This window comes from Blastomyces gilchristii (assembly GCF_000003855.2).
Source record: "Blastomyces gilchristii SLH14081 genomic scaffold supercont1.6, whole genome shotgun sequence".
NCBI classification, from domain to species: Eukaryota; Fungi; Ascomycota; class Eurotiomycetes; order Onygenales; family Ajellomycetaceae; genus Blastomyces; species Blastomyces gilchristii.
This window is the reverse complement of record NW_003101677.1, coordinates 465,422-535,912: the sequence shown is the minus strand read 5'-3', so window position 1 is coordinate 535,912 and position 70,491 is coordinate 465,422. Positions and strand designations below refer to the sequence as shown.

Below are 70,491 nucleotides of genomic sequence, written 5' to 3'. Positions count from 1 at the left end.
TCTTTGTAAAGTGATCAATAATGATTAAAATTAAGTTATATTCTTTAACTCTTATCAACTTCAGTAAGTTAACTATGAAATTCATTGATAGATTCTGTTATAAGCTCTTTGAAATAGATAGTGATATTAACTTACTATATTACTTATACTGCAGAATCTTTATTTTTTAATAGATATTATAAGTTTCAACATACTCTTTGATATCTGTCTAAAGCTTGTCTTAAATATATTTATATTTTAGAAGCTTCTCAGTCTTCTCTAATCTAAAGTGCTCTGTATGAGAATTATTATAATGAATTCTCAATAACTTCTGATATATCACTCTGTTATAAGAGATGAAGACTGAATCATTCAGTAGTAGAAGTTTATATTCTTCTAGTTATCAGTAACTTAGTTTCTTAACAGCACTGTCTCACTCAGAGTCTGTCTCTTTCAAGTTTAAACTGAATTCTTTCTTCTTCAACTTCTGAATTCAAGCTGTAGTAGAGATATTCCTCTTCTATAACTTATCAATGAATTTTAAAAATAGTCAGATTAAAAGATTGTAGACTGTTTTATTCTTTACTCATTCAATAATTGTAAGATATGATATAAGAAGCTTATAATCTTCAGTGTCAGTTCTCTACAGAGATCTGAGTTTTCTTTCATCTTCTATACTGAGTCACACAGCTGTCTTTTCAGCATTATTTTCAAGCTTTAAAGAATCTCAACTCTCTGCAGCCAGCTTCTTCTACAGTGATAACAGAGATTCTTTTATAGAATTCTTGTCTGTATTAACAATATTATAATCAGACTGTTTAGACAGTATATCAGCAGGATTAAGCTGATCTGAACAGTATCAGATATAGAAATCATACTTTAAAAGCAGCTTCACTCACCTGGCTTGACATTCTGTCAAGCTCTTTGTTGTCAAGAAGTAATGCAGATTTATATAATCAGTGAGAACTTGCACTGAGTACTTACTACTCTGAAGATAATATTATCAGATCTTAAAGAATTTAATAATTATTAATATCTTCTGATCATGAGTATTATATCTTCTCTGTATGAGTGATAACTTCTTGAAGAAGAAGGTCACTGATCTTCATTTATAATATCTTATAGACTCTGTGAAAAAGCCTTCTCTTACAGACAATTCATTATCTATTTTCTCAGAGATGATTATTCTCTGATTCTTTTAACATTGAAAGATCTTCAGTATCAACTATGAAAAGATTTCATAGATCTCATTTCTGAATGCATCAGTCTTACACTGACTGAGTAAGTTGAGATTAAAGTGATTCAGCATTATAACATCTGTGAAAGCTTATTTCAATTCTACAAACACCTGCACAGTGTCTTAAGTGAGAGTAAATAGTCTTATTTTTCTATCTTTCACACTTCTCTTTAACAGATCTGTAAGAGAGATAGTAATTTATAAATATGTATAGATAAATCATCTATAGAAATTTACAAATTCTAGAAACATCTGCATCTTGTAATATATTCACAGTGCTGATCAGTTCTCAATGACAGAGACTCAGCTTCTGTTCATTGAAATGTCATTCACTTCAATAATATAATCTAAGAAATCAATCTCCTGCATGTAGAATGAGCATTTTTCAGTATTTACATAGAGTTAATACTGTCTTAAGCAACTCAACACTTCTTCAACATGAGTATCATATTCTTTCTCTGATTTTGAGAAGATTAGAATATCATTCAGATATACTATACAGAAGACATTAACAAGGCTCTGCAGTATCTCATTTATATAGATCTGAAAGATGGCTGAAGTATTACAAAGATCAAAAGATAAAACAAGATATTCAAAATTACTGTACTTGATACAAAAAGCTATTTTCTAAACATTGTCTTTGTTAACTCTGATTCTATAATAGATATTCTGTATATCAATCTTTGAGAATATCTTTGCTTTAAATAACTGATTGATCATCTTATTAATTAATGATAATAAATAGTAATTTTTAACTGTTATCTTATTGAGACCTCTGTAGTCTATACATAGATGTAGCCTATTATTCTTCTTAAGTATAAAGAGTATAGATGTCTCTGCTGAACTCTTTAATAAATATATTCAGTTCTTTGATTACACTTCTTCAAGATATTTGTGCAGAACATTCAATTCCTTTATAGACAGATTGTAAAGAGACTCATACAGTGTCATTACACTGTCTTCAAGATGAATCTTATATTATATCTTGATATTAGAAAACTTCACTACTTTTCTTTCTGAAAAGACATTCTTAAAATCTGTAAAGAGATATTATATACATTCATCTTCAATAATAAATACTGCTGCTAATGTTGCAGTGAGAGTGATAGCTTCTTCATCTATTCTCAAGTCTTAATCACCTGCTACACAGTATATTGACTCAATTTTTTTCTCAAGATTCTTTCAATGAAACTCTTCAGATTTCTCTATCACTATCTCTTTATTAGTAAGATAGTACTGTTACATCTAAGTAACTCAGTTAATGAGAGAATTGTTTTCTCTCAATTATAAAAGACCTAGAATGACATTCTCAATTATAATATTAACTGTATGAAGAAGCAGACTACTCTTCTTAAAGATTTCTTCTAAGTCTGTAATCACACACTTCACTTGAATTATGCTAAAACAGTGATATTTCATTTCATCAGTAAATTTTGCATAATCTGATAAATCTATCTTCTTTCAACTCTTCATCAAAGAAAAGAAATAGAATATGAAGTTAGTATTTACTTTAAAGTTGAGTAGATATCTCACTGATATCTCTTTATTCAGAATATGTATTGTAATTATAACATGAACTTAGAGATATAAGAATTATCAATTCTTCATTTCTTTCTCTTCATTATCTTTCATAAATATATTTACTAGAAGAGAAGTTAACTTTGAGAAGATATCTTCTTGATTTCTTTTCTTCTTCAGCTTCTTATAATTACTGATATAGTATTCATCAGCTCTGCAGTTGAAATAGAGATCTTTATCAAATCTTTTTTAATATTTCTTCACAGTGAGTGAAGAATCAGAATACTTGAAATTCTTCTTTACTTTCTTCACACTGAAGCTGTCACAGTGTTATTTAAATCTTATTATTAATTACTTAGAAGAGGTCTTATTGATCTTTTTCTCAGAGAATTGATTATTTAAATAGATTCAGAAAGTCAGATTGACAAGCTCAGTATAATTGATTAATAAACTCTGATATTATAATATTATTATTCACATCTTATAAGTCAGCTTCATAAGATAAAGCTGTATTTTTAATTAATTCAAATCATCAGTTAATTTCTTCTAATATTCTTCAAATCTTGTATTGAAATCAGAAGAATTCTCATTATCTCATTAATATAATAAGTTAAACTGCTGTACTGCTGTGAAGCTGCAGTTACAGTGATCTTCAATTTAATTTAATAGAAAGTTCTTGAATTCTTTCTAAGTCATGACAGTATTAATGTATTGATACACTCAAGCTCTCTTTTCTTAATAACTCAAGTAGTTACAGAGATGCCTTTAAGAAGGTTAGCAGTGTATATTACTTATATCTCATAAGTATTATACTGGCTCAGATTAAGGCAGAATTTCTGTTCAAGAGTACAGATAAAGCTGTGAAATTCAGACAAGATGTTTCTCTTATATCTTGATAAATCTCTGACCTTAATCTCTCTATCTTTATGATAAATGTAGGTGTGTAGAGGCCGCGGCGGTGACAGGGCAGTTGAAGAGCTCATGTCAAAATGTGCAGCAGATTCAGAAATCTCAGATTTCTGCTGAGATAGAGGTATACACACTCTAGAAAATGATGTAGTATTTCCCTCAGAGAGTGAGATTGAATCAGTCTCAGTATGAGTGCATGAGGCCATATCAGTCTGTTAGAGCTTGACTGATTCAAACATGTAATCAGATACAGTGATTTAAATTGTAACATAGCAGAATTAAAGCAGTGACTAGTCAGTGATATTATATAGAGATAGTTATTTAAGAAGCTGTATAAGTGAGCTTAACTATCTTGCTTAAATAACAAGCTCATAGACTACAGAGTTATTGTGGAGATATCACAGATATGATACTTAGTATACTAAGAATATTGTATGAGACATGCAGTAACTCTTATATATATTTCAGTAGAAGAAAAAATGAATTACTGGTCTCTTTTATAAAGAGCCAGCATCTAGCTATTCTATATAGATAATGAGTGAATACCTTCTCTCATTTCATGAGTGAGAATAGCTGGAGCAATACCTCAGCAGTGTCTTACTGCCAAGGAAAAGTAATCTGCTGACCTCATATAGAAGCAGGGTTCTCATATTCATCAATCAGATCTTCCTATAATATATCCGAATGATGTCATAGGGCAGTTGGAAACCGGTTCGAACAGCCTGCGGGATGAATGGAATCATCCGCATGGAAGCGATGGGCCGTGTGGAACCGCAACAGGGCCTTGGCGCGGCCGGGAGCGTGACAACAGCAATAACTGTAAAAATCAAGAAATACATGCAAAATTCATTGATTCACTGTATTATTATTATCATTCAATCATTTCTTTCTGATCTCTTTCAAATCAATTCTTTTGATAAAATCTTCAAATGCAGGCTTCATCAGTGACTTGATAAGACTGTCAGCTATGTTCACTGTAGAATTAACATGTTTTATCATGATTTCTTCTTTTTCAATCAAATTATAGAGAATATAATATCTAATCTCAATGTGATGTGATCTTTGTGTTACAGATTTTCTCTTTACTAGATCAATTGCTTCCTTATTATCAACTTATAGATGTGAGCATATTTTCACTTTTTCATCATTCATCAACCTGGTATTATATAATATATTATTCAATCAGATTATCTTACAAGCTGTCTCACTAGCTGTAATATATTTAACTTCTGTGATTAATTTAATGATAGATGTCTGTCTCTGTAATCATTATGAGATCAGTGACTCATTAATCAATATAATATAGTCAGTAGTTGATTTGTATTGAGGATTCACCTCTGCTCAGTCTGAATTGCAGTATATCACAGAACTCAGATCTCTATCACTGATCTTCTTTCTGTATAATATGCCATGATTTTTTATCTTCTTGACATAACATAGAACATGCTTCAATGCTGCCCAACATGCTTTATATGAATGCAAGTTAAAATATAAGAGATAGTTAACTGTGAATGCCAGATCTGACTGACTGCTTGAGATTAAATACTGCAATGATTTCAATTCTTGATAATATCTTATAGCTGTAAAGTCATCATTCAATTCATCATCCTCATCAGATGAAAACTTCAGTTATATGCCTGCTATCATTGAGATCTCTGCAGGATTCATCTTATTCATACTGAAATCTTCAAGAATCTTCTCAATATAATGACTCTATGTAACTGCTAGATCATCATTTCTCTGGCATTTAATCTTCATTTCAAGATATGACTTGATCTCTTCAATATTCTTTATCTTAAATCTCTTTGCAATCTTTCTTAATACTCAGTCTAATTACTGTTCTTGAGATCTCATCACCTGATAATCATTAACTTACAATGTCAGATAGATCTTGTGAACAGAGTAATATAGAAATTCATCATTATAAGATGATATCTTGAATCTCAATGTGATGAGGTGTTCTGTTGCTAAGAAATATCATATTCTCACAGCTTGCTTCATTTTATATAGACTCTGATGAAGTAGTCTCATCAAGCCTTCTCTGTCATGCTTAACACCTGTGAATAGTTGTATATAGATCATCTCATTCTGTGATAGTATGTCATTCAAAAACGCGGATACATAGTCAATCAATTTAATCTTTCATTCTTTGACAGTTGATATAATAAATAGGCTGTATGATGTAGACTCTGATATCACTGCAGCATATAATCTTATATAATGAATACCCTGCTGTTGCAAGAATTCTCTAATTATTCAGTGAGCTCTAAAGTGAATAATTTCTCTCTTATTATTGAATTTTCAATTATATACTTATTTATCTGTAAGAATATTCATTTTCAGAGTCTTCTCAACAATAATATATATCTTCTTCTATTCAAATATCTTAATCTTCTTTTTCATTGTCTCATGTCAATAGTTTCAGTCTGAACTTCTCTTGACTTCTATCAGTGTAGTTGATTGATCTGTCAGAATACTTAGAACAGAATCATTCTTATTAATAAGATCTTCAGACTCTTCATTCATGATAAGCTGTGTCTTATTATCTAGAAGATAGATTGAATCAATTGCATTCTCTAAGTTCTCATTGACAATTATCTTTAAAATATCTAGCTTTTTCTTCACTAGGTGTTATAGTAAGCAGTGCTGTCATTCTTCTCTGACATTCAGAATGTTCAATTTGTTAGATAATTCATTGAAGTCTCTCACTGTATTTACAGGTGTATTTGCACTCATGTCAAGAGCTTTATCAAATATGATATCTCATGCAATCTCAAGACAATGTGCAACAGGATCTCACAGACAATATTGATGTAATTCTTGATATTCAATCAGCTGTCATTCCTTGTCATCAGTTCTATTCATGAGCTTATTTGACACTTTCAAATCCTTCTTGTAGACCTTGCACTCTCATCTTCATATTCAATGAACAGAAGATTGCACCTCAGTTCAAGCTTCAAAAGATGTAAGTGATGTTTCATCCTTGCATTCAAATATCTTTATTGATGTTGAGGATGTGTTAATCATCATGATTGCGGCTTGCATTGTCTCATTCCAGAGCTCTTTCACCAGCTCACTATTAAATAGCAAGCTTCTTGTCTTCTCTGTAACTATTTAATTTGCATGTTTCACTGAGCCATTTGATTGTGATGTATCAGATATAGTCATTTCATACACTATTTCTTTACTCTGACAGTAGATCTTAAGTTCTTGACTTTTGAACTCTTCTTCATCATTTCAGTGTAGGGTTTCAATTCAATGTTGAGTAGTGATCTCAATTTCATCAATAAAGGTCATCAAACACACAGTGATCTCACTCTTTGATATCATAAGAATAATCCACCTGTAGTATGTAGCATCATTCATAATACTTATTCAATAATTAGCTTGTCTCTGAGTAGAGAGATTGACTTCATTATATAGTGTGCAGCTATCATCTGCAAGATTCATGAAGAATCTCATCACAGGTTTGATAGTTCTCATCATTGATGTGAATGTTGAATGTGTTATTTTTGCCTGTACACAGGTCTTGCAGAATGACAAAGCTCTGTCACTCTTTATCCTCATTTCTAGTTGTGAATCTGCCGTCATTTTTGCAATATCTGCAGGATTCAGATATTCTAGCTTTTGATGTCAATGCATCATCATAAGTTCTATAATCTTTGTATCATTTCTATCAGATAGTGTCAATATTGTGTCATCTTTCATCTGTAATGTGTTCACAGGTTCAAAATCATTATTGAGTATAGTAAACCAGATCAAGTCTCTGTATATAATCAGCCTTTTCATCTCATAGATATCATTCTCATTTAATCTTGCTGTAAATGAGAACATGGAGTTGAGAGACATAATCAATATAGTATGATTATTCTCATATGTCAACTGCTTATAGGTATAACCCTGATGTACAAGCTTACTCATACTCATGAGATTTACTTCTAACTTCAGAACATAGCAGACATCATTTAACAGCATATTCATTCCTTTCACTGAAACCTTCATATCTTCTATAGCTGCAGTGAGAACTATCATTTCATCTGGCATTTTCAACATCACTTTCATCTTCTGAGGTTTTGCCATGACAAGATCTCTGTGGGGTGTGGCATGAGCGCCTGATTCAGAGTCTAGAATCCAGGTGTCTTTTCCTGTCTGGTCACTTGCATAGGCCTTTTCTTTGATGCAAAATACTTACTTCATGATATTATGAACAGAACCAGTATCTGTATTCTCTGCATCCTTGTCTTTATTCTTGTTTCTTATTATTATTATTATTCTTCAATTATAGATGTATGCAGTCAGAGACTATGACATCTACCTGAGAACTAAAGGTTCTCAGGGTTTTTCCTATATCTGTAAAGTTAACTATTATACATTCACCAATTTCAGATATGCAAAATCAGAAAATTCCAGCTTAGAATACAAAAACTGTTTACAAATTGCAGTGTCTTAACATCTTCTGATACTTTGAAACCATTTAACAATATCATGACAAAGGAAAAGAGAACACAGTCTTAAAGATAGATACATTAAATAGATAGATAGAAAGAAATTGAAAGGAAAAGATAAAGTAAAGAGAGACTGTAACAAAACAAATTATTAAAAGATAGTATATAGCTGTTTTAATAGACTATATCTGATTGATTTCCTTCTCTTCATATTCAGATATTTCTGAATTTAGTCATTTTCTTGTAGCTGCTTGAGTTTCTGATAGAAAGTCTATTAAGTATTTAATTCCTGTCTCAGTTGAGAATAAGAATCTCATATTTAATTGATTTAGATCATACTTCTCTTTCAATCTGACTCTCAGACTATTGTATAATGCACAGTGTATTACAATATGCTCAGGATTCTCATTTGCATTGCAGAATGAGCATTCTATTGAATCAAATCTATCATCAAATCTTTGTATATAAGATTTGAAATAGCCATGTCCTAGTTTCAGCTGTATTATAGATGAGAATATTTTCTTTTTACATTTAATTGAACAAGATTTCCACTTGGGTTTTGTTTCAAATCTTGAATAATGTATACTCTTCTTTTGTTTCTGCCAGCTTTCATTTCACTTGTCTAAACAAGATTCTTTTATTTTTCTCTTTATAAAAGATCAGGACACAATTTTTTGAATAGATCTGCTTAATTCTGCACTCTTTTTTGCAGCTGAATCAGCCAATTCATTGCCATGAATATTCATATAAGCAGGAACTCAGTGCAGATGAATTATCAGCTTTAATGTTCTTCTCTTTTGAATTTTCAAAACAGAGTTTAAGATCAGTTCAAGATTCATTTGATTATTATAAATCTGACTATTTCTAAGTCTTTTCAAAGCAGCTTGACTATCAGAGAATATTCATGCCTCTTTCAAACTATTTCCTCTTATATAAGATTTTATTTCAATGAGTTTGAAAGCTTTCACTATTACAAATAGTTCAGCATCAAAGACTTCAGATTCACAGTCTAAATTTCAGAAATCTGAGATAAAATTGATATTATCTTCAGTATAAGCAATGCCTGCATCTAATCTATTCAAATTTTCATTTTTGAAGCTATCTGAATAAATCAGAATAGAGTCTTCTATATTGATTGTGAAAATTCTCTTCAAATGCTGTTCATATTCTTTCTCTCTAGATAGTTCACTTATTTGCAAGTCTATAAGAGATTCAAGCTTTTCTCTTCAGAGAGATATCTTCTCATGATCAACTTTTTCAATATTTAAAGAAGAAAATTGATTTTTAATCAGAGAGCATAGTCTGTACAGTTGAGAAGGCATTTTCTTTGAAGAATTATTTTCATTTCAATCAAGAAATCTATTTCAATCCAGTTCATTTCCAGAGTTAATTGATGAAAATGAAGAAGAGACTCTTTCTCTGATTATATGATTTGAGCTCATCTTTATAACTCTCAGAGCATACTTCATACAGGCCATTTCAAATCTAATAGCAGAAGAAGGAATTGAAGCTTCAATTTTCATTGCTTTAATAGAAGATGATTTGAATGCTCTCAGAATTCTTCTCAAAGCTCTGTTTTGCAGACTTTGAAAGAGTTCAGTGAAATTTCCTTGATTATTCCATCAAACTTGAACTTCATAATCAGCTACTGAGGTAATACAGGCTATATATAACTGTCTCATAGCCTGGAAGGATAGACCTCTCTCTGTATTTGATAGTCTGATTATGTTATTCAATAGTCTTTCTGCCTTGACAGTTCTTTGTTGAATGTGATATTTAAAATTCAACTTGGAGTTTAACCATACTTCTAATCATTTGACATTTACACTGGGTTTAATCTCTCCATTTAAAAGAGTTAGAGATAGTTCTTTCTCATTGAATCTAGGAAAGAAATGAATTAACTCAGTTTTATTCATATCAAATTGAATTTGATTGATATCTGCTCTAACAAAGATTTCCTTTGCAGCTTCTTCAATCACTTTCAAATTCTCTTTGATAGTTTTTGAGCTGTAGACTAGACCAATATCATTCACATAACTCGGAGATCGCACTATTCTCATATTTCTATTTTTGAATAGATATGCAGTGTATATTGCAAATAAAATGGGTGAGATTGAAGATCCTTGCGGTACTCCTATTTTTATCTCAGTCTTGTCTTGTTTCATTCCATCAAAGAAAAGTTGTATGATTTCCTTGTTTCTATTGATGTTGGAATTCGAATTTGAAGGACATTTCTCAGAGTATTTCTTTCAACAGTCAGTCTGAATATGATCAATCTTTTGACAATGATAGCAGGTCCTCACATCATTATCTCTACATTCAGGTTTGAATTCAGTGTTCTTGTCCTTGTCATTGTCTTTGTCCTTGTCTTTCTTATCCTTGTCTTGAATGTTATTTACAGGATTTTTCATGGATTCAGTACTACTATTTTTCACAGTAGAAAGATGTAGAAGTATGTCACAGTATAATCTCATAAAGTCTTCTTCTAAAGAGCTTGAATTGTTCTTATCAATCTGATTCATTCTATTCTTTATGAAGAATGCTCAATCTCTATTGACTTCTGTCAGTAATCTATTAAAAAATATGACATCTTCAATCTTATATTTCAGATGAATATAATCAGTCCTGATAATAATTAATTATTCAATGAAAGCTCTGTCAGATTCTTTGCTTTTAAAGATCATTTCAATAAGCTCTTTAAATAAATGAGTTCTGTGTACAGCAGGTCTCTCAGAAAAGTTATTCTCTATGATAGTTCATAGAGTATAAGCTGATAATTTGAACTTCTTAAGTATAGTGAAATAAGTCTTGATCTGCAGAGCAATTGCAGATCACATGTAATTATATAATTAAAAATTGTGTTCTTTTCAGAAATGTTGCATGTTCATAGTGACATTCTTATCAAGATTATTATCTTCAAGAATATCATCAATTTCAGACTGCTCTGCAGTCAAAAGAATTTCCTCTCTTCACATTGAGTAGTTAATGAATTCAGTGAGAACTATTAATCTTTTGATGAGTCTTACTTAGCTTCTGAATTCTTCAAGAACTTTCATTATAACAGATGTCTTCTCTTTCTATTAAAGATATTCTGTCAGATCTGCTCTCATCTCATTATCTGTAGAGTCACTTCTACTGGTCTTCATCTGCTCAATCTTATACTGAAGTCTTGTAATTTCTAGTCTCATGTAAGTCTTCTCACTCACTGAGCTATTGTTGTTCCAGTCACTTGAGCTCTCTGCATTGTCTGATATCTCACTGATATTATCAACTGAGTCTTCATATTCATTGAACTTATCAGACTGTTTCTCTGCAATGATTTTATCTGGCTTAAACATCTCTGAGACAGTCACTTTTCAGTTCATTGCAGATATTGATAAACTGACACTCAATTCTTCTTATGCTTCAGATGTTTGTGAATTTCTTCTTCTACACATTGACATGTAATTCTTCATTAAGTCAGACTTTTCACTCAATCTCAGGTTCATCATGAGTTCAATTAATCAATAAATCATCTAGACACACTTGTAATGACACATGAAGATGTTAATTTAGCACATTATTGCAGTTATTTATTGCTTGTGAAGAGCTTCATAACCTTTTGAAGAATAATGTTATTGTGTTGTAATCTAACTACACGAGTTACACTTAATAGGTTGAAGTGGCACGTGACTAGAGTAGATGTAGTAATCACTAACAACCTTGTTATATAATCATGACTCTGACCTTGTACAATTAGACTGATTATATGACTGTGTCTGAGACCAGAACCAGATTTTTTGATAGTCTTATTATCAATTCAACTGATCCCATTACATGGTTTTAACATTAGATAGTAGTTTCATACTATCTCAGTGAGACTTACTGTCTACTCTTATTACATTTTTCAAATGAGATCATGATTTCTACTTCTCAATTTAAATTATTTTTATTGCTTTAAATGACTTTAAATCTCATTTGAGTGTTATCAAAAAGTGTTACTTTTTAAAAAATTAAAAATAGTCTAAAGAAAACCTTAAAATGTCTAAAAATAGTAACTTTATATCAAGAATGAGACTAAATAAGATCAAATGAGACCACTTTCTCATTTTTTTCAAGTCATGATTTCATTTTAAGATCTGATATATAGTTACTTTACATGTTTTTTTAATGACTAGTCTCAGCAGAATTCATGCCAAGAAATGTATGAGATCAGACCAAATGAAACCAAATGTGAAATTCATAGTTTCAGCGGCCAGTCTACGCACAATACAGTAATAATCAGTTGATAATTGACTTTTAATCTTTCAATTCACTCATTCTGTAAGAGGCCTACGCCGAATAGATTGGTATTATATTGATAGGTCTTATATAACAAAGAGAAAAATGTTACAGAAGGAAAGAAAGAGAAAGTGCGAGAATCAGTGATTGAAGTGAATATTTATACATGTATGTGATGATGTATGTGATGAAGCTTCAGGGCGGAAGAATCTATATGCATTTGTAGCAGCTGAGGATCGGTGATTGAGAATGGCTGAGAATCAGAGTGTATGCATTTGAGAATGAAGTGATGGCTGAGAATTAATGATTGAGAATGACTGAGAATCAAAGTGTACATATTCAAGAATGAAGCGATTGAAATCTGTGAAGTGTAATGAAATAGTCTATATAATTGATCAGGCATAGTTTATCACATTAGTTCTCTCTTTTGAGAAGCAGTTCTTATCAGTCAAGAATCACTGTTTCAGATAATACAGAACTTGAAGTTCAGGTCAGTTGATTATAGCTGACTCATTTCAGAAGATATTATCAGCTGTGGCTGCATGATCTCTTATCAAAGATATCTTCAATCTCTCACTCAAGCTCATTATCTTCTTCTATGATCTCTGGCGGTTGTCAGTTAGAAGTCAGTTGAGAAGAGAACAGATCAGTGATAACACAGCAGAGCAAACTTGTATGAAAGACATTATGAAGTTCTGATAATGTGTCAAGATGATAGTTGTGACTATCTAGAACTTCTATCACTTCATATCTGATATGATAATAATCTAGTGTACAAGATGAATATATAGTTCATATATTCTTGAGATTCAATCACACAAGGTCTTCTATCTTATACTGCTCTGTGAGATCTCATTGAATGTTGATTTAATCTTCTTGATCTTGTTTTGTGATTGTCATAAAGATCTCTGCTCAGTTGCAGATGTCTCAGAGCTTTATTACTATATTATCAGTGATCTGAATTGAACTGCAGAGGTTCAGTGTGAACTGTATGATCTCTAGAAGATTCAACACTTTCATGTGATATTCATGTGTAAGAAAGAACAGGCTTATATCTGTTAAAATAGTATCTCAACTGTTAATAGTGACCTCTGCATGTAGAAGAAGATTATGTCAATCATCTTATAAGTAATTATAGAACTTATAAAGATAATTCTTCACAGTCTGAATTATCTACTCTGAAGCATCATCAGTCTCAGAGTGATAGACAGTTAACAGATAATATATAATCTTGAGAACTTGACAGATTCTTGTTCAGAGAGTGCTCATGAATTGATGACTCTGATTCAATACTACAGATCTTAGCAATTCATGCATCTGATAGAATAAGCTCTGTAGAAAAGCTTCAGTGACTTATTCAGCATTCATTTTATCACAAGATTTCAATATTATATCTTTGCTCAATTGATTCATGATGATCAGAATGTTTCTACAATTCTTACTCTCAGAGAGATTGACAGTGAAGTCAATTATCACATCTTGTCAGATTCTATCAGAGATATTGAGTGATTTCAGTAGATCTTTTCTACAGTTCTTTTATAAGATGATAGAAGAATAATAATTGCAGTTTCAGATAAAGTGTCTGATGCTGTTTAATATCTCAGATTAGTAGAATTCTTAAGAGATCATTCTATACAGTTGTTCACAGTCTGAATAGTCAGTTATATATGAATCATGTATCTCTTGCATTATCTGAGTGTATAAGAGTTCAGAGTGAGAGACTCAGCATCATTCACAGAATCATAGAGTGTTATTATCATCAATTGAACATTCTGAGATGTCAGTTCTTATACATAGTTCTGAGGAGAATCAGAGTGCTTCTTGATGTACTGCTTCAGTGAGTACTTGAAGAAGTTCATCAGTTTGAGCTGTTATATATCATAATTCATCTAGTGTAGGTTTGAGAGAAGTTGAGATATCAGTGTCAGTATCAGTGTCAGTGTCAGTTTGAAGAGAGAGTGTTCTAATCAGAGAAGTATGTATAGTGTCATGAGCTATTTCATCTTGATCAACTAATATCTTCAGATCTAGAAGCTGATGTTCTCAGTTCATTTAACAGGTGTCTGCTACATCAGAAGGCATATCTTGCTCTTATTATAAGAGAGCATCTGTTATTGAGTTCTGGCTGCTGAGACAGTAGTGTATTGTAAAATAAAAGCAGCTTAAGAACTCTGATCATTACATCTATCATTCAGTGAGTTTACAGATAGTTATGAAGTATTTGAGATTCTTATAATCTGTGATTATCTCAAATTCAGAGACACTTCAGAGTTCAGAGTCTTATTCTTCTAAACAGTGTACAATCATAAGAAGTTCCTTATTATAGATCTTATAATTGTATTCAGTGAGACTCAGTTTCTTAGACATGAAGACACATGATCATAGAACATCTTTATCATTATATTACAATATCACTTCTTCTATTACATAGTCAGAGAAATCAGTCTCAACAACTGTCTCATAATCAGAATTGAATGTTATCAGCAGAGAGGTATTAATGAATATCTTCTTTATCTGTGTAAATACAGCTTCAGTGTTTACTAATCATTGAAATACTGAGTCTTTCTTAGTGAGATCTGTAAGTGATCTTATGATATCTGAGAAGTTTCATATAAATTGCTGATAGAAGTTAGTGAATTCAATGAAGCTTTGTATATCTTTCACAGTACATGAAGCTTCTCATTCAAGAATGACAGAGATCTTCTCAGAATTCATTCAAATTCTCTTATCAGCTTCTATGATGAAATCTAAGTATTTAGTACTCTTAACTTTGAAATCACACTTGTCAATATCAATTGATAGTTCTGCTTCTTATAGTTGTTGTAATACTCTTCATACATACTCTTGATACTCTTTTCTGAATTTATCAGTGAAGATGAGAATATTATCTAGATAAGCAGATACAAACTTATCAAGGAAATTTCAGAGTGCTCAGTTAATATACTTCTGAAATATACTGAGAGTGTTAATCAGTTCAAAGAGTGTGACTATTTATTCAAAGAGATTATAACATGTTCAGAATGCTGTAAGCTATTCATCTTCTTCAGTGATACAAATCTTATGAAACATGATGATGATATCTAGCTTTGTAAATCATTGAGCTCACTTAATTCATGCTAGAATTTCATTGATGAGAGATAAAAGATATTAATCTTTCTTTATCAATCTGTTCAGATCTTGATAGTTCATACAGAATCAGAGTTCTTTATCTGACTTCTTTGCAAAGAGAATAGAAGCTGCAGTAGAAGAGTTGCTAATATATATGAATTTCTTATCTAACAGATCATTGAGTGTCTTCTGAAGAAGAAGAAGTTCATCTCAAGACATATTATAAAGAGAGTCTCATGATAACTTGAGATTCTTATCATTCTTCTTTTCTAACTTGATACTGTGATTCACTTCTGAGTCTTATAAAGAAGGTATATTCATAATATTATCTTGTCAGAAGACATCTAGATATTCATGATATTATTGAAAGAGTTTTGTGTGAGAATCTATTATTGTAGTATAGAATAACTTTTCTAGAGCTTTCTTGATATCAGTCAGACTGATGAAATAGATTGATATATAGTTTTGCTATCAGTGACTTTATCAGTGACTCTGTTAGTAATTTTGATGACTTCTTTTTCAGAGCATTCTGTAAGCCTTGACAGAGATCTGTGTCAGATTTATAGTCTTGTGAATATCATCTTCATGAATTCTATCATTATTAGAGAATATTAAACTCCTGTTTCAAGCATTCAATAAGATGTCTTGTTCAGATAGTCAGGCAAGTTCTAACATCAGATCATAATCAAGATTATCAACTTCATATGTATAGATATCTTCATGCTGATATTCTCTGACATCTATGTTTAGTTTCATTATGTAATGAGTGTAAACATCTTTTGAATCATTAAATTCTGCAAGAAGTTGAGGTTTTGATAATGAGATATACTGAAGGTTATGTTGTCTTATGACTGAAGATTTTATCATTGTATAGTGACATAGACTGCTGTTCATTATGACTTTCATATTATACATATTATCAATCACAGTAGATATAAGAATTGCATTCATTATTATTTTCTCTTCAAATCATTGTCATCTGACCTCTTTAAGCTTCTGTTTATAAATTTGAACAGAAGCTAATCTTTTCCCTGTTTCACTGAGACATTCTTATAGTTATCTTCTGAATCTTTCTCTAATGTAACATGGTTGATGTGAACAGGTGTTGATTCATTCTTTAAGTAAGAAGATATGTAGACTGATCAGCAGTTGAAAGCAATGTATTCTGATCAGTTACAGTTAATACACACTTCATATTGACATTGATCAGTGACTTCTTCAGAAGTGATCTCAGAGACTCAGAAGCCTGTTTGAACAGTGAAAACTCTTGCTTATGTATAGGCATTTGAATCTATTCAGTTCATGATATCTGCATTATTACTGTTCTTCAGTGTGAGTGTATAAGTGACTGAGATGTAATATCTTCTATCACTGTTCTGTATACTCTTGAGCTTGATAAGACAGTTATTCAATGTCTGAAGCTGTGTGCAGAAGCCTTCATAAGTTGAGTCTTTATTTACACTTATGAGAATCTGTAAGAGTTCAAAAGTTAATATCTTCTTGAGCATGCTAATCTTTATTCAATTCTTTTAAGATTAATTACCTGCTTCTAAGATCTTGATGTTGAAGTCAGAAATGAATATTATAAGAGAAATATTTCTCTGTTGAATACTCTGTAATTAATCTAATACTTTCTATTGTATAGCAGTGTCTTGAAACAGAATATCAAGATATTTGATGATATTGTCAGATGTTCATAATACTGATTCACATGCTTTCATTCATGAATGAAACTTCTATTTCATGTGATTCTTCAATTATTCATTGATATATCAATCTTGATTGATTAATGAACTGATGACATCTTCATCTACACTCAGTTTCACAAGCATTTTCATTCTTCATGATAAGTAGAGAGTGAGATCAGAAGTATTGAAATATATAGAAGCATTTAAGCATTTCTTCAGCACTTTTATATTTGATTCTGTAGATATTGAAATTGCATGAGTTAATTATTAAATCTCTTTATATTAAAGTTGTTGAGTTGCATGCATATCAGCTATTTATTATTATTGTAATTTTAACATTGCTCAGAGTCATTGTAGCATCATATCTATGCTCACATTTAAGAGTTTCATATTATTATTAGACATGTCATTCATTGAGTGTATAATATCTGTGAAATCTTGAAGAAGTATAATTGTATAAATATCTCATATATCTAAGTGTCTTTCACTGACATTCTCTTTGTAAGATCTTATTGCAGAGTCAGAGTAACTGATGAGCAAGATTCTATCTAAGAACTTAGTGTTTACTTAACTGTTTAACTGTTTCTCTATTTCTTACATGTTATTATATGTTCAGATATCTCTTGATAAATAATTATTTCTAATGAGAAGATAATGCATGAATAATTGTTTTCTAATAAGAAGATAATGAATGTTTTTCTAGTGTAAGAGGCCTACACTGAATAGATCAGTATTATATTAATAGGTCTTATATAACAAAGAGAAAAACATTAGAGAAGAAAAGAAAGAGAAAGTGTGAGAATCAGTGATTGAAGTGAATATTTATACATGTATGTAATAATGTACACAGTGAAGCTTCAGGGCGGAAGAATCTATATGTGTTCATAGCAGCTGAGAATCAGCAATCAAGAATGACTGAGAATCAGAGTGTACATGTTCGAGAATGAAGTGATGGCTGAGAATCAGTGATCAAGAATGGCTGAGAATCAGAGCATATACATTCAAGAATGAAGTGGTTGAAATCTGTGAAGTGTAACAGAATAGTCTATATAATTGATCAGGCGCAGCCTGTCACACATTCATTCATTCATTCAACTCATCAATTAATTAAAGATGTATAACTAATTCATAATCAATTAAATGAACAGATAAATTCATATAGAATATAAAGAGATGTTTTACAGAATTAAATATATCAAGATAAAAATATTTAATAATTGATTTTAAATTGATTTTGAATTAATTCTGAATTAATTATTAATTAATTATAGTAATAAAAATAAATTCAATCTGTATATTTAAGTAATTAACAATTGATTGAAAATCAGTTAATAATTAATTCAGTGTAAATTATATAAATACTTACTTTATTATTAAATTCAAGAATAATTTCAGTATTAAATTAATTTTGAATTGATTTTGAATTGATTCTGAATTAATTATTAATTAATTATAGTAATAAAAATAAATTCAATCTATATATTTAAATAATTAATAATTGATTGAAAATCAATTAATAATCAATTCAGTGTAAATTATATAAATACTTACTTTACTATTAAATTCAAGAATAATTTCAGTATTAAATTGATTTTAAATTGATTTTAAATTGATTGTAGAATTGATAATAAATAATTGAGTGATTTCAAATTACAAGAAAAGATGTATTGAGTGAGGTCAGATAGTGGCACAGGCCACATTTGTGAGGTCAGCTTACATAACGAGGTCAAGTGGCGCACTTAGCGAGGTCAAGTTTTCTGCTTCCTGGGGTCTAAAGTTTGTGCCGCTCTCATGGATGCTTACCTCAGCATAAGACCACCGTACTCATGCATCGCTGGAGTTAGGATACAGCCGCTGGCCATGAAGGGATCTGAAGACACTGGAATCAGAGCTAATTTGCCCCCCCTTTTTCTCCAGTGCGCTCCTCAATTATATATAATAGCCATGGAGCCGCTTCTCGCTGCGTTCTTATTACTCCCCCATTACCTGTCTGGTTCAGCCCCTTTTTGCTCCTCTCTTCTCCATTTTCTCACCTCTTCGTTACTCTGCAAGCAGCAACCAACTCTGCACGATGGTAGCTACTACTACCGCCAGGCGTCAGCCAGCACGCCGTGGTCCAGGGATTACCCGCCCTAAGGGATATTACCAACAACGAATAGAATATCATAAAGCTGCCGGACGGACTCGTCCCCTGTTGGCCGATAGATCAAAGCACAATCTGAAGGTGATGAAGCGCAAGCTAGACAAGTATGTCACATGTACCAATGGATTGTGCTGATGCTCTAACACTCAAGGAGGATGTGTGCCGAGGAGCTTGACATGACACGGAAGGAATACCTCAGGGGCCTAACGGCCGATCGGATCAAGGCATTTTTTGACTGGCTTAAAGATACCCACATCAACAGAATCAAGTGTGCGAGCACTGTCAGCACATACTGGCGGCACCTGAAGATGTTGTTTGCTAGGGAGAATGGCCGCATATTGGATGAAGAGATCCGATCTGACTGTCTGAATGTATGCTCCTAGTCATATGTACCTCTGATAGACAACAACTGATGCATCTGCAGTACAAGAACAAAGTCATAAAAGAATGGGGCCTCCGCAGGCTGCCACGAAGAAGACCTCCCGGGACCAAGGATAATCTCTATGACATCCTTCGCTTCCACTGGGAGCGATGTACCCGGGTGTATACTGATGAGAAGCAGCGGCTCTATGTGTCGGTGATCCAGCTTCTGGCATTCATATCCGGGTGCAGACCTGTATCGCTCCTTGATACTCGGGTCGACGCGAAAAAGGGAACAAAGCGAAAGAGACAGATGGTTGAAGCAAAGACTAGAGGGGTGGAACCCCGGCAGGTGAAGAAGAGAAAAGTGTCTTCGTCTAGGCGAAGTGGTAGTGCTGTGGAGGTGGACGTGGATTCCGGTTCTGACCCGGAATACAGCAGCAATGGAAGCTCATCTGATAGGGTTGCAGATGTGATCTCGGACGACTACACAGATAGTCTCTTGGGTGAAGAGGATGCTCTGGCCAGTGATGACTATGATTCAGGATATGAAACTGGTCCCAACAACAATGATGTCGGATTCATCAGTGAGCACTTCATTGATGATGCGTACGATGCCGGACCAGAGCAGACAGGAGCTCTACTTTGGCGCCATATCGAACTCTATCTTATACGCAGCCCCGTTCCAGGCCGGCCAAACATTCCTCTAGCCAAAGTCACATTCCTCCATACGAAACAAGAGGACAGGAAACCCAGAGTGTAAGTGGTTCTATGACCGATTTATCTGTGCCTTTTTATGCTTACTCTGCAACTCTCAGCAAAACAATATTCCTCAGCCACCATCCGGACCCCATGTTTGATATTCTCGGTCAACTTCTCTCGCTTGCGAAGCACGATAACATCTTCGAGGCCAATATTCAGAATCTGAAAGATATCTACTACTACAGTATCCCAGAAAATCAGCCAGGCGAGCCTTTGAAGATCAAAGCAAAAAGCCTGGATCAACCAGTGTTCCGGCGGCCGGAACGAGGCCCTAATGGTCCGAGGACTTCAGACACTGAGCCGATGGACTATCAAACCTTTTATGATTATCTGACAAAGCTTGGAAAAGCAAGAGGTTTGAAGCATAGCTTACTGATGTATGCCTGGCGGCGCGGGCTTATCAACGCAATAAATTGTATGATTCCTCTGCTTGCTATGTTTTATCCAGTAACTATTGCCTTCCGTTGACTTGCACGCTAATATATTTTGATCTCTAGATAAAGCACCATCCTCGGTTCGTGATCAGGTTGCGGATCATGAATCAAATGCGGTTAAGTATTACCTGGACCGGGAAGTTCAATTTCCCTTGCAAGCTGCTGCCTTGGAGTTTGTTTCCGATGAAGTAGTTGACAAGGCCGCTCGTGGTTTGCTTCTTGATGCCGACCTCACCGCCCCCACGGAGCTTCCACATCACCTTCAGGAGGAGCTTGACAATGATCCAGAGATCATGGAGCTCATTGATAAGAACTCAGAAATTTGGGAGGCACTCAAGGCATTGGGATTCAGATCTGTGCGGTCTGCAAAGGGTCGCACCCCTCTCTATTGGGAGAAGAAACGGGTGTATGCTGAGTTGACGAGCCGCAAGGTCTGGCTACGAAACGAGCTGATGAATCAAGCAAGAAGTGAGCATTTTCGGAATGCCCCCACTGAACGGCTCAACACCTATCTGAGTGGTACCGCCGGGGATGCCGCCAACCACCAATCCCCACCCCTGCCGAGGCTTCTAATTGAGGAACGACAGCTAATTGTGGAGCTTGTTCGGGTGAAAACATCAGAGCTGAGTGAGGATGAGATTCTTGAACGGCGTTTTGCCTGCATGGATCTCTGGGTCAGGTTACAAGACCGAAAAGAGACCAAGCGGCTGGGACTGCAGAGAAAGCGACACCTGCGAGCCACAAAGCCTTCCTCTATTGGCGCGGAAACAGTGAAGCATCTCCAAAGTTCAGAGCTGAGTCGCTTCTCGACTCTTGTTGGGGTATTGATACCAGTACGGGCAGCTCCCGAAAAGCTTCATGAACTTCAGTGTCCGTTTTGTAATGCCGATCCTGGGAGAGACTACGAGGCCCAGTGTAAGATCTGGGACAAACCCTACAGGCTGTGGAGACACATTGAACAGATACACAGTCTGGAGCTCGAAGCTTACTCCACCGGCAAGAAACCTTGTGGGCTCTGCATTAGAAAAAAGGTCTCCTATGTCCCAGAGAGTATTATGGAATTTACTAGGCACACCTTCGATGTTCACGGCCCACGACTCCGCGGAGTATAGTCGACAGGCATTCACTATTACAGCCCCGGAAAAGGAAGGACTATTGAATGCTTTGGAAATTTGAACATAGATTGGACAAGGAATAATTGTATGTCTAGTGATCCATTACGTACCGATGTATTTAGAGCCCTGCCCTCATAATAAGTTAGACAGGGGACAGTGTTGGTAGCTCTGTAATCGCAACGGGAAAATTATTATCCAGTAGAAATGATGCCTTTGCACGCTAACAAGGGGGCGGTGCTGCGCTGGCAAGGGAGCCTCGTCGGCTCAACCATAAAAGGGCGTCCATCCCCAGTTGTACTCTCTCCTCCCTTTCTCTCATTCCATCCGTTGGTTTACAGTCCCACATCCAGCCTACTTGACCCACCGAACTTCCATTTGATTGCCTTACTCCGCTACCATTCCATTCACTCCTGCAGCAATGGCACCCTTCCTCCCTGCTGAAATAATTTTGTGCATCCTTGAGCATATGCCAGACATTTTCACGCTCTTTTCAGCAATCCTGACCTGCAAGGATATCTGCGCTGTGTTTACAGACAATGAAGATCGGGTAATGGGATCTGTATCCTGGAATGGGGCGATGAACAAATTTACGGATCGAAGAATGACGGACTGGAACCTGATGCGTGGCGGGAGGAATACGAATGCAACAAGAGGCCGCGCAGAATCCTGACAAGGCTCTTTCGACAGCTGGTTTTCATGGTCAACACTGCCGACTCCTCCAGAGAGACCACCAGAAGGTTTTTTGTGATCATGTGGCAACTCTTTCGATCAAACCACGCTGAGGAGTTACTTATTCCTGTAGCAATACGTCTTGCCCAAACGTTTGAACAGAGGGAGCAAAAACCAAAAGCAGTCAAGTTGCTTCAGGCAATCTGGAATGACAAGCATCCATTCGCAAGGAGGCAACCCTTTTCAACAGCCGCCGTTCTGAGGTTCAGACTATGGGCAACAATGCTAACTTACACTCCTGCCCCCCCTCCAACACTGTACCCCTTGGGGAACCGATTGATTGGCTTACTTGGCCAAGATCATCCCAGTTTCTCATTACTGCAGGAGGCGACTTCTAAGGCGAAGCGGGAATTTAATTCTTTGCCAGTGGTGAAGATTGGGCAGCAAAGCTTGTCCAACTTTGAGGGCCTTTTCTTGTCTGACACAGACTTCGAAGAGGACGGGATCCAGTTTGTTTATCGCCGTGAAAAGCGCAATAAAGGCCAAATTCCACGAAGAAAGCCAACTTGGCTGGATCCCATCCCGGTGCTGGTGAGGGTTAGAGAAGATTTTGATTTGGAGTGAAGCATCATAGCAGAGTTTCTGCCGAAAATAGTGTTTCTTCCTGCTACCCTATCCCCTTTTATTGAGTGGCGACGAGTCGATTTGGGAATACCTACCGTGGAAATTAACAGCAGAGACAACAAGTGGAGTGGGGGTCAAGGGAATGGAATGATGAGCAAAAGGGGTGACAAGCAGAATGGGGATCAAGCTAAAGGGGTGGTTCATTTACTTATTTATTCATAGACTGTCGTGGCCGCCCTCAGAGTTGGAACCCGAACTGGTATGCAAGTTTGTTATGCAATATAGCCCTCTCGAAAAGAGCATTATGGAATTCACTAGGCACACCTTTGATGTTCACGGTCCACGACTCCGCGGAGTATAGTTGACATGCATTCACTATTGTAGCCACGCCTCCCACGGTTGCTACAGCTCTTACACCTACGCGTCTCCTACGCCTCCTACGCTTCCATCACCTCATACACTCCCTACGTCTCCTACGCCTCTTACACCTACGCGAATCCTACGCCTCCTACGCCTCCAACGCTTCCAACGCCTCCCCCTACGTCTCCTACGCCTCTTACACCTACCAAGGCAGCGATGGCTTCTCCCAGGGAGTTCCTCCAACAATTGCGAGACTATGTCGAGAATCATCCTGATACCGAAGCCAATGTCAATACTGATACTGATTGTGGTATCTGCATGGAGCCTTTCTTTCTCCCGTTCCGATGGAGCCCTCAATGCTCGCATTCTTTCTGCCTTGACTAGATTAGATGGAAAAGGTTGAGGGGTGTCGGAGACCTTCCTTTTGATTAGGACCTGAGGCGGCCAGGGGCTTGAGGCTTCGAAGGCGTAGGTCGCAGAGTGACGCGAGAAGCTATCAGAAAGTCACATGATCCGGCCGTCTATTATTCCGCCTGGACCCATCTTGTCAGGAAGGTTCGGAGTTTCTCCAAAGAGCATCCGTCAGGGTGCTTGGTGGAAAATAGCGGCATCATTTTCAGCCAAATCTTATTGGATTATTGTCGGGCCGAATGCTCACATGAGTTGTCTTACTCTTGTCAAAGAACCGGCCGCCCAGACGGTCGCGGAAACAATGCAGGGACGCCGCCGTCTCCAGAACAACCCCTCCTCTCAGTGTTCCTCTGACATTCGATGGCACGTTTAGAACATGGGCATAGGAAAATTTGAATTATTCGTGATGTGAGTACATTATGTTTCTCTGGTCTAATCACCATACATAACTCCCCCGTAACTTTCAACCTCCGTAACGTCATCCATGGAAAGATGATATCTACCCGAGAGTTAGCAACTAGTATCATAGCAGGGGCCAGAAAGGCTCACTGCTCTCTAGCATCTGGCTTCCTGGGCACTATCATCTCTGCCGCTCTGTCTCCATCGTCTTAGCATTCTGTCACCATTATTTATCCCTAAGACTGTTCAAATAACATACCTCTCATATATCATTCAGTTTCAAAGTATGTTTGCGACCTAGACTGATGTCAGGGCTATCTGCATGTTGGTGTTTCATAAAGTAGGAATCTGACCTCTGCAAAAGTAGGTCAGGATTGCAATCTGGGTGCTTTTTGAGAATATGGGTCTTGAAATTGTCCTTTCGTGGCCATATCTTTTCTGAATCGCAATATTGTGCCGCGCATTTATAGGCTAGACCTACCAACACCCCATGGACAGATTTTTGGTGCCTTCTAAGTTCAGCTTGATTTCCAAAACGTTTCTTGCAGTTGCTCATGTCACAACTGTATCCCTTTACATGTTTCGTCATGTGTTTTCTATCATTTTGTGAGTCTTTTGTTGCCCAATAAGCCCGAGCGCATGCCTACCTTTTTTCACAGAGAAGGCGCCCGGTCCACGGGCAGCCTGGGACATCACATCTTAGGCGACTTCGACCCAATATGCTCATATCGACCCATTCCCTGCCGCTCCTCAGAAGTTGGGCCTCATCTTCGTCTGTGGACCAGTCTTTGCGGGTACGGTTCCCAAGAGTCATCATCTCAGGCACGGATGTGACAGATGGCTGATCGCCTAGAGAGGCATCCGCTAGCTCTACCGGCTTCGCCGACGGCTCCCGGTTAGATACCGGAGTGGCAGCGTGGTTTTCATCCGGCTGTAAGAAACTCACAAAACCGAGGTCCTCTGAGGCCGAGTCACAGCAACATCTCATCGCTCTCCTACACCCTCTTGACTCAGCATTGAATGGCATGGCACCAACCCTTTGAGACATATCATCTTCTCCGAGCTCCCAGTGCATACGCTCTGCAACTCGCCATGGTACTTCCAGCTCCTGCGCAACTTTCGTCCACATCTCTTTTCTAAACCTACAATGCATCAGCATCAACCATGGAGACACACATGAACGGCCTCATACCTATAGTATAGCCGTGCCAGTTTGGTTTTCTGATTCTCGTCCCAGTTACAACCCTTTTCGAGATAGTTTTGATAGCGTAAGCGGCAGCTGATGTGGCTTCGACCTGGCAGGCGTGCGCTGACATCCTTCCATTTCGTACCACTCCCCCGGAGTCGAATAATGCACTCATCTTCTTCCGCGGACCACTTTGCCCAGTGTTTTTTGGCGGTGCGATCGCCAGGAGGCATCTCAGACGAGAATGTGGTAGTTAGCTGATCGCCAGGGGAGCCATCTGCAACTTCTACTGTTGATGGTGCGTGGCTCGAAGTCACAGGAATGACATGGCGCTTTGGGATTTCGTTCTCTGACCATAGGAGCTCGGAGATATCCATCCTGCTTTTTGGCTTCTTATTAGGATAGCCCTCTTTGTCCGTCTTCGGAGGGAGAGAGACATCTTCCGTCTTGAAGTCTCCATGGTTCCGTACCTCACTGTGATAAGGACTATAAGGACTCTTCGGAGAAGGTTGCGTTTGTGGTCCGCTCTTGTTGGCTGGTTTCCTATTCATAAATTTTTGATGGAGCAGCTCCAGACCGGGATTGTCCGGAGGAGTATGCTGGAAATCTCCATCAGTAGGGGTGGCAGGAGGAGGCGCTGGGATTGGAAAAGCAGGAGCAAGGACATCGGGAGTCTTGCTGCTGGACTTCATTGCTTCAGGCATTGTGGTAGATAGTGATAAGATAATAAGTGATAAAAGATGCAGTTTGAAAGACTTCTCGCAACACTTGCTTTCATCGAATCGACCTGTTCATTGCCTCAGGATTTGGAGGGGGGTTTTGTGTCATCCAACCACATCTTGACCACTGTACTGCACTCGGGTCTGTTCAAGTTCCATATCAGGTTGGTTGGGCAAGTCTGATGAGAAACATCGATTCCGGCTTGCAGGGTATGGTGATCTTGCATGGGCTCTGCATATTAAGAAAAGCAGTAAGGGCCCGAGCTTTGTAGCCGCGCAGTCCAGTCCGGTTAGAACTGGCTCAAGGTGACCCTGAGACGCTGAAGTTCTGGCTCAAGAATTTAGTTTCCAGAAGTTGGTCAAAATTTGGATTCCAAAAAAGGGGATATGTTCTGACCTGTCCGCTCTCCATTTTCTGAAGACTAAAATTCTGCTACGTCTTCCAGTTTCTGTGGGTGGGCCTACCTTGGCACAATCGCTGATTCAGCCTTTTACCACAGACAAACATTGTTGATCAAGCTTGAGACTCGGGGTTGGACAAGTTTGGAGTCCGTGCCACGGGCCACGGGAAATTTTGTCGCATGACGGAATTCAACTGGCGTACGAAGCTATTAGCACGTCACTCGAACTTGCATCAGGAGAAGCTGGTGCATGCGTTCTTGCAACTTACCACAGACCTTGAGCGCGTTCGGTACCACATTTTCATAATTGCCAAATTTGGATAATACTTGCTTATCACACTTCAGAGGTGATTCGCTTCGCGTGCATGTGAATGCATGGAGATGAGACCATCTCACAAAATGACATTGGGACAAGCATCAGACAAAAGTTTGGCGCCGCCAGATCCATTCGGGGATGCAAGCCAGTGCACCAGAGCGGTGATTAGGCTGGACAGGTATATAATGAGCTTTCGCTCCTCGGCCAACTCCAAGTACATCAGGCGATCGACATCGCGACGATTATCTTCTTTCGCCCACACTGCACCTTTTATCTTCGCCACGCTTAGCGCAATACCATGGATTTTTCCGCAGCTTACGACCCGACTATCTTCGGCAATGTTTCGTCTCTTGAGACCGCCGCCGAAAACTTTCGAAACCTGAACGGAGTCTCCATCGTACAGACAACGCTAAAGAGCCTAATTCTCCAACATGAAGTGGCCGATAGTTTCGGGGTTGCGCTTGTCCACCGTCATTTTGACTTGGACAATGGAACAGTCCTTGTAGAGAAGGACATGGTTCTTTCTCCCTGGGCATGCGACAGCTCCTGGGATAAGTTTGGCGGCAAGATTGCCCCCATTTCATGGCTTTGCAAGGGGGACAAAACGTTCCCATACGAATTTGGTTTCTTTTCCTACCGCCAAGCGATGCCGATGAAACTTGAAGAACACAGTGCATTTGTCCAAGCATATTTTGATGCTGTCAAACAGCATGGGCTCGAGGAATACATCGGTCTTCGGCGCCTGTCTGGACGTGAACCTGAGGAAATGCTGGAATGCACAGAGGGCAAAGTGAACATCAACTTTCCAATTAGTGAGGTCTGTCAAAGGTGCTCCCTGCAGCATAAACAATTGCCAAAGTACTGACTGAAATAGATCCCTCCAGAATTTGTTGAAAACGGAACGCAGACAATGTGGTTTTTCGACGGCCAGCCTCCATACCGTATGTATCGATGCTCGTGCATCAATACTGGCAGCAAGGACAATCCAAATCACAATCATATTGATCGCAACTAGGAGCTACACTTAGGTTGACAAGATAGTTTAAAAATGACTGGAGGCTTGATGGAGGATACTTCTGTTGATTCAACATATGTAACTATCCATAAGGTGACGATGATGGGCGTGGGAATGTGAAGCAATGGCAAGGATCCGTCTCCAAGCGAGGTCGCGCTGGAAGGCTCTATCTACCCTTTAATTGGCTAGTCCCTTGTCTGAACAATCATCCTTCCAACATCTTGCTTGGTACATGGTGGATCACCTGACAAATTTATTAAAGTTCACTAACCGCATCTCCAAAGTAAAAATTGATACTATTCATCATTCTTTCTGGGCAAGGGATTCGCCCGTTCCTGGACACTCTGTCGCCAAGGCCCAAGTGTGTAACGATGCCAATTCTATTTGACCTAACATACAAATAGAGCGCAAAATACGAAGATTCAAACCTGAAGAAGAAAGGAAAAAGATGAAAGCTGCTTCGCGAAGTGTTGCATATAAACAAAGGAAGCCCTAGATCTGTGCCCTAGTCCTAGTCCCTTTCCGGTAATGAGATCAAAGAGGCAGCGCCGTCACAAAGTGCTATTCTCATCCTCCATTCCATTTCCATCCTACCCACGACGCTCCATCTCGCCTTCACACCCACGGATTCATTACCAAACCCTGGTGCTGTTTCGCTGCTGCATGTTCCCTAGGACTAGACAGAAATCCATTGAAGTAGCCTGACTGTGTCGTCGAGCCAAGCAAATTCTAAGATATGGAGAAAAGGGAGGGACTTACCGATATTCTTTCCGGTATCTCTCGTCTTCGCCCAGGAATTCAATGGTCGTTGCCTGACAGCAATCCCCACCGCGGCGGCTCCCACGATGTCTACAAAGTCTTGTTCCAGGACTCAATACAATGGGCTGCCCGAGTCTGCCATGATCCTGATGATTGGGAATCTGAGCTGCGTGCTATGGAAAAGTTTACATACTTCAAAAGGGGATGTCCAGAGATCAAGGCTCCAGATATCGTCTTCGAGAATCGTGTCTTGTATTCGGAATGGCTTCCTGGCAAACCATTAGCGATCTGGAACTCTCAAATAGCTTTGGCTCAGCGCCACAGGCTCCTTGATGATCTTGCAGACTTCCTACTGCAATTATGGACCGTTCCAGGCCCTGCGTCAATGTTGCCTACATCATCAAGTTTGCCATATTCTACTTGGTTGACAGAGAGCTTGGACCGAGCGCTTCGAAGGACCCTGTCTGGAATGGCAAAATGGGGCAATGCAGTTGATTACTTGATCATCAGGTCCATGATCCCATCCTACGCTAAGTGGGATACTTACATGGACCTAGGCTTCGCACATGGGGACCTTAATCCGTATAACATCATGATTGATGAAAAGTTTCAACTAACAGGGTAAGATTGCTAAAATTCGGTTTTTTGTTACATGTTCTCTGACTGATCTGCTATAGGGTAATTGACTGGGATTGGATCCATGTTGCACCCATCCCAGCTGTCATACACCATCCTTGGTTTATAGCCGACATCCCTGGTTGGAACAACGATGGCGTTGTTTTAGGGGAATCCTTTGAAGTGGACCGGGCGTATCTTGAGCACACACTTAGGAAGAAAGAGATTTCGCAGCATTCTGTCTCAAAAGTATCAGACCTTCTATCTGACTCAACTGAAAGGTTATTCTTCCAGTCAGCATTTCATTTCAAAGGCATCCATGAGAAATTTGTCAAGTTATATTGTGCGCACACAGAGGAGAATTTTAGGGCTGCCAAGTCACAGTTAGATGCAGTCCTCACCAAGTATCCGGCCTGGACACATTTGTCGGAGGTGAACAAGGTCAGGGATATTCTTGGTTGATCGTCTCCTTTAACCGAACAAGATGTCCGCCATCGTTCTGTTACCGAGCAATTTCCATGTCCACCGCTCCCGCAGATTTGGAAGTGCATTGCATGATTTTTATTGCAACCACCTGGTTCTTTGAATCGGAGGCAAGGAACACCCTTCCAGCGCTACCCTTACCCAGAGGATCATTAAGGGTCCATTGTCCAATTGTCCTGGTGTTGCGATGTGGAGTCGGCATGTCAAAAATGGCAGAAGGAGCCTCTAGTGTGGCGGTTAAGTATCTCTTCCGCTGCTTAATAAATTCTTCTGTGGGCGCGAAATCTGTGTACTGGAAGTTATATACCAATGAGTTCACCCGGATTTTCATGCAATGCTGATTCAAGGCATGGATTTGTCGGCCAACTACCTCACTGTTGACTGCGAGCCCTGCCGACGGTGAACTAGTGATGCTAGCAATGAAGAAGGCTCTGTTCTTCAGATCAAAGTTGAATCGAGCATGAAAGCTCCGGAGGTTGAGGCTGTGGCGCTTAGCAAAGGCGCCGGTGCAGAGAAAGATATCGGCGGCGTAGGGGCCTCTCTCTACCACCCTCTTTCCCACAACCCACCCCAGATTCGGAGCGGACGGGTGATGTTGGAACCCTAGGACGTAATGGCCCTTCCATATCATGCCTAGGTGTCGACTCTCGAGCTCAGTATCCGTGTCGGGCTCCGTGAGGCTCTCACTAATATCTCCTTCACTGAGCTTGCGATCCATCTCTCGTTGAAACAGAAGCCCATCAGCATCGTATTCCTGTTCAGACGCGACCCTGATGCGATAGACTGTGGTGTCTGTTGAAGCTCCCTGCTGACCGCGCGCTATGGTGTCGTAGGCATCGCTAAATGCCATCTTTGCGATGTCATTTGCAGGTGTTAAAGTGGCAAAGAGGATATCCATCTTTGGTGGCTACGTTCCGCAAGTATTCCCCCAAGTTGTGGGAACTGGCAAATAGATGCGGGCGAGTGTTTATATCTCCGTGGATGAAGTGACGACTGCCAGAAACTGTCGCGAAGAGGACCGTGAGTGAACCCTTTCATTCCAGTTGATATGTCCCACGTTTCTGATCATCAAGCAGAACGAAGTCCCTGGTGAGCGGTGGAAATCGACAGACATTGTTCAAAATCTTTCAAATGTTGCATGAGATTTTGGGATAACAGTCGACCTGGTTGGGCCAACCATCCCCCACCTGTTCAACGGACTCTTGACACCCTTCATCAACCAATCAGGATCTTGAAACTCGACTGGCTCCCGCACCGAAAATAAGAGTTGGAACTATTAACAAAACATTCATTCCATTGGTTGGGCAGTACGGGCCCGAGCGGATGACTGGAATCAATCCTGCGGGGACCGCCACAAAAAACTATTTAAGCGATCTCTGTTCCCCTTCAGCAGGAATCATCCCAGGGAGACATGGTCACCAACTTCTGGAACCTAAAAAAATGGCAACCAGATTGATTCTTGGCACTCACGCCATCAACACGCTCATGGAACAGGCCAAACGTTTTGAGGCAATGTCTGTGCAATTTGCAAAGTCGGCGGATCTCGCCACGAGCCAAGCCGCCGAGATTTCCAAATGGACTTCGAAATTGATGTACGCCGTGACCAAGATCCAACAAGAAGCCGAAGCCGCTGCTGCTGCCTGTCGAAAACGCGTGGAAGAGAGGGTTCACGAGCTCAAGACCAAAGCAGACTCACACAAACGAAAGTTATCAATAGCCGCAGAATTAGAATCACCACGAACCGTAAAGGCCAACCTCAGGTTGATATTCGGCCCTCCAAGGGAGGCAGCATATAAGAGCAAAAGCACCAAGGCTCTGATGGCGACCAGCTCTGTTAGGATTCATACCATCCGCAGCTTGTGTCGAAAACACCCTCATGGTGTGATCACTTTTGTTACAGCCTATCCAACCAAAGTTTGGACCGAATCGAGCCTGGAGGTTTTCAAGGGTCTTATCAAACTAGTTGAGGAAGAACAGGAGCAGGATTGGCCGGACGACATTGTCGAGATTATGGATGAATTGGAGAAGGAACGGCCGATGAGCGACGAGTTTAAATACCTTCGCGGTACAACCGACCCTCCTGTTCATTCTCCGCTTCCACTGACCCCTGTATAGCAGAGATCTCCCAGCATACGTACCAGCGCCGTCGGAGGGTGGGTGACACCGGTCGACCCGCACAAGTTGGCAGAATATCTTCCCAGCCCTATGGCCAGGGTACCGCAAGAACGAGTAAGTTAAAGGAATGTTTCAAATCTCAGTAACACTTACATTAGAGAAGCTATGCTGCAACCAATGGCATTTGTTGGATCTACCTTCAATCCAAGTATATACCATCGCCCCTGCGCATAGGACATGGCTAACAGCTCAAACATAGATCCGCAGGGTATACCTCATTTACCCCTACTAAATGAGCGAGAGAATCTGGGGCCACCTGATCCGTCGAAGGAAAATAGAGGTGAGAGGAAGCTTTATATGCAAGATCAATTCAACATCTAACAAATTTATCAACAGAAATGAAGCATATGTACACTAATTCACCCGCTGAAGGCATATCGAATTTACCAGAGCCGTTCAAAACAGCTGTCCAGAATAGCCGGCTCTGGGAGTGGGAAAGAAGTCAAGGTATGGACACGACAGGATGCTGGGCAAGTTTGTTCCCGAAGGATAATAGACAAGATGTCTCCTTCACAATCTGGTGTGGTAACGACGACGGATATCGCCTCAATAATATCTTCGGCTCGGAGCTTACGATTTCCTCCTAGGATTTAGTGAAATATACGCTTGCGCCTCTTATGTAAACCGTGTATCCAGCTGGAACCTCATATTCCACATATTCGGTTGTAGGCGTTTTGTTATTTTGGTGCACTTCGTGGTGGTCTGTTTGTTGGTTGTAGATCGAAAGGTAGTAGCCTTTGAAGCAGATCCTCCTAGCATGTTCTGCCGGAGGGAAACGATGGCTTGGAATTTTCTCCTCTTCCCGCCCAGCGAGAGCTTCGTCCCCTCTCTAGTGTATAAGCATACATTAGCCAAGCCAGTTACAGCGAGCAACTTAAGATCGAAATCATACTTACCTCCATTTTCTGACACAAAATCTTCTAAAGAGCCAGTGGATGAGTAAATCACGTATGAGGTCTTGCCAGTTGCGTAACCAGGTGATCGAGAGGACGGTCGATTGTACTTTGTCCGAAGGACGAAATGGTATCAACCTCGCTAGGAGCAGTTGGTCAGGCAATGAGCCAAATCATTTTTGTATTTCGCGAAAAAATCTTGAATCATAGGTGTAGGCTGCTTTGGTTACCCTCAGGTTGTTGCTGCTTCAACTCGAAAGGAAAAATTGCGCATGACGTGGTGGGGTAGGACATGCGATTTGGAAGTCGGCCCAACAGTACCAGGTGGCCACGGGAGCAACAACGCCGTCCTCGTTCAATCCATTCAGGCTATAGCGCCAAGTTCAGGAAATTGGCTATTTGTCAAACTGACGTCCGGAGCCTCTCATGGTACGTTGGATATAAATGAAACTGAGAGGAAGAAATTGAATAGACACAAAATTTCATGCAAATACGAAAAATTATTGGGCAGCGAGATTATGTCATATCCAAGATCGGGCAACCCAAACGCCCTTCACCACTAGTCCACGTGATATCATGGCTTCATTGTCCAGAATACAGCTACTAGCCCTTATCTCAGCATGCTCAGCCTCTCTTCTCGATATTTTCGGATTAGCGCGACCAACTAAACTCCTTTAGACTTCTGCCAAGTCCTGCTAACTTCTGAACCAATAAGAGACTTCATACATGCTCACAATCTAATATCTTATAGAGAGTCTGAGAAGAAACAGTTTCATCATATATAAAAAATCAACTTCACTCATATAAAATATTCAATTGACTTCAGAATCATATATCTACTCTAAATATCTGTCTAATTATTATCAAACTGATATTTTTTGAATTCTCAGTCATTCTGCTATCATCTCTACTATTTTATAACTCACTACTTCTTCTCATCATATCATAATCATTGATAAAAGACAGTATATCTTTTGAATCTCAAGACACTCAATATCAGATATACTTCAGTTAATATTCTTTATTACTTAAAGATGAATTCTCTCTACAATCACTACAGTCTCTTAACAATGTAGATAATGAATATAATACATCAAATAGTAACTTAACAGAGCTTGAATCTATTAATACTTCTTTAGAATTCAAAATCACTGATACTGATACTGATACTCTGTGAGCTTGTTCATAATTAAATTACTATAACTCACAGCATCTGTTTACAATGTCTTATAATCAGTAGAAAAGACAGTCAAAATTATCTTATATTATTAGAATATTACAGTAAAACAGTTAAGAAATAAAGACTTTTATAGAGACTTGAATTCAGAGTTCTGATATCTTGACTTATCAATGATACAGTACTTCTACAAAGTAGTAAAATACACTATATTCAGTATTTTTCAAAGTAGAGATATTCAATGATAATTAATATTATACTGTCTTACTTAAATAGAAGCTGAAATATCTTATTAATACTCTCTTCTTTATAAAATTCAATCATGATTCTGATCTGAATATCATTGACTTTCAGACTACTTTTGAGATTATTCAGATTAATATATTAACCTGATTTGATTTACTTACTCCTGTTCTAAAAAATAAACATATTAATTGAAAGAGCTATAAATGAGACTCAGATGAAATAACAGCTATTAAACAGCTGTTTATTATTATAAGTATTATATATCACTTTTATTTCTTAAAAAACTTGAACTTCTTCAGCTCTATTCTCTCTGTATATTTTCATAACTTAAGAGTAAAATAATTAGTGATAGAAATCATTTCTGACTTTGAACTCTGTTATAGCTATGTAATGAGAAATAGATTAATAATAAAAATTACTAAATAAGAGAAGATATGACTTAATATTCTTAACTTATTAATATTTCTATTTAATATCTCAAACTTCTAGTAATCTCTGATAATATCTATTATTTTCTGATATATTCTTTGAACTTCTATCAACTTCTGAGTTAATTACTTAACTAATTCTTACTGTTAGATTAAACTTCAGCAGCTTGTCAAAGATTCTCAAGCTGTTATAGTCTATAATAATATGAACTTCAAGAAGACTGTATGAGATAAGATAATCAGATATAATAATTTCATAGCTGCTGTGACTACTACTGCTGTGATTATTTCTCTTAACATTTCAGAAACTGATCTAACTCAGATTATACATGATTTTATAAAACTATTAACACTGTAAGAAATTATTAATGTATCTGATATGACAGACAATGATAATGAGCTTTAGAAGTAAATAATATTATGTCTTATTTCAGATACTGTTTAAAAGATTTATAATAATGAGATTAAAAGTGTTTTCAGTACTGTAAATGATTTATTATCTTAAATATCTGTTATTAATACACTTTCTGTGTATAGAATGTGTTTTCAGCAGTTGAATACTATTTTTAAAAATGAGAGCACTATTGCAAGAACTATGAGAGTTTATAAGAAGATATTTAATGATTTTCTTAATTTATTAAGAGATTATACAGTATTTTCAACTCATCTCTTTTCAGTATATAAAGATGCTTTAATTATAAAACTTATTCAGTCAGTTAAGATAAAGCAGTTAAAATTTACAGATATCTTTGAACAGTGTAACTGACTTCATTCTATTTCTAAATGATTTTATATTTAAATAAATCTACTCTTTATCATTATCTGTACTCATTTTAAAGCTGAAGTCTCTGAGAAGACTCATCACTGTATTCAGTTCAATCTTACTTATTAAAACTGAAATTTTATGACTGCTGCTAATCTGAAATATTATCTTCTTAAGTCAGTGATTTCTCAGAGCTTTGTATCTTGAAGTCTTACTCTATTTTATACTATTATATAATATTAAGATTATTCAGTTAGTAATCTTGAGTACTCAGAAGATATTGATTCTATTATATAATAGCTTAGTTCTTCACAGTATCTTCAGCTTATTAAAGATATATATATCAAAGCATTTACTCTTAATATCTGAAATGAAATTAACTCTTAAATCTCTCAGCTTACTCAAGATATTGAATTCTATATTATATATTATCTTCTCTGAGAATGTGAATTATTCATTTAAATACACTATGCTGTTAAATATAATAATATTGAACTTCTTAAGTACTTTATTTCATCTCTGATTATTTTCTTTCTTAATACTGATTAATATAATTATGTCACTGAGATACTTCATTATTTTTAAATACTTCAATCTGTTAAAATCTCTTCTCTGTATTAAGTAATTATAACTATGAGTTTTATTAACTGATCTGAAAAACTCAGCTTCTTCAAAGCAATTGATCTAGACATGAAATATCTCAATAATAGCTATAAGCTGAAGATGAAATACTATAAAAATTCAATAAAGAATATCTATCTTATATTTAATTAAGTTTGTCTGTCAAATACATGAGTTTATCAGCTATAGTGAATTTTAGAGTCTATCTTTAAGTATTCACTTACTAAGAAATATACAAGTGCTGTTACTAAGCTGGAGATATTCTCTACTACTAGAAGTCTGTTAAAGAATAATTATATCTCATCTTAAGATTTACTTTTACTGTCAAAGAAATATATATTTGACTTCTTAAATATACTTTTAATTGAAGTGAAAGATCTGAAGAAGAAGATTGAGTATTTTAATTAAGTATGAATTCAGCAGCAGTTAATTGTAATAAACTTGAATTTAAATAATATAATTATTGATGCTGAAGTTGAGTCTTATTCTGAGAAATTCAATGATAATATAGAGTAAGATTCTATTTTCATTGAAAATATACTATTTTTATCTACTGTAAATAATCTATCTGATACTTTGAAAACAATTCTGAAGAAGAATAACTAAAATTAATAAATATACTGAAGCTTTACTTACTTTATCTTTATTTGATATATAATGTTATATTTTCACTGATAAATATATTAATAATAGAACTTCTGCATTGTTCTGTTAACTTATGAGTTAATCAAATATCAAGATTTAAAATAAATATAACTAACATCTGATAAATTTTATTTTTAAGATATCATTTTTTCATATCAATTAATTTACATTTATAACTGATACTTATAAAGAATGTCTGTATAGAATTTTCAACATATTTATCTATATAGATTACTTATTTATTAAAGTTCTACTTGAAATCTTCTTTACAAAGCAGAGTAGTATAAATAAAATAAGAATCTAAACTGTCAGAGCACTGTTTTCTGATGAAGAAGAAGATGATCTTTTTAACAGTAATTAATATAACTGCATTGATGAGAATACACTGAGATTCTTGAGCTTATATTTAAAGATACTATACTCACTCTTGCATGTAATAACTCAGCAGTAAGAACAAGAATTCTCAGACTTAACTATCTAAGCTCTTCTCTTCTCAGAGTATTCTTAACATTTCTCATTATTTTCTTGATAGACAGTATATCTATTCTCTCTCAGTAGCTGCTCATTCAGCTCTGTCTTCATTATTCAATCAATATAATCTCACACTCTCTGCTTCTGTAGAGAGAAGCACTGAAACTTCTTGTGAAAAACTGATCATCATTTCTCTGATTTCTGAGACTGATAGAATGATGAGCTCTTGCTTATTATTCAATTTCAATTCTGTCTTAGCTGGCTTGTCAGCTGTGTCTGCTTTCAACAGACATGACTGACAGATGAAGTGTTGAGAGAGAGAGAAGCATTATATAATATTGTTAATAGTGATAGCAGTAGTAAGAGAGAGAGAGTGCTCAACACAGAGAATAGCTGAGAGAGTAGAGAAGATGAGCTCATTAGTGCAGAGAGTGAGAAGAGTGAAGAGAGCAGAGAGAGTCATAATAACTCTGAGAAGAGAGAGAAAAAGCTAATATAATATATCAGTGATTGATTCTTTCTCTATCATATATATCTCATTCATATTTATATTACTTACTTGATTGATTTCAACAGAACTTCTTTCTCTGTAAAGAACAGAGAAGAGAAGAAGTCTGAGAAAGAGAGAGAGAGATAAGAGTAAGAACTGCTATATAATAATATTAGCTTCTTATTCTCTTATTATATTACACTTATTTAAAGAGAGCTTTTCATGTCTATCTGAACAAGTTCAGCTCATCATCTTTATTCTTCAAAGAAGAAAGAGAAGTCTCAGACACTTTCTCACTCTCATTCTCATGAGTGAGAATGAGAGTGAGAGTGAGAACAGAGAGATAAGAGCAGACACAGACACAGATATGAGAGAAAGAACTAATTATCAGAGTTAGTATTTCATTTCATTCTTATTATACTTTTCATGCTAAATAGATATGTACAGTGAGTAACAAACTTCATTAAAGCAGAGTTATTCATGCAGAATAGCTGCAGCAGCAGTAAGTATATTCTTTTTACTAATGAAAAAGCAGAGTAAGTGCATTCACATCAATGTTACAGAGGAGAAGAACATTATATTGATTTTTTTAAATCATGAAGAAGAAGAAAAGAAGAAGAGAAGAAGAGAAGAAGAGAAAGAAAGAAAAAAAATATTTAAAAATATTAGTATAGTGTTATTCATTTCTTCTTCAATATAGTGAATTTATCTTCTCACTTATTAACTAATTTGATAGACTCAGAAGTTCACACAACTTTAAAGAAATTCACAGATGTTTATAAAAGATCAGTGAAGTTAAAAAAAGATCAAAGATCTTATTATCTTACAGCATCATTTTTCTCAAAGATCTTATTATCTTACAGCATCATTTCTCTTGAAGATCTTATTATCTTACAGCATCATTTCTCTTAAAGATCTCATTATCTCATGACTGTGTGATGATCAGCATTTTCTCATTCTCATTCTTCACTAGTAATGAAAAGCTTTACATACTCTTCAAGCTATGAACTGTTTTTCTCAATCTCATTGATCTGAAAGTTCACAGAACTTTGAAGAAGTTCATTGATATTTATATAAGATTTCATTGACTCAGAAGTTTGCAGAACTTTGAAGATTATAATGACTTAAATAGCTGATATCTTCATTTGTTTGTAAGCTATGATTATTATCTCAACTCAGATGTCACTTCTTATTACTTGTTTTACTGTCAGAGATAGAGAATATAATAATTATGAAATTTAATGATGCTTTTTTAATTGATCTCATATTATTCATGAATGCTATACTTCTTTCCTCATTCAACACAGTTACACTTGAACTGCTTTCAGACTGTAGTCTTGAGTGTGTGAACTGCTAGAGCAAGATGCTATTTAAAGCTTATTAAGTTTAGAAGAAAATCTTTGACAGTTGTTGAGTCAGTTATATAAGCTATATTCACTTTTTGAAGTGAAGTTCATATCTTTAAGATATTAAGATTTAAGTGAGAAAACAATTTCATCATTCTGCAGTATCTGAGTTCATACATTGATTATCTTCAAAAGATAGTTTCAGGTTAGAAAGAAGCTTAGCTTTTATAATTATTATAGACTCAGAAATCTTTAAGTCATAGTTATTAAGAACTTTGTCAGTTATATGAGTAAGATTGAGTTTTGACTCTTCAACTGCTTTGCAATGTTTAATCAGATATATAACAGCAAATTTGATCATTGATGCAGTTTACAGCTTATTAAGTTTAAAAGAAAATCTTTGATGATTACACAGTAGAATTGAAAGAATAGTATCTCATTGATCATTTAAAATAAAGAAAAAAAGAAAAAGAAAAAGAAAGAAGATATTAAGAGAAAAAAAAAAATAAAAATAAAAACAAAAATAAAAGTAAAAGTAAAAGTAAAAACAGTAATAGTAACAGAATACAAAGCTACTTCTTAATAATTCTCTCATCAATCTTACAGTTAACAGAATTCACTGAGTATAAAGAAAAACTCATTAGTAACTTCTTATTAAAAAAACAGCTTGCATTATATAAGTTAATATTGTGATTCACACTGACAATAACCTGAAAATCTTCTTCAACAAATGATTTCAGTGTATAATCATGATAGAATCTGATTAATCAGTTGTTTATTATCAGCATACTTCACAACTTCTTCATAATATGATAATAATTATCATTATCTTCTTACTTACAATACATTATCTTCTATAATCTTCTAATATAATATTTTATAATAATATAAGACTCTCTGAGAATTTATAATAATATCTGTTAATATCTAAGCTTTCTCTAGAAATATAGTGAATATACAGCATAGTATATTAAATTATGAAAATGACAATTATCACATATCTTTCTAATATCAGAAATAATACATTTATACAACAGCTCAAAGTCAGTCACATAAAGACAGCATGCACAGATCTTCTCAGACTTTATTATATAGTAAATGTTATAATGAGCTTTGAGAACAGTGAACTCAAGCTTATAAGTAGACATTGTTATTTAACTAAACTGTTTAGTTAGAGATTGATTTATACATTATCTATGATTAAGATTTAACTTACTTTCATTGTATTGAAGAACAGGTGAATGAGTGAAGTAGTAGAGACAGTAGCAGAGACAGTAGCAGATGATGTAACAGAGGAATTTTCATATTAATAAGTAAGTAGGTTATTACTGATTGAAAGAAAGATGAAGAAAATGAAATAAGAAGCCTATATTTATACTTATAATATAAGTAAACAACACATGAGTAAGTTAATAATATTTAGATGAGTATATTTCTATTCACTTCTATAACTTTATAATTCATGATTGATTCAGAAGTTAGTAGAAGTCATTAGAAATTACAAGAAGTTTATAGAAGATTTATTATAGAAGATATCTAACTACTTAATAGTATTATTTTCTATAGAGAAGTTGTCTCTTTCTCTATAAGAAGAAGTTTAAATATGATTAAAATGAGATATCTTTATAAATATAATATCTGTATTTGCATTCTGTTCATTAAATAATGTTTATTTATAAGAGATTTGAATATTAATACTATTATTGTTACTTTGCTGCTTAAATGAAGTATGAACTTGAGCAGTTATAGATATATAAACTTGTGAACTTGAAGAAGAATAAACTCAGGAACTTAAAGAAGAAGTGAACTGCAGAGTAGTGAAAGCACTGATAATAGATATAGCTAGAGTAGTAGAAGCTTCAGCAGCAGTAACAGCAGCTGAAAGAGCTGTAGAGATCTCAGTGAAGATCTTATTAAGTTACTGTACTCTTTTTACTGTGTGTTAAGCAGTCATTCAGGTCAGATTATTGTCTTTCACATGTTATACAGCTATGAGCTGCTGAGCTGCTGTCATTTCACTGATTAAATCATTACTTGATATTTCAGTAGATACTGCTATCTCTGCTGCTCTCTTCCTGTTTCTGATTATCTGATATTAATGTCTTTCTATAAGAATAGCTTCATACACTTTATTTATAGCTGTAATTTGACTCAACAGAAAGCTGTGAAGCTGATCTTCAAATTCATCTCAATAGCTCTAAGTCTGAAGAAGATTGACAGTATCACATAATTCATTTCAATTGAATTCAAAGATAGATATTTTCTGATGAAAAAGAGCAGCTATCTATCACTGACATTGAGTAGATATAAATTATAAAGCTGATACTGAAAAGTCTTAATTATAATAATACTATTTCTCTGTATATTTAATATATCAGTTCTTAAGTTCTGACAGTAGAATGACACTGTGACTATTATCTCAAGATATCTTGATAATATTTGTAGTAAGTAACTGTTTAAATATAGATATATAGCTTGAATTGCATCTACTGCAGTATTTCTTCACAGAAGTATTCATTCTATTTATATTAAATAAGAGTTGATTCTTCTTAAGATAGATCAGAAGAGCTTTTCAGTGATATAAGTTATTAATAATTCTCTTTCAGTTAGTGAAGAGATTAACTTATCTTTATATTTTATTCTCTATTTATATCTTCACAGTGATTGTTCTACAGTGACTTTGACTCTGACTTATTATATTTGATACAATACTTTTGACATCAGTATATTCTTTAAGTTTATGAACTGTAATAGCTGACTGATCTGATATTAAGTTCTTTACTAAGATCTTTGTTTCACTGATAGTTAAGAAGATTAAACAGCTTTCTTTTCATAATCTTTAAAGTCAAATACTCAGTAGAGAAGAAGAATTAAGATATAACTTTTTCAATCTAGTTCATAACTCTCTTACTCATATCATTGTTAAATATCTATAATATCATCTTTCTTAATAGAAAATCCTCATATAATAGTACACTTAACATCTGAAATATTTATACTCATACTCAGTGAGATTGTTATTATCATAATTTATATTTTCAATATTGATTTCATAAACTTCTCAAAGTGAATATTCTGATTCACTTCAGATACTCAAGATATGAAATACTGAATAATGTTATTAATAAAAGAGATATTAGTATTATTAATATTCTATCTATTATTCTGACAGATCTGAAGAAGTATTGATTAGAAATATTATACTGCTTATTAAATCTTAACATGACTGTTAATAAAGATAATAATCTTTAAAATATATTAAGATATAATCTTTTCATTTATATCAATGATCTTGTTCAATAAAAAATATAATATATTATAGAATACAAGTTTACTGTATAAAATTGAATATACACTGATAAAGATATTAGAATAGTTAATAAAAGTTCAAATAATCTGAGTCTGCTGTGAGTTTATATCAATAGAATGAAATTCAGTCTCTTAAAGAATGATATTCTCAGCTTTACTACTGAGAGTTATAGAATAGTTAAATCAGATAATATTCTTATAAAAAAGTAATCTCAGATATCTTAGTCTGATAAACTGACTATAGAATTGACTTTACTGTGTAATAAGATAATACTTATTAATAGTTACAAGCTCAATCTTTTCTTATAAAGTAGAGTCTTAAAGAACATACTGAAATCACTTATAAAGAGCTTACTCTGAACTGAGTAGTATATATATATACTCACTCTATTGAATATATTTGAGTAAGTCTTCTTATCTCTAAAGATTATCAGCACTGATCAGATAAGAATTAGTACTGAAAAACTATATTATATCTCTTATTTACTGATTATCAAGCTTGTTTAGAGAAATCAGTTGAATGATTATCTTTTCTATCAGAATTATATAGAATTGAAGAATAAGACTCTTTTTATAGTCAGTTCTAGTAATGAATAAAGTATCACTATATTCATATATTATATACTGAAGTATACAGACTTATTCTATATATAGCTGAAGAGTACACTTAGAATCTGAATATAGATCTTGAAGTATTTATTAAAGATAATACTGAATAACATTCTATTATTTATTAATACTATTTAATTCAGTATAACTTATAATAAGTTATAATATATCTTTAATATTCATTGAAAGTATTTACTTTAATAATAACTTTTGAAGCTGCTATTATAGCTGATTTATATATTTTCTTTAATCTCTTTTAATTATATTTAATACAGTTAATAAGATGTTGTTCAACTCAGCTGTTAAAAAGAAGTATTATATAATTGATTTAAAAGTTATCAGAAGATCTTAGAAGTTGTCAGAAGTTATTATAAGTTAATGTACTATATAAGATTATTAAGAGATCAGAAGTTATTAAAAGTTATTAAAAGTTACTGAAAAATACACTCAGTGTTTTAACTATAGTCTCTGATAATTAAATAGATGTTTTAATAGCAAGATCAAGATATTGAATAACTAGATATAATTATGATTGAAAAATTAATAAATTATTTCTGTATTTAAAATCATAGTAGCAGTTTTCAATATAATACTTCATACTCAGAATATATATATTTTCAGATAAAAATTCCATTAATTAACAGAAAATTGAAAAATTAATTCTTTAAGATAATAGAGAAATGATCTATAAGTAATATTACACAGTAATTCTATCTCAAATATTATGATTAAAGTAAATTATTCCTGTGTTACTAATAAACAGAAACTGTTTTTTCTCAGATGCTCTGTAAAGAGTTTACTGAGGATATCTCATTTAGGTTTAGTGTAAGCCCTGTGACAGTTGATTGGCTCAGATGTTAGCAGGACTTGGCAGAAAGTAGCAGTAGTTCAGATTGAGTTAGCTCGGAGTGGAGTGGCTGAGTTTACTGAGATAAACTAGCCCGAGACACCAATGTAGAGGTGCAAGCCTTGCCTAGGTGTCGTTCACAGTCTTCGTACGACTGGAGGAAATGAAATCATACATGCCTAGCCGTTCCTGAGAGAAGAAAGGTGAAGAAGGAAATATTGTACGTGCCGGCACCTTGCTATCCAATATAGCAAAGGGAGGTGTAGTATGATCAAAGAGCTCCAACGTGCACGGGAGGATCCAGATGTCATAGACAAGCAGTGATGTTGGTTGTTAGAAATTTGCAGTTCATACTCGCCAGAATTGAGAGCTAGTATTTTACCTTTGTGAAAACATTTGCCTTAAGGCCGCATCACTGCTATCACATTCATGCAGATTGCTCCCTTCCTTCTCTGCGCTTATCTGCTTCCATCTTTCTTTCTCCTTTCTTTCCCTCTCCAAACCATCATTATCCAGCTATAAGGTAGTGGTCAGGTTCAATGCTCTCAGACCTGCTGATCATCACTTACCATGTTCCCATCCTCCACTACCAGCTCTGATAGCCAGGCATGTAGTCCTCCAGGGTCAACTGGATCACATCTGCCACAAATCGAATCCCCTGCATTCGGCTGCGGAAGATCTCCATGGGAATTTGATCACGAAGGTTGAGGAGAGCAGTGATCCAGCGGTCTTCAGGGCGACGGTTTGGTAGGTCCTCCAGCGATTTGTACACCCCAATGGTCGCGGTCATTGCAGCCAGAAGGATTGCTGGGATCCCAGGCTCCCCAGCTGCAACAGTGATAGGACTACCCGACCTAGTCTGCATTCTTTCCTCACGAAGGTCCACATCCCACATCACCTCATCATCCACACTACTGATCCGGATGAAGAGGAAGGCTATCAGAAGTTTCTGCTGCTCCACCGGAGGCTGTTCAGGCTGAATGCCATGCAATTCCATATAGTTATGAACTTCCCAGTTATAAAAAGGCTGTACAACTTCGCAGCGGCAGAGCGGGCAAGCCAGAATGACTTCAGAGTCAAAACCAGCAAAAGAATTCCATAAACATTCCAGGCAGAAGGAATGGGGGCTCTCGGGACTCCAGTGGAAAGGTAGGAAGAAGGGGCCGGAGCAGATGCCACAGCTGGTGTTGGTGGCTTCACTGTCTGCAGCACCCTGGAGGTAATCTGACATCTGCTGCAGGAAATCGTCAACGGTCGACATTGGGAGGGGGATCAAAGATGGAAACTTGAAGGATGGAGAGAAAGAAAGATGAGAGGTAGAAAGAAAAAAGCAAAAAATGAAGGAATATGAAGAGAGAAGAGAAGCGTAGACTGCTTATGAGAATGTGTTACTATATGAGTCGTATTTTGTTGAAAGGAATAACATTGAATACTGAGAAGGCTGAGATCATAAAATTGACACGTAAAAATAGATACCAGATTTTGAGCAAGTTTTAGATTTAACCACTGCCTATCCACCCGCCATTACCCTGCATCCGCGCTACTAGTTGGCCATTTCCTCGTCTTTCTTTTCTCCTGATCATCTTCCGTACCAAGCCTACTTCGCCTAGAGACGGCCTCGGTACAAATATATCCATTTTCTTAGTGGAATGAGGGATGGTCGAAAAACTCAGCGGAATCGATCTATCCTGCTTTAAAGCCTTTGCAGATTTGGATTTGGAGAAGTTCTCCAAGGTTATTTGAACGGGGCGCGGACAGCATTTCTCCTATCAAGACATGAGTAAAATCACACAGAGAACACAAGATTTTCCATACCAGTTCCTCTTTTGATGGAGGAAAGCATTTACTTGTATCCTTCACAAGTCGGTGCTCAAAAATTTGGATTGATGGTTGCCATCTTCTCTTATCGGATTGGTTTATTGCATGCTCTGAAATGGAAATGTAGATATCACTGTTGCAATCCCGGTGATACCGGTAAAGCATGTCCTCCAGCGTGGCCTTCCGATCGCTTCGAATTCTTGGGAGGCTCCTCCAATCAGGTTGAGATTTCGTGCTTCCGGCAACTGAGAACTGAGCTATGATGTAGTTATTGACAAGGCACTCGGTGTTTCCTCTGTGTTGGAGAGTTTCCGAATTGGGTACTCAGCAATCACAACATCAACTTCACTGTAGCATTTTAGGCAATAATCATGGAGCTTTCCTAGCAGAGTCTCCGTCCGTCTACGCCGCCTTTGGAAGGGATCGACACATTCACGCTCGGTTTCTAGCTCATCAATGCAGTCCATCGTATGAAGAAGGGAGAAGTTAGGGAGATTTTGCTGCAGTCACCAGCAAGAGTTGCAGCATTTGGACACTGATATAGGTGAACTGCCCCAAGAGTGTGAAGCACAGCCATGAAATTTCAACCAGCGGCCATGAAACTCATGGTCACCACATTTTCGACCATGGAGGCCATGAAATTCATGGTCTCATTTGTTGGCCAATTGAATTCATTCCTGTGAGACCTCTGTTCCCCACTGTGAACCGGCTCCAGCATAACTATCTGCCGATGTGCGAGCATTGTTGGGATTGTACATAAAACAATGCAGTTTCTGCCTTGAGGTACTCTTTGATTGATCAGCTTTCTGCTCCGCACAAGTATTCCTCACTCGCTTTTCTCTCAATGTGTTACAACTTGTAATGATCATTTCCCCCTATCTTACTGTACTAACTTCTTATCCTCTATCCTCTATACGCAACGAGTCAACAATTGCAGTCTCAGAATCTGCCCCGAGGGTGGCCTTCCCAACCGTCAATCCCAACACGTCGTCTGATGGAGATGAACCCGATAACGGTTTCACAAAATGAGTAAGCATGCTCTCGCCAGTAGTTGAACACACTGACTGTTGATAGGGTGCAGAAATTAAAGTGGTAGGTGTACAGAGACTCTCAAGAGAATAAGACTGATTGATCCTCAATAGCACCGTAAACCATCTTCAGAGAAGGATGGAGGTTGTTCAGACCAGAACTATTCTGATTACAGAGAAGCTATTGAGCATCATGGAAACCCCGTCATTTGCAGCTGTATTCTCCGAGAAGAAGAGCGCCGATGCCTTGATACATGTGTTACTCGCAACCTGGGAAAACTCAAGGTTTGAACACGGCTTGTCATTAAGTTTGCGAAAGCTAAGAATGCCTAGTCAGAGTCACCATCCTCTTCCGGCCACCCACAGCAGGTATTGACCCTTCAGCTCTGTTTTCATACCCAGTAACTAAGACCCCCTAATCCTCCTCAGCTTTTGAAATTTGTACACCAGAAGAAGCCCCCCGGCAATAGCAGCTGAAGAGCCAGTGACAACCACGGCGGCAATTGCGGTCGCGGACCAGTGCCCGTTTTTGGCTGTATATATACTAATCAATGTGGTGACAAGGCCCGCGGCAGAGTTTAGCAGGCTAGGTCTAGAATCCGTTAATGAGAGTTGCCTGTCTGAAGCTATCACTCACTTACATGAAAATCTGGTCAATAAGCCAGATATAATTTCCTCTCCAAATCCAGCCAAGCCAGGTAATACCGGGCCATCCGACAGCAAGAAGTAGGCAAGCAAGGGCTAACAGCCCTGGATTCTGGATGGATCTGAAATCCAATGTATTTGTCCCGGTTTTCGCAAGGTATTGCACAGCGCGTGATAAGGGGTGGTTGGTAAATGTGCCTGGGAGAATCAAATATCCGGCTAGCAACAACCAGTTTAAGATTTTAGCATAAAGAGTATATTTCCATGAGATATTGTCAGCCAACAATAACATTTCAACATAGGCTGTGTTGCTGTGAGTCCCCATTGTGTTGCTGTTTTAACTCCAAGCAGATGATGCGCTTGTCACCAATGTTATATATATATAGTTTCTGCACCATGATAATTATAATCCCATGGTCTGTGGAGGGATTAAACCACCAAGCTCTATGCCAAAATCCCACCTCCTATGAGGAGAAAATCTTCTGGAAATAGAAAACTTGACTACCAGGAGCGCTAACACAGTATAATGGCAAGCATTCTCTGTATAATATTGCCATGATTGTATAGAAACCTGTTGTGTGAAGTGGGCGAGTTGTTTCAGATACCTCTCAACTATGCATGTCACCAAGAATAGCCGCCCGGAGACACTCAAGGTAATGTTTGCATATTGGGTAGTAGACCATCCACCCACCCATCTATATACTGATTTATATGTTCAAGAGAACACACTTGTTTGATCACAGCGCCAAAATCGACATAAAATTTATTGTTAAAATTCTGTAAATGAGCTTTATCAAACAGTACTAAAGTCCCACTCAGCAATTTCGTCAAACAGAAAGCTAGACTCATAAAATGAAGTTGCGATAAGGCCGCAATCATGTGCAAAAAGTGCCACACACGAATATCCTAACCATGCTTGCCCGAGCAGTTTGCCATCTTTCGCCCAAATCTTTAAACAACCATCATCTCCCGTGGTGGCAAGGTATGTACCCATGAGATTAACACATGCTCGAGCAGATAGGTGGTCAAAAGAAGCAGTCTGTATGCCTGTGCAGTCAAAAACTTTGAATGTCACCTCCTTTCGGCTATGGGGGTATTGTCCCGGATATCTAACAACATATGCTCCATCCAGAAAGTCTGCGCACAGCTCGCCTTTGATCAAGCACTCTTGCCTGCATGAAAGAGGCTCCCCGGTGTCCAACAAATAAACATCATCCAAGCTGCAATCTGATACAATATCAAATCTCAAAACACAAAGGCCGAGTGGACAAAAACGTCGCGCATTCGGGACGATAAATTCGAACAAGCAACCAGGTTTATTGATGTCTTTCCATACTCGGACCGCGCCGTCAGTCGCACTTAGTGCGGCAACGCCGCCACGCTTGGGAAGCGCTGATATTTGGGTTGCTGTTGGATGCAATAGCTTGTGAAGAGGGCGCCTGAGGGAACTGTTCCATATGGATATCTCTCCATGCTGACGAGTGAACTGAATAAGCAAATCACTGTCTCTGTGAAAGATGCACCACTCCTCTGCGCTATTCATAGCAAAAACTTCCCCATTAAACGATCTTTCCGCGACCAACCGCCAGTCCGAAACACACCGAACGACAAGTTTCGGACCTGACACCCCAGTAAGTTCGTACCCAAAACATAGCTCTCCGCCACCAAAGAGGACCGGATACATAAGACGCGGCACTCTGTCGTGGCCTGTAACAGGGCCACAGACTGACATGAAATTTTCATCATACTGGAAGACGACATGTTTCCCATATGGACCCTCGCAGAATGTGCAATTATCTAGAGGATTGAATCTGGATGGCGTCCCAATGTCTCCCCTTAGTATCCTCCTGTGTGCATTCAAGCGTCGAAGAAGCCTGCCTTGTCCGCAGGCAGCTTTGAATGACCGATTTACACGTGGCAAGCTCAAAAGTGTACGGTCATCCATGAAGGTTGTTTCGGCAGAGCTTTGTTGATTCGGCATCATCGATTGATTGCGGTCCGGTGTCTCTGGCACCAGATTTTTCGGATAAAGGCAAATGCACAGGTTGCAGCAATCATAAGGTGCTCATTGGCTCCAAGTCATCCTGTTGCGCCACGCCACTTTTTGGTAACTAACAGAATCAGAAAATGATTATTAAAGTGACCAAACCGGGACTGAGGAAGGATTTACATCAGACCCTCGGATCAATAATTCTCCATGGCAGCTGTCGGGCGATTCTTAATGATGAACGCCGGATTATAATATCCACTACAGTTTAAGATTTTAGCATAGAGAGTATATATCCATGAAATATTGTCAGCCGGAAAACAACATTTCAACATAAGTAGCATTGTTAGGAGTCCCCATTGTGTTTTTGCTTCTATCCTGTCCCCAGGCTGGTGAGGGTTTCACTCCTATTATATCATTGCCATACCTACCATGGTAATTACAAACTCGTGGTCCGTGGCAGAATCAAACTATCAAACACTCAGCTTATATCTCACCAGTAGGCAGAGAAAAGAACTCTTCCCGAGAAATAGGACAGCCGAATGCACGTCTTGCGTCATATTTTTACAAAATATATATATTGAGAGTCACATAAAGCCAACGAGAAATAGAAAAAAGGAAAAAGACAGGGTTCTGGAACAAAATCAGAATCTGGCTGATAGGACGAATGGGAGAGACTAAGCAATACAAAAATATCCACCGGCCCTTGAAGATTTCCGTGGCTCGGCTTTGCCTCTTGATTAACAGCTATTCAAGAAGGACTTTGGAATTGCTGAAAATAGTCTCTCGCGCAATGCAGACGTATGGTTTGAGGCAGTTTGGGCCGGGGGACCGCTGGAGAAAATCGTGCTAGGTTTGTTAGCTGCCAGTGCATCCTCCAGATGGGAAGTCTTTCGTTTACCTGAAGCAGCTCTTTGGCGGATTTTGTCTGAGTATGGAGCTGAAATTCACGCAATACTGCGTCCCATTTCTCGTCCTTCAGGAGATCTCCCCTTCTCAATGCCGTATCTGGTTCGAGGCACTGGATGATTATTGCTCCCAGGGATCGTACATCGCCCTGCGACATGTCGCTACCCATTCTCTTTAACAAGCAACCTCCAATATCCGCTGATTGAATGGTTAGCATGATCCATAAAATATTGAGAGAACAGAATACCTATTTTTATATCCCCTTTTGCTGATAGAAGGATGCTGTCAGCAGTCAGGCTCCCATGTGCCATCTTTAGCTGCGTATGAAGGTAGGCCAATCCTTCAAGGACCTCCTTGCAAAAGGCGGCAACCTCGTAGTGCCGGAGGCCACGATGCGGCGCACCAAAAATTTGTGCCAGAGAAACATCCATCATCTCGTAGAACAAAAAGATACTGCCATTATCATAGAAGGCCTCGCGAAGGTCAACAATATTCTTTTGTGAGATGGGGATAATTCTTGAGAGCCATTCCTTGCTGTGAACCTTGATCTCTCGCAAAAGCATCTCTTCGAAACTGCCATCCTTTGCGTGTGCAATCATTCCTGGAATCCCTTCCTCCTTCTCGAGACACTTCTGGTATCGATCCCAGGGGTTCATCACTGCTTTACGAAGCTGGGCGACCGCGGCCACCGGCGTTGACCCCCTTGAGCTTTGTTCAGGGACTATAGGTATCATGCGACGGATCTTTGGCCTGCCATTGGACTCTACCCCGCGAAATACGCGTTTGAGGGAGTCTTGGTTGCTGGTTGCAAACACCGTATCACGGTGGCGAACCGGTTTGCTATTTGAAGTGCTATCCATTGTGGTAATATTGGCAGTAACACAGATATCAAGATCCTTGATAAAATAAAAGTACAGTGATGTGGAATCGCTGACCAGGCCATGTAAATAAATGAGAGAGGCCATGATATCTCAACTTCATGGCCCTGGGCCAATATCATGGTTCGTGGTGGCTGAGTCTCGCGTGGCGCCGCGACCTTGGCTTCTGGTCAATTACCCCTGAATTACATCTCTGGCACTGGCATGAAATGACCAGGGCTTTTTCTGAGGATTTCTTGATCTGTTTGACTAACAGTGCTCTGGCCGATCCCGCCACTATTTGTGAAAACCGGAGTTCCAGGACAAATGAACGAGGCCAGTGGGGAAGAAATCAGGGATTTTGAGCTCTCGAAAGAGAGAGAGAGTGCTTATATTGGCTGCGCGAAGATCTCTCTGGAGCATATTGATTTCCCCTACTCTGAGGTTGGCACACGCGATGTGACAAGTCGAAATGTCAGGCAGCTGCTAGCTGAATTCAAGCAGAATCGCTGCTCCCGCCTTGTACCTGACCACTGGATCCGAGCAATTATTCAGCCCGAACAGCTTCAAGAATTCCTACGCTACAATAATCTAACCTCCTTAAGCCGCCAGGGGCCAGTACCTCTGCGCTTGCGACCTGAATGGAAGGTTCCCTGCCTCGAAGGCCGTATCCGGGTGGCAGCTGCCTCTCAATGGCTGGAGGGGCCGGAAAACCGGTGGTGGGTAGTGAGTTTCCTTGATTCGACGCGGCTTTCAATTGACCAGCGGAGAATCATCCAAGAAAACCAAGAACGGTCCCAGGAACACTTAAGCGGAGAGATATATCGGAATGTTGGATACTACCAGCAGAAAGGAAATGAGCTGGCAGTCGGCGAGTGGATTGCCAGATGGCCCATAGGTATTCAACGTGATTTCAAACAACTGCGGGAAAGAAGCATCAATCTGCCCCTTCAAGAGGCCCTTGACCGACTGCAGCAATTCCCTGGCTTATGGTCAACATGGGTGAATCTACATCGATGCTCCCCATGCGTTGTCCCGAGGTTAGATGCCTTGGCGTCCATTACTGTTTCAGTAGCTAACCAATCCGCAGGAACTTGCATATTATATTGACCACATAATCTCTATATATGTTGAAATAACTGTCGGAAAATCGGAGATACTCGATGCCGGAACGGTTGAGCTTTTTCAGGGGCGCTCCCCATACTGGTCAAAGATTGATCGCGAATATGTTGAAGAAATATTTGCAGATGGATCAGCATTTCCGGAAGTGACATCACCAGCTGAACGAGATCAACTTCGACAACGAGTCCTCCAGGTCCAATGCATACTGCCATCTTTGCGCACCTTGCATGAGGATACAAAGTACCTTGAGCCGGTGATGAAACTCATGAGACGGCTGCTACCGGCGTCGTTCAAAGGCACTATCCAATCGGGCATGAGAAGGCAGTATACTCCCGCGGCAGATGATGGATCTCTGATACAGACTTCCGAATCTAGCTATCGCCGTGAGCACGGCCAGAGCCAGGCCTACGGGTTTTGGGCAGCATACCGACAGGTAGTGCTTGCCGGTATGCGCGACTTTTATGGCCTTGTGCCGAATTTCAAGCCTCACAAAATGCACAAGCTCAGTTCTGCCACTCGACAGCCGGATTCTAGGGTGCTCTGGGACCGGTTTAAGGGGGTGGCAAGGCCTGTAGGCTTCCGCTTTCCTCAGGCCCGGCAAGGCGGCACTCCACCCATCGTCGCCCACCACGCCAATATATCACGCCCGGCTCTGACTACCAACGATGCTAACGAGTGGTCTTTTCGCGACACCTGTGGAATGACGGATGGAGCATCCTTCTTCTCAGACCAGAAATATCTCTACCTTGACAACATATACTCTCATGTGCCTGATGAACCTCGTCAGCAGGTGACCTCCTTCTCTGTCAAGCGAGATTTTTTTCTTGCCTTCTTCCCACGTTTCACAGAGCCAACCGCCGTCCTTCCGCCGCCTCAGCCATCAGGTCAATCCCGAAGAGTGGCCGATGTGTTAGGAGACATCATTATGTCGGATGCTACTCCTGCTCCAGTTCAAGCCCGACCCATGGGTTCCAGCCAAGAACGGGCAGAGTCCATTGCTGCAGGAGATAACTCAGTCCTAGATGTTCCGCCTCTACCTATTAGTCAAGAGCAGGCAGATATTGCCATTCCAGATGTTTCCCCGCCGATTCCAAGGATCACTGTGACCCAGCCATCTCCGCAACCGGAGACACAACCGCCGGTAGAGCAAGATGACGGTGAACCGCGGATAGTCTTCCAAAACCCGTGGCTTTGTAAGTTCAAGCCCAACTTGCCACCAGGCCAATTGGTATCGGTTTTTCTTCATCAAACAGAGAGCAACCATTATACCGGAGTTGGATGTTATCTTGATTTGGTGACAGGCCTTGCAACCTGTGTACTCAAATCCCATGCCGGAGATTTCCCTACCACTATCTCCGCGGGTCATCGTTGGATGGCGGAGGTAAAGCAAACAGGTCTTGACAGACAGGATAGAAGACTCTCTCCTGTCAGCTTTATGCAGATTGGAAACATTCTGAGCCAAGGAAAGATTATAGTGAGTGGAGAGAGGACAGATCAATACAACACAAATCTGGATATTGTCCCGCCCAGTGGTCCTCTTTTCGCGACATATTTTCCCTTTCCCTCTGGAAATAGCTGGGACTTTGAGGATGAGCTTTAAGCGCAATTTGGACAAAGTTCAGTTTTTCTCGCTAAGATTTTGACATATGATCATTGGTGTCATCTCTTCAGGTTGTTAATCAACAAAAGATGGTCTCTTTTTTGATGAAAGAAGACAATGGTCAAATAAATCAAAGAAGTTTCCATTTGCCAAGACAGCAGTAGACACAGTATTTATTAATGCTAATGTAATCTTGCTTGTTTCCTATCTATAAAAATCAGTGGTCCATGGCCAGCGTGCAACCAGGCCCCACAGTTTCCTTCAACCTGAATTCAACCTCATCCACGAATTTCAGCATGGATTTCCGTGAAAAGAGAATCAACAGCTTTAATCTCCTCCACAATGTGATGCAAGTTGTTGTCACGAAGATCTTGTTGTTTCAGAGGATGGCTATCACGGGTGTCCATCATGTAGAGGTCATCCACATTGGCAAAGTCATCATGGCCAAGAGGAGTTGATGGTGTGAAGTCTATGTCGTTTGAACGAAGGAGACCTACCAACCAAACAAAGGATATTAGTCAACAACTCCAATTCTAGAGGAGGCGTAAGAAGCGTAGGAAGCGTGAGACGCAGGAGTAAACATAGGAGGCGTGACGTGTAGGAAGTGTAGGCAGGAGCGCATCAACAATACCTTCAAGGTAACAAATACGAGCAGCCTGGTGATCTCTGATGACACGGAACGAAGCCAGAAGATGAGAGGCAATGGCAAGGAGGTCTTTACTCCAGGCGAGAAGGGACCCGGCGCGTCCCAGGAGGAGATTGGCAGACCAACTGCTTGTGTACACTGAAGGAACCTAGCTAGACTATTTAGTTATTGAAGATCTTGAAAGGGCAGGGTATAGGACGTACATTTTCATTCATGATCGAGGCCATGGCAATCACGAAGGTAGGAGGCGTAGGCGTAGGCGTAGGGAAGCGTGAGAAGCAGGAGCAAAACTAGGAGGCGTGGGAGCGTAGGTAGGACGTGTAAGAAGCGTAGGAAGGACATGTCCGGGAGCGTGAGAAGTTGGAGCAAAAATAGGACGTGTAGGACGTGTAGGACGTGTAGGATGTGTATGAAGCGTGTTGAAACAGTATAGGAATTGGAATTGGCCAGGGCGTGATCTTCACCAGAAGAACAACTGCAAACAGTACCTATCATTTAAGCAAAAGGTTTTATAGCCAATTTGGGAATCTGATACTGAAAACCTTCGTGCTATACCACCGAAATAAGAACTAGAAATATTTCCCTAAACAAGCCATTATCTGCATTCTCCATCTGAGGTGACTGCCTGCTCGGAAGCAGTTTCCTAAGAGTTCAGACTGCTGAGAATATCATCTTTTATCAAGATTTGTACTTATAAAAACACAAAGAAAGAGAAGTAGAAACATCTTTAAACCTTCAACCTAGCGAAGCCACCCCTGAAAGGAGGCGGCGTCGTTTTGTCTGATTAGGCAATTCTTTCAAGGATTTAATTCGCTTTCCTGTCGGCCTGCAGTCCGCATTAGACTTGTGGAAGTCAATGACCAGGACCCAGCGGAGCTCAGGATTCCATAGCAAATTCCCACGCCTTAAATCATTATGCATGACACCCAGCTTCCGGATTTGCCTTGTTGACTGGTGAATCTCATGGCGGATCTCATGGGTGAGCGTCGGGCTTTTCTCAGCTCTTTCTAGGCTTTCTCCTCCCCAACCCATCAGAAGCATGTGGCGGATCTCTCCAGCACCGTGCAGAAAATATACCAATCTTAGGTCAATTGCCCTGAGAAAGACGGGAATGGCGATGCCTTGTAGGCTCCGGAGAATCTGATATACTTCCACTTCGCGTGAGACCTCCTTCCAAAGCCAGGATGTAGTCCCCTTTCCCACAACAGTATAGCCGTATGTGGCGCAAGTGATCTTGAATGGCGCACCGTACGACCCACAATCCCCGAAAGGTGTGCAATTATGATCAAGATCGTGATCAAGCTGCTGCTTCAGCAGCCGGACTAGGTTTCGGGCATCAATATGATGTTGATCGCTGTTTCCTCCTTGCTGGTGGAGCCGAACATTGGGGCAACCTCAATCCAATCTACCTTTTTCTTCATGCAGACCCAATAGACATTGCTGTGTACAGTAATCTATCGGTTGCGGGCATGCATCGCCCGCGGGCTTAGAACTTCTTGTTGGGCGCACGGCTGAAGGTTGATTGACTGGGGAAGACATCACTTGACTGAAGCCTTGTTTCTGACTTTGCGCTGCGGGTCCGGAATCGGAATCGGAAGAATTCACGGGGCCATGTGGAAGAGTGGAGTCCATGGGCATGCAGTCGGCTTGTGAGCGTGTAGGTCGGCGCTGCTCTGGAGGAGGCTGTAAAGGAGATGATGGCAGATACTCGGAAACCGTATGCTCTGAACTTGTATATTCCGAGTCTGGAGGGGCCTGTTCCAGCTCCTCATTGGGGATTTGTGAACGCGCATGATCAAAACTCGTTTCCCATAGATGTAGTTGGGACCTTGCATCATTTCGCCAGCTTTGGTCATGGGTCTGGGCAAGAAAACTCATCAGACAGAGACACAACACTCTGGCAATAGCTGTTTTTGGCTGGTTGAAGGCCCCAGGATTCTCTGAATGCACATCCATGTTTGATTCACACAGATAGTAATAAAGCGTACTAGAATTGTCATACAGAACGCGAAGGAGGACCAGGGCAAATCCAGTAGTTATATAGGAGTATTTCAATCCTTCTTGGATCATAATGTGGTACTCCTGGGCCAATGCTGACCCAGTCAGCTGTTCTGCGTTGTACCTCAGCTTCTCATTTTGGTCAGTGGGTATCGTGGGCCGTTGAACAACTTCTTTCCAGAATTCCATCAGTCGAAGGCCTGTCCGAAGATTCTCAGCCGAGAGTTTGTGCGGTGGCTTGTATTCAACGGTGGTAAGTAGGCTTTTTGCGGTGCCATTGACTTGATGAATACAAAACTGATCGGCTTGGAGTCTCTGTGAACTAGATTCATCAACCACGGCAGTGTCATCCTCTGGCCCATCGAGAGTATTCGCATGGTTGTCAAACACAACCCCATCACCAAGGTGAAATCTGTTCTGGGCGTCGGGTATGATACAAAGCTCTGCAATGATATCACAGATGTGGTCTTCAACCGCGAATCTCTCATAGCTCTCCAGATCCTTTTCACTTTGTAGCCGCCGACGGCCAAACCATCGACCAAGACCGTGTAGCTCAAGGGGAGGTGTGAAGAGTCGAGGTGCATCACCTCCGGTTGGTTGGAGGTAACTGCAGACAGCATTGAAGATTTCTTGCTGTTGCACTGAACAATCCAACCACGGACAAAGATTTGTTGGGCAGTATTTCCCAGTGGGCAATGGTATTCTTTCTTTTGTGGAGCGGGAAGGTGTCCCAGCCACTAAAGGCTGCGACAAGCAGTCATGGCACACTTCAAGAAACTTCTTGAAGGTCGTCTGTTGGTTGCATGTTATTTCCAGCCTCTCTCGATCTTCTGCCTGTCTTCGTAACTCTGCTTCCTGTCTTTGGTCCTTCTCTGCTTGTTTTCAGTCCTTCTCTGCTTGTTTTCGGTCCTTCTCTGCTTGTCGTCGTAACTCTGCTTCCTGATGGAAGAGGGCCTTGTAATCCGGTGAGCTGTTGTCACTCATTGCAGTGGTAATAAGATGGTTTAGAGGGGGCAGTGGTTCATGGAAGCCTTGAGCTGGTGAGGGGAGTTTACAGGCACGGTTGATGGAGCTAGGAAGATCATTTCTCCGCAAAGCTGGTGGAGCCAACCACCAAGACACAAGGGGGGCAAAACAAAAGAAAAGAGTATCTCTTGTGATGGAAATTGGTTCGAAACTTCTATATTGCTAGCTATCTAACCTGTCTAATTGTGAGCATTAGTCTATACTCTAAACATGTTTATACCTAGCGGACTGTAGGTTTGAACCGTTTCGGGACTGGATGTTTCACGAAGTTTCTCCACTGCTTTGGCGGGTTCGGCGGGTTTGGCGGACGGGTGGGGGATGATCCTCCCAGTACTCCTCTCTGCTATCGTGAGACATTTCATACAAATCTTCTAGTGCCTCCTCAACAGATGTTGCATCCGACCCCTCAGGGGCGATAGCCTCCGCAAGCATTGTCTCAGCAACACGTGCACCGAGACATAATTTCAAGTTTGAGCGCGAGCCAACGATTTCCGTATAGTTCCCATCCAAATGGTGATAGAACCCGCAAACAACATTCGGCAATCTCTTGTTGTAGGGATTCCAACTACCAAGTGCGACCCAAGCCACACCATGTTCCCCCATCTCTGAAACCCGTTTCCCCAGCTCCTTCCACCCGCTGGATTGAAAGCCTCCAACCTCGTGGCACTGCAATGCTCCATCGATGACCGCGCGCCCCCCAGCCTCAGATTGAGTAAGAAGTTTACGTCCGCCATTGTCAGTTTCAACAACAACACGGCCACCGATTCCGTATATCTCTGCATGGGTGATTTTCTCGCCTGCTGCTGTGTACCCTGGACGGATGCATCTGGCAACCCGTCGAGCAGGCACTGAAACATGCCGCCGTCTCGCCGAGCCGCTTGTACTGGTGTCTTGTGGCGGGGAACTGTTTTGTGAAGGCGAAGGGCTGTTTCGTGGATTTGAAGCACTATTTGATGGAGGTGAAGGGCTGTTTTGTGGAGTTGAAGCACTATTCGATGGAGGTGAACCTTGCGTGGATGGTGGAGTTGGAGGGGCGCCAGGTTCATAGAGCTTCTGGCTCCGGCTGAATTTATATCAGCAGTATTTCACCAGAGGAGAGAGGTTTACTTACCAATTCACACACACTGCTTGAAGCACAGAAAGTCCTTGTGTACTTGCTCAAAAACTCATACAATCCCAGTGGCATTGGATAGCACATCCGCGGCATTGACAAAGCCTGCCACTTGGAGCTTGTTTGCATATAGGGCAATTTGAGAAGGCAGAACCCCCCAAGCCAGCAGTGCTGGGGTTTGGAGTTGATGGTTGTTCTGATAATGAGGTCATTGTCCCAGATTGTTGGGGGGTTAATAGCTCCGTGCCTTGAGCAGAAGTTCCCTGTGGTATATTCAAAGTCCCGGGTCCTTGGGGAGCCGTCTCAGGTGTTCTGTGGCCTTGAGGGGGAGGATTGCCACCAGGAGGCGAAGGATTCTTGTTTGGTTGCTGCTGAAATGGCACTTCAGGATAATTAGGGCACCAGTATGGTGGCAGCCCATTGGACTCCAGCCAATTTGACTGAATTTTCCCGAGGCTCTCAAAAGTACCACGGTCACCTTGCGTGTATGCAGTGAATAGCCTAACATATATCATTTCAATGACTTCGGGATTCAGTCCATGAGCATAGAGAAGCTGTTTCTTCTCCATATTCAATTTCTGAATTTCAGGCCATGTCTTATAGCAATTGGTCCGTAGTTCTTCCAGGGCCGCTTTGACATTTCCACCTTGAAGATAAGCAGTCCAAAGATTCTGAGCAGCTGGCGTGATATGATCCCAGAGTGGTAACCAATACTTGTCGATGTCGTCCTCGGCATATGTGAATAATTCTTGCGGAGGGAGCTTTGACCAGCCTAAAGAATATTGACTGCCGAGGTGTATCTCCAAATTGTCTGTAGACCCTCCCCGCTTCATATAGTCTCATAGACTTGATATGGACAAGACATCGATTGTTCCCAGTTTCGGGGACAAGCCTCTTTCAGAGTTCCATTCCATCAGGTCTCTGTTAATTCTGTCGATAGCCCCCAGGTGTGCAACAACCTGTGCGCTTGGCTTTTCTTTATCGAATACACCAGATATGATTATTTCACCACACTGATGTGCAGCAAAAAGTTTTTTTAAGTGAGCAGTTGCACTCACATGTGCATCTCGAGGTTTTTTCACCAATGGCTCTTTCAGTTCATCTAAACGCACCCTTTCAAGCGCATTTGCGACACCCGCAACAGTTTGTATGAGATTTGCTTTGATGGTCGCCAACTCTGATCATCATATGTTAGTAAAGATTTGCATGGTGATAGGATGATAGGGGAACCTTACTCTCTCTAGCTCTTGCAACAACCTTAGCTTCTGCTTCATGGGAGCAGGCGGGAATTTCCAATATCATCTCAAGTTTCTTGATGCTACAGGCCGCCATTTCATGTGTCGCGTCTTGAGGGAGCTCAAGAAGTGCATACACATTATTCTCTTCAGCGCGGAATATGCAGTTAGCAATGTGAATTCGGTCAAAGTAGGAAATGTTCAATTCTGGAAAGAAATCCTTGTTCAGAACTTCTGTACGACCAAGTGATTCATACAGAGCTTCAACTTTTTGAACATATTGCTTCTTTGCCACTTTCTGTTCCTTGGTTAGTGAGTCATTCTTGTCAATTTCCTCCTCAGCCATCATCTTGTCGAGCATATCATCATTCCACACTAGTTCCTGCTCTGAGCTCGTACCCGGGCCCCCGGGGGTTCCAGGGGCTTCGCTCTGGTTGGCATTGTTGGAAGCTGCAGGATCAGAAGTTGGTGGTGCAGGTTTTTGTGACAAGGATGAATTGGCGACAGTAGAATTTGCCTGACGAGCCTCCGGTGCCTTGGTAAATTCATGAGGAGGGAATGAGTTCTCTGGGCTGACTGATCTCTCAGTCAGAGGAGAGAGTGGAGGTGAGGTGACTGTTCTTGAGTTAACAGGGTCGGGTTCGATTGCAGGAGCCTTTCCCTTGGATAAATTTGAAGGCATGGTTCTGTGCTTCTCGTGAAGAGATGATAGTTTCGACCAGCGAAATATGTCAACAAGTTTGAGGTAAAAAGATGCTTAGATTTAAATTTGAGCAATGCAGTTTGGATAATAACAGGCAGGATCAGATCAACTGAACAATTGATTGCAGATGATAAAGAGGCTATTGACCATGGTGCCCTGACATCTATTTATACTAAAATGGGGCCACAAATTCTGTGATGATGCCATGATAATAAGTCATGGCCGACCACCATGTTTCATTACATTCAATAAATCATGGCCAGTGGCCACGAATGCCATCAATAGTGCAAATTACCCACAGACCAGAAATCATGGTCTATGGAAATCATACCATGACTATCATGGTCTATGGAAACCATGGCTAAGAATGAATCTGTAATGATGGTCTTGCAACATGCTTCCACCTATAAATAGTTCTTGATCACTGAAGTCTGTCCTGTAACAATTGGAAAATCAAAAGTTAGGCTGCAGCATTGATCTGGGAATGATTGAAATCATGACACTACCAAAACCTCTCATCCTTCTACTCCTGGCGGTTCAGAGTATCGCGGTGGAGGTAGAGTATGTTGTCCACATCCGAAGTTGCAACTGCCGGCTAACATGCAGTAGCATTAAGCAAAGCATATCTGTTGATGGGCTGGCACCTATTCAGCAGACTGTTCATCGGGTGAAGGTGGGCGGTGATGGCGGAAATACCTTTGAGCCCAATCGGCTCAATGCCAACCTGGGAGACCAAATGATTTTCAAGTTCCTCCATCGAAACCACACATTGACACAGTCCAGTCTTCGGCATCCATGCACTTCGCAGCACCAGCTAGATACTGGGTTCACTCAGTTCAATCCGACAGGCCGTACAGGTACGATGGTGTCCTTCACTGTCAATTCTCTTGATCCACAGTGGTTTTTTTGCAGGCAAACAGACCCCGAATCCCACTGCCATGCGGGTATGGTATTTGCGCTTAATCCTGGAGACCAGATGGACGAATTTCTAAGGAATGCGAAGCGAGAAAGCGACCACGCGGCAGTCAGCACCATCACCAGGGAGGTCACAATTACTGTGACTAGCTCAACTCCAGCTACCATTAGAATACCCATGGGCGTCGAAAGCGGCCTCGGTGCGAGTTTAGTGACGGGTACGATGCCACAGCCAAGCGGATCAGGCTGTCAGGGGGCTTCCATGGGTCTTTACAGAAGCTCTGTGCAAGGAACTGGTTTGCTGGTAACAGGCAGAACATGGCGGCCAACAGCAACAATTGGTTCAATGCCTTGTTCTCTCACTCCTATGCCATATACATCGGGCAGCAGCCCGGTTGTTACTGCAGGTCTGATGTATCTGGCTTCTGCTATTATTGCTGCGGTAGTTCTGCTTTGAGGCAAGGCCAGGGAAAGGGATGGTGTGCAGTTTTGTCTGGTAGTTCGCTACATCCCTAAATTTGTCAGTTAAAATGTTAGTACTAGTGTGATTGAAGTGCTGGTCATGGAAAAATCCACCTAAAATATGTTCTGATACTGTTGGTGGGATCAGCAAAAGAGTCAAAAGATTGTGTCTGTCAAGCATTCAGCCTTTTTTGGAAGAAAAGATGACATTGGCTGCACAACTGTATCTTCATTGATGGAGAAACTTGTGTTGTTGTTGAATTAAGCTAGCTAATTTAGGTTATGTCTTGCAATCTCAACTCCGGCTCCCCGCATGTCATCAAGGTCATGTGACATCTCTAATCTGAACCACCACAAGGCAGACTCAATTTGTGTTTGGTGCAAAGATCCCCCAAGCACCTCAGCCCTTTCTGAGCTTCTACAAGTTTTGTTTGTAAAGGATTGGAAAGGGGTAAGTCTAGTGGGCTTTGTTTCAGGCTTAACTACTGGCTGTCTGAGGCAATATTGCCTTGACTACATTGCCAACCTAATGAGTTTCTTTCTGGACATCTCCCATGTGGTTCAGACAGCGGTTGTTCTCTCTGGGGCCCAGAATCCTTCTGACTTCACGCGCGGCTGGAACTCCAATTCCTGAAACACTATTCGGTCTTTCTGCTGAAGAGCAAAGCTGCGGACTTTGTCTCGAATTGCGGGACTGGCTGATGCTAGAATCACAGTCAGAGTGGCGCGGACTAGGTGCAATGCATTTCTTACCTGTTACAAATATCTTCCCCGGCCATCTTTCCAACTCCCGTGCAAGGACGTCTTTTGTGGACGCTCTTCCACGGTTCACTGTACCGCGAGTTCCCCTGCTGAGTCCACAGTTGGCCACGCATCAAAAAGTCCTCTGGCAGATGGCGGTAGCCACCACTCTCACCACTTTCTGACACAGGGAAATTGTCATTTTTCAGCCTGAGTTCATTTACCCCTTGCCAATTCAGTGTGTTGAGGAAAGTAGCCAGGGCTTGCCAGGGAACCTCTGACTGAATAAGCATCATGGACTCAGGGATCAAAGCCAGGCTTCAGAGAAACGCCAGGGATACATGAACATGGGGGAGTATGTTCTTATCTCCAATGTGCTTGAGGATGAAGGAGAGGACATGAAAGGCAAAGCAAGAGGCATAGAAAAGAGCTTCAGTAAGACAGCACTAGGGTCAGAGAGGGAAAGTGTCAGGAAAAAGAGGTTATACACTACTGAACGCCACCAACATCGTATTACTACTATATTTCTCATCATCATCAGCTTACTACAATGCTTGTCTAATACTCACTTATACTAGCTCTCTTGGCTCGCACATATATTTTACTATAAATAGCTCTATCTTTTGTATGAAATAGATATATTAGATAGTGCACAGATAATAGAACAAGCAGATCTTGATACACATAAGATTTATATATCTTCAACATATTCATTCATGACATTCATTCTGACAGTTATGAGCCCGGTAAGTAGCATCTGAAGAGAAGTGTGATACACTGATCTCAATTCTCATTCAAAATGATAACTATCATTTGAACTGAGACAATTGATCATCAATTTCAATTCTCATTCAAACTGATAACTATTATTCAAACTGAGACAATAGATTCTCACTTATATACATTTTAATATACTCAACTGTTATACACTCTGAATTCTGATCATATTCTTAAATACTTGAACTGATTCCTCAGTTCATTCAATATAACTGATATAACAGATAAAACAATATCTAATACAACTGTACACCTTAGTGTTTCTGAAGATTGAAAACTTTGATACAAGTATATACTAGAATATGTAAAGAACAAGAAGATATCAGACTTTATTAATCTTAACAAATCTGATATCTTCTCTGAACTAGAAGAACCTCTGAAACCTGAGTATTCAGAAGAAGTCACTGTGAAGATTAAAATAGTATATAATATCAAGATCACTGCATGAAAAATCAAATATATGAAATATAAGAAATTGAATGAAGAAATGATAAAGATACAAGATATTATATAAAGAACAGTGAATGCTACAGAACTATAATATATATACAGTAAGAATAATAATATGAAGAAGATTATCTATTTATTAAGAGATCATCTCTCACTCATGACTGCAGACTATTAAGGTAATATAAGAATCTGATATCATAATCTCTGTAAAGCACTGAAAAACATAGATATAGAGAAGTGATTAAACAACTGATCTCTTATTGAAGATAATATCAAAGAGACAGATATAGCTGAACAGTTCAACTTGAAGAAAGATTTCTTAAATATGAATCTAGCTATTGATACAGATTATATATAAGTATGAGCTAAGAATATTCAATATGATAAAGATGTTATATCTTTGATAGAGTTAGTTAAGAACTTTAAGAAAAGATATAGAGAAATGAGTATTCTCAAAGAAGATAAACCTATGAACTTCACTACTTTTAATAAAAGATCTCAGTAATTATTATCAGTAACATTCAGAAACTGCATCTACAGAGCCTGTTATCAATATACTCAGTGCTACTATCTCAATTTATCAAGAAAGTCATCTGAATAAAAGAAAAATGAGAAGAAGAGAACTCAGATTAATCAAGCTCTTAAAAATCAAGAATTGAAGAGATATGTTAATCATATAATATCTAGAGATTCATTCATGAATATGAATATAGTAGATGTCAATGAAGCAGTTCTAGAAGAAATGATTCTGAAGTAATCAGATTATCAATCTATTAATTAACAGATTTGAAAAATATCAATGAACTCTTTAAATTCTCACTTCTATCTCTGAAACTTCTGAATCTTTGATACTGATGCAGAACAGCATATATATAATAATTAAACATATTTTCTATTCTTTACACCTGTGAACAAGAATGCGGAAGTCTATACAGATGATTTCAGTACTAAAGTTAAAGATTATGAAACTGTTAGAACAATTATGATAAATGAAGCAGATAAGCAGTTCAATATCAACCTCATTAACACAGCTTACATTCTGAATTTTCATATAGAAGGCATCTATTATAATGAAAAAGACTTCAGATTGTGAAAACATGCAGATAATACAATCTTTACATATATTAAAGTATTTAAGAAGTTGCTAGTTACAGAATATAGTGAAATAGCTGTTTTCTTAACTATCTTAGAAAAATTTACTACTGAAGTTACTGCAGCTATTACATCACACACTTCTAATATTACTATATCTGAAAAAATGATATCTTTAAATTCTTCAACTTCTACAAATTCTTCTTCTAATCTGTTATTATACACTTCAACAAATCATTCGTTCAATCTGTCAATACATATAAAATCTTCTCAAAAATCTAAGATCTCTATAGCTACTCAGTCTACATAACATAAGAGATTAGAACATTCATCAAAAATCATCATTTAAAAGCTTATAAATGATGCAACTGATGTTCAAATCATCAATCTAGAAGATGCTGTAGATAAGCTTATCACTGAGCTTTGCAAACTCTGCTATCTATCTAATATAAAAAATCAAATATTTAGACATTTTCACATTAGATCTTAAATATTATTTGAATATTTATATACTGATATTACACATAACTCTACACAGTGCTATAATGATGAGTGTTATCTCATTCATTTCATATGTGATTATCTCTGTTTTCATATAGCTATAATAGCTATCTGAAAATCAGAAATCTGAAAAGCTCATAGATAAGCTATTAATTGAATTAAATATCAATTCAACTGTACTATGAAGATCATTCATATTGACAATGATACTACAGTTAAGAAAGCAGATGACTTCATAAATTAAGTGAATAATGAAGATCTAGAGATGAAGTATTCTTCAGAGTATATTCATGAGCAAAATAATGCAGCAGAGTGAGCAGAAGTAATATTAATAATAAAGACAAGAACTCTACAGATAGAATCTCTTCTGTTATAATCACTTTTTTCTGAGATTGCACTTGCTATTATCTATCTAGTAAATTGAATCTCTACTAGAATTCTAGATTGAAAGTTATCTCTAAGAGTATTGAAAGAATTTCTATAAATTAAATCTCACTTCTGTACTCATCTTTAAATCTATAAATGTTGCATCTATGCAAAGATACTGAATGAAGTTCTTAATAGAAATCACTCTCAGAAGCTAGATTCTCAAGTATATATTAAATATCTAGTTGAACATGATTCTACAAACATCTATTGAATTTGAATTTCATACTTATAACAGATGATAAGAGTAAGAGATGTGATGTTTAATAAGAATAGAAAATTCAACTCTGAAGATCTCTATATTGAAAGATAACTAAGAGATTAAGTATTTAAGAAGGTAAAGCTTCTGTATATGAAAGTTTGAGAATCATCAATGACTTCTATCAATTAATTGAAAGAGATTATAGACACTGCAGATATTAATGTTTTTCATCTCAAAGAAAATGCTCAAAGCTCTGAAAAAATAGAAGAGAAAAATAATGAGTATAATTACTATAACTTTTCAATTCTTTCTACAGCAGATTCAACATCAGAGTCAACAGATCTCAATATTGATATTAATACTCAACAAGCTGTGATAGGAAATCATACTTAAAACACTGATATTGATATTAATACTTATTCAGCTGTGATAGATAATTGAATATGAAATATTACATCTAGAGCTTATAATATCAGTGCTGACTTTGATGAAGTAAATATCATTAATAGCTGCAGAACTCAAAAATGAAGAGCTGCTCATCTGATAACAGTTGTAAATGTCAAAAACAATTCATTTCAAATGATTAATAAGGCATTCTCTCAATTACACTCAGACTTATACAAGTCTCAAAATTTATTTCTAAATACTGTTTTCATAGTTATCAATAATACAGCTACATCAACAGCTTTCATATCAACTTCAAGAATTCATAGATCTCAACTGTCAGATTCATCAAATCACTGAGTAGATGTTAAAAAACACTTATATTACAAAGAATTTAAAAATGCTGTTAAGAGAGAATGAAATAGTATATCTCTACAGAATACATATGAAATTACTAGTAGATTATAGAGAGACATCTCAGTTATTTCTCTATAATAAGTATTCATCTACAAATTTAATGATGAAGGTTTTCATGTAAAATACAAAGCTTATATCTATGTATGTGAAGATCTTCAATCAATCATAGATTATACTATAAAAGCTTATACACTAGTTATCAGAGATCTCTGAATCTTATTAACTCTAACAGCAGTATTTAATCTAGATGTGAAATAACTAGATGAAATCAATGTCTTCACTAATAGTGATATTAATGAGCTAGTATATATGAAATTATCTGATAAATGATAAAAGTTGAAGAGAGTGTAAAATTTAAAGTGTATAAATCATGTACTAAAACTTCTATAAGTACTATATAAATTACACAGATTATTTCTTCTCTGATTAAATAAACTATCTTTAATATTAAGAACACTAGACTTTATCTCTATATCAGAAAATTAATGTCTCTTTTCTAATAATTGATTAATCATCTTCTTCTATATAAATAATATCATCATTCTATTATGATAAGAAGATTGAAAGAAAAGAGATTTGTGACGGGCTGCGCCTGATCAATCATATCGACTATTCTGTTACACTTCACAGATTCCTACCGTTCCGATTCTCGGTCGCCGATCCTCGGCTGAAAACCTACGGAATTTCTATTCTTCCGCCCCGAAGCTCCACCGCGTACACCACTGCGTACATGTATAAATATCCATCTCAATTGCCAATTCCCACACTTTCTCTTTCTTTTCTTCTCTAACATTTTTCTCTTTGTTATATAAGACCTATATATTATACTGATCTATTCAGTGTAGGTCTCTTACACTAGAAAAATGTTTATTGTCTTCTTATTAGAAATGATTATTCACACATTATCTTCTCATTAGAAATAATTATTCATTGAGAGATATCTGAATGTGTAACAATGTGTAAGAAAGAGAAACAGTTAAGCAGATACTGAGTTCTCAGATAGAAGCTTGCTCATCAGTCATTCTGACCCTGTAATAAGATTTTATAAGAGAATGTTAGTGAAAGATCTGAGAGTTCTGACACTCAGATGTATGAGATATTCATATGATTACACTTCTTCAGATTTCACAGATATCACATATCTGATAAACAATATAACCATGTCTAACAATAATATGAAAGAACTCAAAGCGCTCCATCACGAACTCGCTCAATTTTTCTAATAAGAACCCGCCGATAGATTCATTGAAAAGCCCTCGATCATACAAGCATTTTGACCCCATCACCGACCGCATACCCCGTGTGGTGGTGGAGTTATCCAGTCAAATGTGAACCAGTCATTGTTTAAAACTCCTGTGTGGGATTATCCCTCATTCACCCCTACCACACCACAACCCCGGGTCAAATTGCCATACAAATTGTAAGGTGAAGAGACCTAATCATATACATCAATGGTCTTGATTTTGAAAGATCTCTGATCTGTAATTGTGAAGATATCTGAGAAGCAACTTTCATGAAAACCCTGTCTATCTTTGATGTTTCAAAACATCAATACCAAGTCTTATTCACATATCACCCTTTTCAATCTGGTCTATCTCTGATAGAAAAATACAAAAAGATATCTCAGTAATAGTATCAAGTACATTCCAGGCTATGAGACAGTTATATATAGCCTGTATTACATCAGTAGCTGATTATGAAGTTCAAGTTTGATGGAATAATCAAGGGAATTTCACTGAACTCTTTCAAAGTCTGCAAAACAGAGCCTTGAGAAGAATTCTGAAAGCATTCAAATCATCTTCTATTAAAGCAATGGAAATTGAAGCTTCAATTTCTCCTCCTGCTATTAGATTTGAAAAGGCCTGTATGAACTATGCTCTGAGAGTTATAAAGATGAGCTCAAATCATATAATCAGAGAAAGAGTCTCTTCTTCATTTCCATCAATTAACTCTGGAAATGAACTGAATTGGAATAGATTTCTTGATTGAAATGAAAATAATTCTTCAAAGAAAATGCCTTCTCAACTGTACAGACTATGCTCTCTGATTAAAAATCAATTTTCTTCTTTAAATGTTGAAAAAGTTGATCATGAGAAGTTATCTCTCTGAAGAGAAAAGCTTGAATCTCTTATAGACTTGTAAATAAGTGAACTATCTAAAGAGAAAGAATATGAACAGCATTTGAAGAGAATTTCTACAATTAATATAAAAGACTCTATTCTGATTTATTCAGATGACTTAAAAAATGAGAATTAGAATAGATTAGACACAGGCATTACTTATACTGAAGATAATATCAATTTTATCTCAGATTTCTGAAATTTAGGCTGTGAATCTGAAGTCTTTGATGCTGAACTATTTGTAATAGTGAAAGCTTTCAAACTCATTGAAATAAAATCTTATAAAAGAGGAAATAGTTTGAAAGAGACATGAATATTCTCTGATAGTCAAGCTGCTTTAAAAAGACTTAGAAATAGTCAGATTTATAATAATCAAATGAATCTTGAACTGATCTTAAACTCTGTTTTGAAAATTCAAAAGAGAAGAACATCAAAGCTGATAATTCATCTGCACTAAGTTCCTGCTCATATGAATATTCATGACAATGAATGAGCTGATTCAGCTGTAAAAAAGGGTGCAGAATTAAGCAGATCTATTCAAAGAATTGTGTCCTGATCTTTTATAAAGAGAAAAATAAAAGAATCTTGTTTAGACAAGTGAAATGAAAGCTGACAGAAACAAAAGAAGAGTATACATTATTCAAGATTTGAAACAAAACTCAAGTAGAAATCTTGTTTAATTAAATGTAAAAAGAAAATATTCTCATCTATAATACAGCTGAAACTAGAACATGGCTATTTCAAATCTTATATACAAAGATTTGATGATAGATTTGACTCAATAGAATGCTCATTCTGCAATGTAAATGAGAATTCTGAGCATATTATAATACACTGTGCATTATACAATAGTCTCAGAGCCAGATTGAAAGAGAAGTATGATTTAAATCAATTAAATGTAAGATTCTTATTCTCAACTGAGACAGGAATTAAATACTTAATAGACTTTCTATCAGAAACTCAAGCAGCTACAAGAAAATGGCTAAATTCAGAAATATCTGAATATGAAGAGGAGGAAATCAATCAGATATAGTCTGTTAAAACAGCTATATACTATCTTTTAATAATTTGTTTTGTTACAGTCTCTCTTTACTTTATCTTTTTCTTTCAATTCCTTTCTATCTATCTATTTAATGTGTCTATCTTTAAGACTGTGTTCTCTTTTCCTTTGTCATGGGATTGTCAAATGGTTTCAAAGTATCAGAAGATGTTAAAACACTGTAATTTGTAAACAGTTTTTGTATTCTGAGCTGGAATTTTCTGATTTTGCATATCTGAAATTGATGAATGTATAATAGTTAACTTTACAGATATAGGAAAAACCCTGAGAACTAAAAGTTCTCAGGTAGATGTCATAGTCTCTGACTGCATACATCTATAATTG

General features: G+C 38.1%; 19 protein-coding genes across 19 annotated transcripts; 9 read left to right on the top strand and 10 right to left on the bottom strand.

The window, feature by feature from the left end:
- Positions 1-19,215: 19,215 nt before the first annotated feature.
- On the top strand, positions 19,216-21,955 carry BDBG_03695 (uncharacterized protein; the record flags this gene model as incomplete). The annotated part of the gene is made up of 5 exons (XM_031721354.1): positions 19,216-19,391; positions 19,439-19,658; positions 19,712-20,406; positions 20,466-20,824; positions 20,907-21,955. The coding sequence occupies 5 exons, from the start codon at positions 19,216-19,218 to the stop codon at positions 21,953-21,955; spliced, it is 2,499 nt and encodes an 832-aa protein (XP_031577886.1).
- A 421-nt stretch (positions 21,956-22,376) lies between these two features.
- On the top strand, positions 22,377-22,628 carry BDBG_16880 (uncharacterized protein; the record flags this gene model as incomplete). The annotated part of the gene is made up of 1 exon (XM_031724740.1): positions 22,377-22,628. One exon carries the CDS (start codon positions 22,377-22,379, stop codon positions 22,626-22,628), a length of 252 nt encoding a protein of 83 aa, XP_031577885.1.
- An 80-nt stretch (positions 22,629-22,708) lies between these two features.
- Positions 22,709-23,251, top strand: BDBG_16879 (uncharacterized protein; the record flags this gene model as incomplete). The annotated part of the gene is made up of 1 exon (XM_031724739.1): positions 22,709-23,251. The coding sequence occupies one exon, from the start codon at positions 22,709-22,711 to the stop codon at positions 23,249-23,251; it is 543 nt and encodes a 180-aa protein (XP_031577884.1).
- Positions 23,252-23,426: 175 nt separating this feature from the next.
- On the top strand, positions 23,427-23,995 carry BDBG_16878 (uncharacterized protein; the record flags this gene model as incomplete). Its single annotated transcript, XM_031724738.1, has 3 exons — positions 23,427-23,446; positions 23,474-23,510; positions 23,636-23,995. 3 exons carry the CDS (start codon positions 23,427-23,429, stop codon positions 23,993-23,995), a joined length of 417 nt encoding a protein of 138 aa, XP_031577883.1.
- Positions 23,996-24,683: 688 nt separating this feature from the next.
- BDBG_03693 (MYB DNA-binding domain-containing protein) lies at positions 24,684-26,311 on the bottom strand (the record flags this gene model as incomplete). The annotated part of the gene is made up of 3 exons (XM_002625588.2): positions 24,684-24,984; positions 25,069-25,563; positions 25,614-26,311. 3 exons carry the CDS (start codon positions 26,309-26,311, stop codon positions 24,684-24,686), a joined length of 1,494 nt encoding a protein of 497 aa, XP_002625634.2.
- A 1,030-nt stretch (positions 26,312-27,341) lies between these two features.
- Positions 27,342-28,058, top strand: BDBG_03692 (uncharacterized protein; the record flags this gene model as incomplete). The annotated part of the gene is made up of 2 exons (XM_031721353.1): positions 27,342-27,860; positions 27,918-28,058. 2 exons carry the CDS (start codon positions 27,342-27,344, stop codon positions 28,056-28,058), a joined length of 660 nt encoding a protein of 219 aa, XP_031577882.1.
- Positions 28,059-28,456: 398 nt separating this feature from the next.
- Positions 28,457-31,474, bottom strand: BDBG_03690 (uncharacterized protein). Its single transcript, XM_031721352.1, has one exon. The coding sequence runs from the start codon at positions 30,811-30,813 to the stop codon at positions 29,935-29,937; it is 879 nt and encodes a 292-aa protein (XP_031577881.1). The 5' UTR covers positions 30,814-31,474; the 3' UTR covers positions 28,457-29,934.
- On the top strand, positions 28,795-29,894 carry BDBG_03691 (uncharacterized protein; the record flags this gene model as incomplete). Its single annotated transcript, XM_002625586.2, has 2 exons — positions 28,795-29,438; positions 29,495-29,894. 2 exons carry the CDS (start codon positions 28,795-28,797, stop codon positions 29,892-29,894), a joined length of 1,044 nt encoding a protein of 347 aa, XP_002625632.2.
- Positions 31,356-32,411, top strand: BDBG_03689 (uncharacterized protein; the record flags this gene model as incomplete). The annotated part of the gene is made up of 3 exons (XM_031721351.1): positions 31,356-31,980; positions 32,031-32,144; positions 32,290-32,411. 3 exons carry the CDS (start codon positions 31,356-31,358, stop codon positions 32,409-32,411), a joined length of 861 nt encoding a protein of 286 aa, XP_031577880.1.
- A 262-nt stretch (positions 32,412-32,673) lies between these two features.
- Positions 32,674-32,992, bottom strand: BDBG_16877 (uncharacterized protein; the record flags this gene model as incomplete). The annotated part of the gene is made up of 2 exons (XM_031724737.1): positions 32,674-32,919; positions 32,987-32,992. The coding sequence occupies 2 exons, from the start codon at positions 32,990-32,992 to the stop codon at positions 32,674-32,676; spliced, it is 252 nt and encodes an 83-aa protein (XP_031577879.1).
- Positions 32,993-44,366: 11,374 nt separating this feature from the next.
- BDBG_03688 (uncharacterized protein) lies at positions 44,367-45,196 on the bottom strand (the record flags this gene model as incomplete). Its single annotated transcript, XM_002625583.2, has 1 exon — positions 44,367-45,196. The coding sequence occupies one exon, from the start codon at positions 45,194-45,196 to the stop codon at positions 44,522-44,524; it is 675 nt and encodes a 224-aa protein (XP_002625629.1). The 3' UTR covers positions 44,367-44,521.
- A 238-nt stretch (positions 45,197-45,434) lies between these two features.
- On the bottom strand, positions 45,435-46,220 carry BDBG_16876 (uncharacterized protein; the record flags this gene model as incomplete). The annotated part of the gene is made up of 3 exons (XM_031724736.1): positions 45,435-45,701; positions 45,751-46,010; positions 46,037-46,220. The coding sequence occupies 3 exons, from the start codon at positions 46,218-46,220 to the stop codon at positions 45,435-45,437; spliced, it is 711 nt and encodes a 236-aa protein (XP_031577878.1).
- Positions 46,221-46,786: 566 nt separating this feature from the next.
- On the bottom strand, positions 46,787-49,410 carry BDBG_16875 (uncharacterized protein; the record flags this gene model as incomplete). Its single annotated transcript, XM_002625582.2, has 3 exons — positions 46,787-47,373; positions 47,423-47,624; positions 48,417-49,410. The coding sequence occupies 3 exons, from the start codon at positions 49,408-49,410 to the stop codon at positions 47,187-47,189; spliced, it is 1,383 nt and encodes a 460-aa protein (XP_002625628.2). The 3' UTR covers positions 46,787-47,186.
- A 750-nt stretch (positions 49,411-50,160) lies between these two features.
- On the bottom strand, positions 50,161-51,182 carry BDBG_03685 (serine/threonine protein kinase; the record flags this gene model as incomplete). The annotated part of the gene is made up of 3 exons (XM_031721350.1): positions 50,161-50,247; positions 50,315-50,520; positions 50,570-51,182. The coding sequence occupies 3 exons, from the start codon at positions 51,180-51,182 to the stop codon at positions 50,161-50,163; spliced, it is 906 nt and encodes a 301-aa protein (XP_031577877.1).
- Positions 51,183-51,506: 324 nt separating this feature from the next.
- BDBG_03684 (uncharacterized protein) lies at positions 51,507-53,901 on the top strand (the record flags this gene model as incomplete). The annotated part of the gene is made up of 3 exons (XM_002625579.1): positions 51,507-52,181; positions 52,270-53,494; positions 53,603-53,901. 3 exons carry the CDS (start codon positions 51,507-51,509, stop codon positions 53,899-53,901), a joined length of 2,199 nt encoding a protein of 732 aa, XP_002625625.1.
- Positions 53,902-54,179: 278 nt separating this feature from the next.
- BDBG_03683 (uncharacterized protein) lies at positions 54,180-54,774 on the bottom strand (the record flags this gene model as incomplete). Its single annotated transcript, XM_002625578.2, has 3 exons — positions 54,180-54,394; positions 54,533-54,695; positions 54,751-54,774. 3 exons carry the CDS (start codon positions 54,772-54,774, stop codon positions 54,180-54,182), a joined length of 402 nt encoding a protein of 133 aa, XP_002625624.1.
- Positions 54,775-55,282: 508 nt separating this feature from the next.
- BDBG_16874 (uncharacterized protein) lies at positions 55,283-60,599 on the bottom strand (the record flags this gene model as incomplete). Its single annotated transcript, XM_031724735.1, has 7 exons — positions 55,283-55,869; positions 55,957-57,404; positions 57,936-58,634; positions 58,683-58,695; positions 58,744-59,454; positions 59,530-59,859; positions 59,918-60,599. The coding sequence occupies 7 exons, from the start codon at positions 60,597-60,599 to the stop codon at positions 55,283-55,285; spliced, it is 4,470 nt and encodes a 1,489-aa protein (XP_031577876.1).
- A 517-nt stretch (positions 60,600-61,116) lies between these two features.
- Positions 61,117-61,992, top strand: BDBG_03680 (serine-threonine rich protein; the record flags this gene model as incomplete). The annotated part of the gene is made up of 2 exons (XM_002625575.1): positions 61,117-61,181; positions 61,227-61,992. 2 exons carry the CDS (start codon positions 61,117-61,119, stop codon positions 61,990-61,992), a joined length of 831 nt encoding a protein of 276 aa, XP_002625621.1.
- A 531-nt stretch (positions 61,993-62,523) lies between these two features.
- Positions 62,524-63,031, bottom strand: BDBG_03679 (uncharacterized protein; the record flags this gene model as incomplete). Its single annotated transcript, XM_031721349.1, has 2 exons — positions 62,524-62,701; positions 62,751-63,031. 2 exons carry the CDS (start codon positions 63,029-63,031, stop codon positions 62,524-62,526), a joined length of 459 nt encoding a protein of 152 aa, XP_031577875.1.
- Between the last annotated feature and the right edge of the window lie 7,460 nt (positions 63,032-70,491).

Excerpts from the sequence above, each read along its gene's own strand:
- BDBG_03690 (XM_031721352.1), bottom strand. The coding sequence starts at position 30,813 with ATGGATATCCTCTTTGCCACTTTAACACCTGCAAATGACATCGCAAAG.